The sequence below is a fragment of the Arachis duranensis genome, chromosome 5 (assembly GCF_000817695.3).
Source record: "Arachis duranensis cultivar V14167 chromosome 5, aradu.V14167.gnm2.J7QH, whole genome shotgun sequence".
NCBI lineage: Eukaryota > Viridiplantae > Streptophyta > Magnoliopsida > Fabales > Fabaceae > Arachis > Arachis duranensis.
This window is the reverse complement of record NC_029776.3, coordinates 103,037,555-103,095,444: the sequence shown is the minus strand read 5'-3', so window position 1 is coordinate 103,095,444 and position 57,890 is coordinate 103,037,555. Positions and strand designations below refer to the sequence as shown.

The window sequence follows — 57,890 nt, the reverse complement described above, 5'->3', positions numbered from 1 at the left end:
AAAATTATATTAGATATAAATATAAGTCAAACATTAAAAAAAATACTTTTAAAATTTTTCAAATGAGCTCTTAATACACTTGAAATTCACAAGCAGCAAAACATGGAATCAAAAGGTTTTCCACCACTAAAAACTCCAGAAACAATAAATAAAAGAACAAAAGGTTTTCCACCACTAGAAACTCCAGAAACAATAAATAAAAGAAGAAAAACAAATACTAATTATAACCATTACTGTTCTACGAGACTGAGACTGTAGAACCTAATATAAGATGGATATATTATAGAGATATTGGAATATAAAATTTGCGTCGACCTTACTCGGTTGAGACTTAAATTTCTTTTGTTCTATTTGGCTGTGAGTGGTTTGATAATAAAATAGGATAAGATATTAAAAAATAAAATATAAATAATCAGTCTTTATTCCTTTGAGTAATTAAAGAAACGGGAGTTTAATTTTGTTTCTGTATTTAGCTTATTCTAATCTTCAAAACATAGAATAATATAATATATCGTAACTCTAAAAAATCAACATTATAGCCATCAATTTCAGCAGACACAACAGTAAAATTTCAAATAAATTTAGAACGAAGTCCACTCAAAATGAAATTTTACTGAGTTTAGATTTTCGGATATTTTCTATAATTAAATTTTGAATATTTTTTATTTTTTTCTAATATCAAATGTTAACTGTAATATTTACTGTAATATGTTAGTTTTCAAGATTTTTTTATAATAAAATATTTATCTTAACTAATAAACTTGTTTTACGGTACGAAAAAGATAAATCATAAAAATACATTCAAATTTTATTGTTGATAAAAATATCTTTAAATTTTATAATCAACAAAAATATTTTTAAAATATTTAAAAATGTGATAAAATGTACAATAATATACTAAGATATTCTAGGTTAACAAAAAAGATTAATATGACAAACATAAATTTTTATGTGACAAATGAAATGTTGATATTGGCAAGTACAACCACCTCCTTTTTTCACTAATGGGGCAGATTTTTTTATCACAGACATTTTTATTATATTTTTAAATTATTTAAGAATGTTTTTGTAACAAAATTTAAAAATAATTTTGTCACAAAAAAATAATTAAAGTGTATTTTTTATTTTTTTTAAGATTAAAAATGAAATTCAAATTTAAAATTTTTATGTGAAAATAAAAAAATTATATTATTTGAATTATAACTCGTTAATGTATTTTTTTATTGTTATCCGCATAAAAATTATAAGAAAAATGTACGTAGTATAACGGTCCCATAAACGATGAGGCCATAACTATTATTAAGGATAACATATATACATCTTTATCTTTAATATGAATTAACACTTAGAAAAAAAATCTATTAATTTTAAATATACAAATAACATTATTCAAAAACGAAAAATCATGCAATTAGATATTATTATTCTAAGGGCACCAAGGCCCTTCCAATAAGCTAATTAAGGGTATCCCATATATTTTCCATCCAGGTCACAGTAATGTGGATTATATAATAAAGTGGAGTTCAATGCTTCAGGTGTTGTTGCTTAGAACAGTAATCCATCTTTTACAAAGCGACAAAGGGCTAATGCATCAGCATATGCCCCAGCAACAAGTCTTATCCAATTTTCCACTCTCCCCATTTTCAAATTTGTCAAATTATGTCTTTCCTTTTGAAGAGATGTGTGTGAGTGTGTGTGTGATGATATAAACATTCACTAACACACCAACAAGTAAAACAGTCTCTTGCAACACATGGTTGGAGAAGATTTAACTATTTGCTCATCTAATTTGAATTCTTGGCAATAAATCCATTAAAAAAACTAAACTGCTCTATTTATAAAAGTATATAATGCTAATAAATTTATCTATAAATAAATAAAATTAACTTCATACTTATAAAAGATAATATTTGTATAACAAAAATATCTAGACATTAATTTTGTTCCTCAATAAATTTAATTTGTCAGTAATTTAATTTTCCTAAAAATAGTAATTTAGTTAAAATTAATTTTGGCAAAAATAAGATAAAACAGAATATGAACATATATTATATTTTGGTTTTATATTTCAATTGAATAACTGACATTTGAATTTTCTTATTAGAAAAATCAACTAACTTAATTTAATTCTATATCTAATTAAAATTCTTTGAAAAAGGTATGAACCTCTCTAGAAAAAAAACATTAAAATCACATTCAAATACCTGAATTCAAAACTTTAATTTTAAAAAATTCAAAATACTTATTACTATGACTAATATAGATAATACTAATTTTAGTATTAATTTAGGTGGAGATAAAATTAAGGAGGCGTGTGACGATAAATCATAATTGAATTCTTGACCTGGGAATGAATCTTGATAGCATTAAATGAAAATCTTACATCTTTTTGACAAATTGTCTAATAATGTCACGTTGTTGTTGGGGTGCGTTTGCCAATCTTCAACAAGAGTCAAACCAAAAACCTGCAAGAAAGTTTTGATTTTGAATTTTTTTATTGCTACACTAGTATATTTTTATGAATTGGAAGCATTATATTATTATTATTATTATTATTAAGAGGTTGTTGTGATTAGAAAAGACATACACACAAGCAATATTTGAAGAACGTATTAACAAAAAATTATAAATAAAACTTAAGTTAATAGAAAATCTATATGAACCATAAATAGACAACTTAGACAACTGTCATGCTTTACGTAACATTTATAGATGAAATCAGTTCCTCTTTTACAATATATCTCCTTGTAAAAGAAAACGTATGTCACCCTAATGTCAAAATTAGTAAACATGAAATTAAGATGATATCTAATAGAGAATTCATTCTAATATCTATTTGTTTATATTCTGATTTAAAAATATAAAGTCTATATTTAATAGAGTCCATATTTAGTGATAATTTTTTGCTTTAATTAGACGACTTTTATCACATAAACTCACATTTAATCACCAAAATAGTATATTTTTATGATTTTTTTCTGATTTGAACCTAAATATGAAAATATGCGTTTTTGTACTTAAATTAATCATTTTAATTCTATTTTAATTCCATTCGATGCCGTAATATATTTTATTAAGTGATTTCAGGTCAATTAGACAAGAATGACTAGGAAAAAGAGGAAGAAAGCATGCAAAATGGGAGATTTCTTGAAGAAAACAAAGAAAAAGCACACAGTCAAGTGTGCGTACGTACAAACTCCTGTGCGTACGCACAATTAGAGAAATCAGCAAGTGTATGTACGCACACATCTGTGTGTACGCATAAGTCTCAGCGTGGCTTCATTAATGAAGCACGTGACTTGTGATTTTTGGTGTTTTTGAAGCTACATGGGGTGCTATATCAAGGGTGCATCATTTTCATATCAAGGATGCCTCATTACACACATTAGATAGATAATTAAGACTAGGAGTAGTGTAGAATACCTTTCTTCAAATTCTCTCTTAGGATTTACATAGATTTCATTGTAGAATTTTATAGTTTAAGTTTTGATCTTGAATTTTGCTTATCTCATTGTAAGTACTCTTTAATTCCCTTTTTAATTTATACTACTCTTGTTATATTTTTCTCTTGTTCAAGTTACTTTGTTAATATATGCAATTTTGATTTTTTGAAGTTTTGGTTGGTGAATTTCATGTTTTATGATTTATACTTGCTTGATTGAGTTTATATTGTTGATTTTGTGGATAGTTTGGTTATAGTTTTCATTATCTTTTGCAATTTCTTATGTTTTGTTTTTATGCCCACAAGGTGTTTGTGAAAATGCCAATTATGAATTTTGAGTAGATTTTCATATCTTGACTTGGGAAATGAGTTCCTAGGATACTAGAGTTATAATGTCCAACGTTTAGTGGTAACTCTTGGGTTGTTAGTTGGCTCTTATTTCCGTTGACGCTAGCTTTTTACTAAGTTAATTAGTAAGTTAACTAGGACTTATGGATTAAGGTAAATTATGCTTGCTTGAGTTACTCCTCGATGTTAGGGGTTGACGAAGTGAGATTAACTTACCATAGTTGCCATAGTTGTAATTATTAAGGTCAATCGATTTTACCACTCGATTTTACCACTGCTAACTTTCTTTTGTTTTCGAACATGGAGGTGGAGTTTTCGAGAGGCTTCTTTAGGGGTTTCCTTAATGTTTGGATCAAATGATTCCACTCTCGTGCAATTCTTCTTTTATTTGGATGATGCATGATTTTGAAAACATGTCAAGTGTTCATCATGCACCTTTAACATTAATTCACCCATTTCTACATCAATGAGGGCTCTTCCGTTGGCTAGGAATAGTCTGGAGCAAGGTATTCTCATCCTCTTCCATGTCAAGAATCACAAAATCGGCCGGGAGAAAAAAATTTTCCACCTCGACCAAGATGTTTCCAACTACTCGATGTGCATATTTCATTAATTTGTCCACCATTTGTAGAGCTATTCTTGTTTGTTTTACCTCTTTGATTTGTTAGCTTCTTCATTATGGATAAGGGCATCAGATTGATGTTTGCTCTGAAATCATATAATGCCTTTTCGAAAGTGGGTTTTCCAATGGTGCATGGAATTCGGAAGCTCCTTAAATCTTTCATCTTCTTTAGTAGATTTTTTTGGATAATTGCACTACACTCGTTGGTCATTACCACTATCTCATCTTTTCTCAAGGTCTTTTTTTTAGATAGCAACTCCTTCATGAATTTAGTGTAGAGAGGCATTTACTTTAAGACTTCTAAGAAGGGAATGTTGATTTAGATCTTCCTAAACATGTCTAAGAATTTGGAGTATTGCTTTTTCTTGTTCTGATCCTTGAGCCTTTGAGGGAATGAAATGTTTTGCTCATAAGATGTCACTGTTTCTTTCTCATTTTGAGCCTTAGTTCGTGCATGGACAGAGCCTTTTTATTGCTTCTCCTCTGCCTCTATGGACTTCTCAACTTGCTCTTCATTCTTTTTGTTAAGCACTTTTCCATTTCTCAAGCTAATGACCTTGCATTCTTCTCTTGGATTGGGCATTGTTTCACTTTGAAAAGTGTTAGTAGGTTTCATAACGAATTGCTTAGCGATTTGACCCACTTGCACTTCCAAGCTTCTAATAGAAGCACTGTGGTTTTTGAAGTTTGCTCTTGTCTCATCCATGAAGTTCCTTGTTTGTTGCATGAAAGTGGAGATTGATTCAGCTAGGATGTTAGTGGATTGAGATAGTTTTTCAATAGTGGTTTCAAGGGAGGAGAATTTGGTTTCATGAGAGGAGACTTTTTTATATATATATTTGTGATTTCATGGGCATGCCTTGTTGTTGATATGGTACACTGGAATTTCTTTGTTCTTGAATTCCCCAACTAAAGTTTAGGTGGTTTCCTATCCTGGATTGTAGGTTTTAGAAAAAGGATCATGGCATGGTGGTTTTTGAAAGTTTTTCATGTAATTCACTTGTTCAATGGGTGCTTGTTCTTCCTTGAGTATCCCACATTCTTCATCTTTGTAAGCTCCTCCACACATGTTACGGGTAATAACTTGTGTTTTCACTGCGGATACCTATATGTATTCCATTTGTTTTGTGAGTGAGGAGATTTGTTGGGACATGAGTTTATTTTGTGCCAAAAGTGAGTCCATTGCATTCAACTTTATCACTATTTTCTTCATGGTTCTCTTGATTGAATACATATATTGGTCGTTGGCCATGATGTCAATTAATTTCAATGCTTCTTCAGTTGTTGTTCTATGGAGAAAACCCCCTTCCGAAGAGTCAAGCAAAGTTCTTGAGGTATGAAAAATTCCATCATAGAATGTTTGATGTTATAACCAATTGGGAATCATGTCATGAGGGCACTTTCTCAACATTTTCTTGTATCTTTTCCAAATTTTATAGAAGGACTTTCTATCCCTTTGGGTGAAGGTTTGGAGGTCATATATTAGTTTGGCCAATTTTGTGGTGAAAAGAATTTGGTTAAAAAATTTTTCACCAAATCCTCTCACGTTGCTATGCTATCCAAGGGTTGGGTTTGGAGCCACTGCTTGGCTCTGTCACTCATAGAAAATAGGAATAGCCTTAGCTTGATGGCTTCGGGAGAGACTCCACTGCTCTTAATAGTGTCACATATCAACATGAAGCTAAATATATGTAAGCTTCGATCTTCTTGAAAACTACCTCTGAATTGATTTCATTGCACTAATTGAATAAGTGCGAGCTTCAATTCAAAGTTTTTCCTTTCCACATTAGCCATCACCGTGATACTTCCACAACTTTTAGAAGTGGGGTTGGTGAAGTTACCAAGAGTCCTTCTTGTATTGGCATTGCTGTTGATAGAATTGTTGTTGTTATTGTCTGCCATGATTCTCTCTAGCTCCTCTTCAATTTCTTCTACTTCCCTCTGATTTCTTGATTTATTTCTTAGTTGCTGAAGGGTTCTCTCTATTTCTATATCAAATTGGAGAGGTTTCTTGTCCTTGTTGCCTTGTTTGAAAACACAAAGACATAAAGTAAAAGTAGATAATCCTAACGTCACAGTGAAGGGAATTTCGGTGAGGCAAAATCAGAAGAAAAAGTATAATTTAGATAATCAACTAATTGGTTTGTTGTCAATCTCAATTAATCCCCAGCAACAATGCCAAAAACTTGATGGTTGTAAAACCAACTTGGCAAGTGCACCGAATCGTATCAAGTAATACCACAGTAAATGAATATCATTTCCACGAGAATTAATGGATTGAGCAAGCAATGATTAATTGATTACTTCTAATAAGACAAATCAAAAATAGAGGAATGAGAATTGAACGTTGAACAGAGGCAAATAAATAGCGAAGCAATGAATGAAATCAATGATAATGAGAATGTTAAGGTTTGAGAGATGTTTACTCTCTACGAAACTATCCTTGTGTTCATTTATTTGACGTTTACAGAGATCAACTCACAACAAATAATATATAATTGAACTAACTACCAATTTCTTGGTCAACTACTTAACAAAAGAGGTTAAGCACAAATCTAATTTAGATTCAAATAAGATTAAAAAAATAATTTAGATTGAATTTATGTCACATATTCAAGCTAGTTCTAGACAATTGAAACTTACAAGAAAGCATAATTTTCAAAAAATTTCTAATCTGAATTATATGTCACTTATTCAAAACTAGAGACAATTGAAAATTATAAAGTGTCGCACACTCTTTGAAACACTATTCCTAGTTAAATCAAAAAATTATAAGAAAGAGTTTTCAAGTTAATTCCAATATTAAATTTTCCAAAGCAATATTAGAATCCAAAACAATGTTATAATGTTTTCCAACAATTCTAATCTTTAGGGATGAAGAATGACAACTCAATCATGAAACAGATCGATGTACAAACCTTAAACAAAATAAAATACTTAGATTAATAATCCATAAAAAGATAAACAGAGCTCCTAATCTTAACAGAGGAGATTAGTTGCTCATAGTTTAGAGAAACCAAAAACAGTAATGGGAAGTGAAAGGTAACGTCCGATCCGATGTCCGTGGAAAAAGTTCATAGACTTATTTAAATCCTAAGCTAAAACCTAAAATTCAAATTCAAAATAAAATAAAATCAAATCTAATCATATCTTTTTCTAATCGAATCTAAAATTAAGAGTGATCTTCCTTTGATACTTGAGACTCAAAGCTTGGTATGTTAGTTATCAAAATCTTGGGCTTTCTCTCTTGATCTTAGGCTTGGCATGAAACTTGGCGTGGCACTTAGATGATTGGTGTTGCACTTGAGGCTTGGAAGTTGCATGGGAGTCTCTAGACTTTTGCCCAGCATGCCACGCCAAGGAGGGGCGTGGCTCACCCTTAAAGCATGATCGCAAGCGTGTAACACGCCATAGTGGCGTGTGGCACACCCCTGCTTCGGAGAAGTTGGCATGGTTGAAGGCGTGTTGGGGTGGCTGGCATGTTGCACGCCCTTGGTGAGGAGGTCACAAGCGTGTGGATAGTGGAGATGACGTGTTGCACGCCCAGACTTTTTTAGTTCCTGGGAATGCTCCTTGTGCTTGGTGTGTGGAAGGGAAGGATGGCATGGCACGCCAGTTTGAAGGGGGACGAGGGCGTATTGCACGCCTAGTTGATGTGGTTCCCCTAGAAGGTTGCTCTTTAATTTTAGGTTCCTTGGGAGGTTGCTTTCTTGGATAATTGCATGCCTCCTTCCTTGATTCTCCTAATGGCTTCTTTGCTTATTCCTCCCTTTCTTTGGCCTTACTTAAGATCTTTTAATAATCTTTTGAACATATCAAATCTCAAAGAAATTTCAAGAAACATTGATTAAAGAACAAAAATCTTAATTATAACAAGAAAATCATTAACTTTATTCAAAGAAACAATAAATAAAATATCTAAAGATGCTCATGCTCACCAACACTAGCTGCTAGGAAGGTCGATTCGGCCTCTGGACCTCTTGTGTTGGTTTTTCTAACTTGTACAACGTTATTATTTGACCTATCAATCGAAGTGGAAGTTCTATTTGACATACTTATTACCTTTTCATTGCGTGATTGCATGCAAAGTCAGGCACTAAATCAACTCAGGGTCCTTCTAGATGTGCCAATTTGTTTCATTTGATTTTTGTTCAACTTCGATAGAGATGTTAATTAAACTTATATCAAAGATCTTAATTTGGAGAACAGATACGACTCCTCTAAAAAAGTGAACTCGACCTGTGATTTATCAATTTTAGTGTCAAAAATAACTTTGCAAGCAGTAGAATAAAAGAATTCTTGGTTATTGACAATGAAATTATGTGAACACTAAAATGAGATTAAATACACTTTAAAATGCCATTAAAACACTCTAAAAGTAGAACGGAGATTGATGGACAACCTGAATAAAAGAACAATAAACACAATAGCAAAAGAACATTAAGCAAACAAACTAGAAAATGAAAGCATTAAAAAAAATAACTAAAGTGAATTGACTTCACATACTCTTATGCACTGACAATTCATGGCTTTCTTTGACATCAGTGTGATTTGGAATTTTGCAAATATTTAGTATGATTTGAGATGTTGAATAGAATTTCTCTTAAAATTCTTTGACCCTCCTATTTATAGAGAAGAAATCTATATTGTGTTGAGTAGTTATTGGTTTTTTACCTACGTTTTTATTTTACTTACTCTCCAAGTTTAAGTATCCATATTCTTACCATATCTTGAGAGTCGAGTAATAGTCCCTACGTTCATTCAATTAAGAACCAATTTATTTTCCATGTGTTATTTGCACCTTTATTAGTTCGACTTATACTTTCCCTTTCGACTTTGACTATACTAGTCGACCAAAGCACCTCTGTCGTCAACCATATACTATAGACGAAATAATCATATTGCATCAAACTTTTGTGTTAACAAATTCTCTCTTTTCTCAATTGGACAATTGGACAATTTAAATAAGGTGCATATTACGGTGACGAAGAAAAATGATGAATAGATAAAAATTCTTTTTAATAAATAGCTAGATATCTATTTAGAAAAATATATCATTTTATTTTTATCAATTGTTTAAAATTAGATATTTTTGGGATCTATCTAAAAAAAATATGCAATTTTATCTTTATTGATTTTTTAAAATTAATTATACTCCTATGTCCTATCTTTACTTGCCTCACAAGATAAAATTGTTCTAGAACCCCCCAAAAGGAGATGCACTTCTCTTCTTCAGCCTCCACCACTTCACCACAAAGGCACTGACAGTCCCCGAGCCCTGTTATTCAAGGTGAAAAGTGGTCGGCAGCAAAATGGATTCGCGTGAAAGAATAAACTAGGCTACCCTTGGTTAATGAACTAAGAATCTTCATTTTTCAATTATAATTATAGCTATCCAACCTATCTGCCACTATTCATAGAACTAATTACCCACATTACACTCTTTTGAATATATTCCACCAATTGGATTCGACACCCGCTTTGGTAATTCTATGTCAACACAAACAAATATAAAATAATATCACCTGGCATAAACGATGGAATTGAAGGTAACATTTTCTAACAAGTGACATTCAGGTAAATAGTTTTGAGAACAACAGCATTTGGGTCGAAAAAAGTCCTTTCGTTAGTATATATGTCTGGTTGTAAGTAATAAATCTAGAAAATTTAAGTAACAACGACAATGAAAAACCATAAACATAATTATATTTCACAAATTGAAGATCCTAAAATGGTGGCCTGAAGCCTGAAGGAATCAATTTGTACTCTGCAAATAGTAAATCACATCATATTACAGATAACTTCTATGGCAAGAAACCATTTTAGATCCTCTGTGTGTCATTCAAAACATAGGACCTAGAAAAGATCTTATGATAGAATGAGACATCTCAATCCATGGCAAACTTGTAACTTCGCCTTTGTCATCTCCAATAACATCATTTGCCTCAATGATATCATCCACAGCCTTTCACAGCATTAGAACCAAAATTCATGTTATCATCTGATAAAACCTGCATGACATGAAACCAAACGCCTGCCCAAAGGACATCCCCTTACCAAACAAGAAATGAAAAACATAAGCAACAGCCTGCTGGCAAAATGGATTCAAGTATTACTTCAATAAACCTCATACCCCAAAGCCGAAGTATTTACTTTAATAGCACTAGTAGAATGCTGCAGCAACAAAGTAGTGGCAAGCCATTGAACTAGCAGAGATTCTTGGGCGGTTTCTGTCACATCAAAAGAAGACCTTTCTCACACCATGTCATGTGGCGAAAGCTCACACCTTATGTTATAAGCATTAGCAATAACATCATTCCCCTTTCGTGCTGAGTAGCGAGTACAGATGAGAGATGACCTAGGAAAGCATAGGTACAACAGGAAACATGGATACATGACAATATGGATTGTGACTTGACATTTTTCTAAAAATATGGGATGCAAATCGTTCAGGATACACTACATAATAAAAACATATAACTAATGTGTTATAAACTTATAATAACCAAATGAGATACAAACATAAAAATAGATATAGTTGCAATAAATAAGTCTTATGAGTATTGCATTTGTTATAAATAATGTCTAGAAAATGACAGAAAGCAATTAATGAAAGACATATATGCAATCTAGAAAATCATTCATGATCTAACTCGGATATCACCATTGTGATGACACTTATGACAGTAATCAAGATCTATCAATATGGCCCCAGAGAGCAGCCATATCATGCAAAGAAATTCGAGCAGGTACAGCCACATCCATGTTCATGATTCATCAGATCCCAGAGATTAATTATTATTTGATGCAACCAGTCATTGATATCCAGAGCTTGAAAAATAATGTATAAGCACCAGAACCAAATATTAGCATAGTAGTCAACCAATTCATCATTAAAGACATGAAATCAGGAACTTCTTGAAATCAGGAAGTTGGGTAAATAACAGATTTGAATACCAGCTGCTATTTTCACAACAATCATGCATGGTTAGATAGAACTTGTACTAATGAAGGATGATTTCTGATACATGAGCACAGGATAAAGAATTCAATAGTCAAGTACAACAACAATCAAACCATTGATGAGAACCCTTATACTGAAGATCAAAGTCACAAAATCAGAATGATAAGAGATAATAAATCATCAATAAAATTATAGAAACAAAGAAACAAATAAAAAAGAGCTAGCGGGTTGCCTCAAATATCTTCAATTAATTCACAATTTATAACATTCATTCTACATTATCATAAATCATATTACAATAAATTTTTCACTTGAACTTAATTTATTTAGTGATATTCAAAAGTGAATAAATGCTACATATTTTACTAGTGGTTGCTGTTGCTGTTCCTACATTTTCTAGCGGCTCAAAATAACAACCTCAAGTATATATGATGAAGCTGCTGCTCATAGAAAAAGCAATCTTCATCTTGACAAAAGAATCCACAAAAATAATTCCTGTAATAAACGAATGGAAAACATTGGTCAACAGCAAGCAAATACTGAAGATAATTTAACCACAACCTTGCAGAGAAACCAAATAAATTCTACGAAGGAAACACAAAATTACAAAGTTGTGAGCACAACTAAATCCAATCAAGTAATGGTACACACTCAACAAAAAACCAAGACATTAAAACATGAATGGTTGTGGATTTCTTGGAAAACAACAGTATTTATTGAAATTCCAAATGCTGAAACAAAGTCCAAGATTCCAAAACCAGGTGTTTTGGATATAGCCACAGTCCAATGTACAAACTACCCAGGAAAAGAACACAAATGAATCCCAAGAGTACATCCACGGAAGTTCCAGTAGTTAAAATCAAAATTTGATCTCATAATTACATTAATGCATCAACTTTCAAGATCAAAACAACAAATAAAAGGTAAAGATCTAGATGCTGATAAATGGACAGATAACATGGTTCCAAATATTGGTTGTGCTAGGATGCAAAAAATTGTTAGAAGAAACTATAAGCAAAATAGTGGTATTGCTCCATGGAGAAACGCTTCTACTCTACAAAAGCTCACATTTTCTATCTTTATTTGGTAAACAAAATTGACGTCCTTTCAAAAACTCTTAAAGAGATACTTTTCAACTTCATCTTATACTTTCCATAGTTAAAAAGACTAATATCATGTTATATATTTTAATAAAATTCTGAATTATCCTTTCATTAATTACTTACTTATTTCAATATCTAATACATTTATCCTATTAGAGTCATTATAGATTTTTTTAATAACAATTTTACCAAACACTGTTTTGTTTTTGTGGCTTTTACATATTCAGAAGTAACTTTTTCCCAACTAGACAAGTCCAAAGAGCTCAACCTTTCTTGAAAAACCAAAGTAACAGTAATAGTAATATACCAAATTCACACAAATTATTAGTAAGTAAAATCTAACTCTAATGAACCAACACTAGAAGTAATAGATCATTAACCCTAATCCTAACGAAGCAGCGGAAAAGAAATAGCATGAAATGGAGGCACAATCAAAGGAAGTGGGATTTGGAATACTTAGTGGATAAGCGGTAGTTGTTGAAGGACGATTCAGGAAACGCTCTTGGTGTTGTTGTAGAATGCGGCAGCGCATAGAACGGAAGTAATGAGAGCGAAGAACGCCAAAGCAATCATCAAAGAAAGGCCAGCTACAAGGAAATCGAGTAATCCCAAACCCACGATCATCAACCTTGTCATCATCTTCTTCTTGATTTGGTTCTGTTCAGTTAGATGGAAATTGAAGGATGAAGCAATGAAGGAGATAGAAATAGGAAAGCGAAGGCAAACGGTGGAATGGATATGTATAACTACGAGCAGTGTTGAGAGTCGGAACTGAGAGAGGTCAGAACACGGAAAACGATAACGGGATCAATTTTTTATTTCTATGGATTTTCCCCCGTCTTTTCTCTTCTCCAGTTCTCTTCTCTTTTCTTTACTTCTATCCCATAAATCCGAAAGATAAGGATCGAATTGCTATTTTCACCAAAAAATTAATTTAGTCCTCAATTTAAAAAAAAAATCAATTTATTTTATAATTTCTATAACCTTCGAATATATATTTTTTGCTATTTACAAATTTAGGTAAGAATTTAATTCTGATATATTATTAGTATAATTTTTTATCAAATTATTTAATTATATTTATTATTTTAAATAAATATTTATATAATTTAAAAAGTAATTGTTTTAGTTGCGTCACATTATTTTTAAATTTTTTTTACGCTAAAAATTTCGTTAAAATTAAATTCTTCATGTAACACAATTAAGAGAATGATAATCATTACACATAAATATCACTTTTTTTCCCTCAGATACAGGCATATTGTAACAATATGATATTTTGCATCATAAAATTTAAAAATGAGTAATTATTTAAATCTAAATGTTTTAAATTGGAGACTTTAAACTAATTATATATTTAGTGGTAGTAAATATATTTTTGTAAGTGAATATATATTTTACAAAATTATTATTAATTTTTTATTCTTTCAGTAAGTTTAGTAAAAATATTTAGTAGTAGTGAATATATTTTGTAAATGTATATTTTAATTATTATATGAAAAATGTTTAATTATTCTTTTGGTCTTATAGTTTTATAAAATTTTTAATTAGATCTTTATATTTTTTTTAGTTGGGTCTTTATACTATTTTTAATTTTTTAATTACGTTCTTTTCATATTAAAAATGTTAAAATTAATATAATATTTTTATCAAAATACATGCAGTTAAAAATTTAATTAAATTTTTAATTATAAATATCTTCAATTTGTGAAGAAATATTCAATTAATTCTAATATTTTTTATACTAGGAAAGACTCAATTACAAAACTAAAGCAATGTAAGGATCTAATTAAAAAAAAAAGTATAGGAACCTAATTAAAAATTTGGTGAAACTATAGGGACCAAAAGAGTAATTAAACCTATGAGAAATAATGATAATAGAGTTGTGTTTGAGTGTGATAGTCTTATTTTTTTATGCACTTGAAAATTAAATTTTATGTATGAGTTGAAGTGTCTAATATTAACGAGTATCGATACTAACGAGACAAAAGAGGTTGGAAGATAGAGTTAGGTATAAATTGTGAAAAGCAAAAAAGTACGTTTTCGAGCCACTTCGACTAGAAATTTCGAAAATTCGAGTGACACGGTTAGATTTCATTTAATGATCCAATTTTGAACATGCAAAAAAATAAATAATAATATTTTAAGATAAAAAATATTTTATCATATTAATATTTTATTATAATAATATTTTATGATAATATTATTTTAACCAGGTCGAAAATCTACCGACATAGTCTAATGTCGGCACTCTCTCAAGAACTTAGTTATGCTAAGGCATCCTCATATATCTTTTTTTTATTATGCGTGTGATAAACCACAATTTTATAGTTTATTTTGGATTGAATTTGGTAGATTATATCAATTTTATAGCATAGTTGGTTTTGTGAATTCTCTCTAAATTATGCTTAAGAGTGAAAATATGCTTTTAGGCCCTTAAATCGTTAAATTTAATTCACTTCTATTCCATTTGATACCTTGATGTGTTAGTTGAGTGATTTTAGTTGAGTGATTTCAAGTATTAGAAGGCAAGGATGGCTTCAAGAAATGAAGAAAAAGCATGTAAAATTGGAGAAATCATAAAGAAATGAAGTTTTGAAAATCTGTTTCGTTGCGTGTACACATGCCTCATGCGTATCCATGACCTAGAATTTCGCCACATTGCGTGTACGCATGCCTCATGCATACGCATGACTGCCAGCACGTGATTTACTTAGGTAAACATGTGGGTCGTGATTTCAGGCTAATTTTGGACCCAATCCAACTCATTTATGAAGTATTTCATGCAATTCTCAAGGAGCATCAAATGAGCAATGAGAAAGTAGTGTTAGTTTTAGGCTTTTTTATTATATTTTAGGTCAATTCTAGAGAGCTTCTCTTCTCTCTAGAATTTAGGACTCTTAGTTTAATTTCTTCTTAATTTTAGGATTGAATCTTGTTTTAATCTAGTTTTCTTTACTTTTTCTTATTTTAGAATCCTAGTTTATTTAGTTTCTCTTGTTAGTTTTTTTATTTTCCTATTTTAGTTCATGAATTCTCTTATCAATTTCAATTTTCTTTTAATGCAATTTGAGATTTTCATGTCTTTTGATATTTACTTTAGTTGCTATTATTGATTTCTTGCTTTCCTTAGTTATAGCTTTTATTAATTCTTGCATTTTATAATGTTAGCCTTTATTGCATTCTAGGTGTTTGATGAAATATTCCCTTTGATTGTGGAATAGATTTTTGTATTCTTGACTTGGGTAGGTAACTTAGGTGATCTTAAGTTACTAATGTCCAAGTTGATTGATAATTTGGAGATTTTAATTAATCATGTTTCCATGGACGCTAATCTTTCACTAAGTTAATTAGTGAGTTGGGTAGGACTTATCGATTAGGATTAATTAAGCCCATTTGACTTTTCTGCGACGTTGGGGATAACAAAGTGGGATTGCTCTTTACAATTATCATGTTGTAGTTAGTAATGAGGAAAGTGATCCTTAATTATCAATCCTTGCCAAGGTCTTTCTTAGTTGATTACCTTAATTGTCTTAGTTTAATTGCTATTGATATTTAGTTATTATTTGCTTCTTTAATTTCTTGTCTCTTGCCATCTCAACCCCAATTTTCCTCATAACTAATAATTGAACACTCGATTGTAATTTCTAGGGAGAACAACTCGGGATTCTACTCCCGGTTATTTTGGTTTGTATTGTGACAACCTTTTAAACTTTGATTGCGAGTTAATTATTGATTTAGACTATACTTATAACGAAATTCTCTTGAGGAAATATTAATCTAAACCAACATTAATTATCATAGCAGCATGCTTATAGTACACGCACAAACCAAGTTTAGTGCTATTTTGGTATCATAGGTAGGCATGGTCCATGCGTACGCATGAATTGGTAAAAACTTGTGGGTTATGTGTACGCATGAGGCATGCGTACGCACAAGTGGTACTCTGTTTTTCAAAAATTTCAACTCTTATGTACCAAACTAAACACCCAACAAGATACCAGAACAATACCAAACCTTATTAATCATACTAAACTACCAATTAAACTTAACAAAACTTATAGAGAATAGAATTTAAACTTATTTACAAATATATACAAAAGAAAAAGTGAAAAGGTGTTACCCATGGTGGGGTGTCTCCCACCTAACACTTTTGTTTATTGTCCTTAAATTGGACATTTTGATGAGTTCTTTGTCAAGGTGGCTTGTGCTTGAATTCATCCTTGAACTTCCACCAATGCTTGGTCTTCAATTTATTGCCAGAATTTCCAACCAAGTGCACCAAACCTTGATGAAGTTCCATACAAGTCAGGCGCTCCCAAACTTGATCCTCATCTTGTAATCCGAGATCTCGAACCTTATTTTCACACCCGTCTTCTGGTTGATTCGTGTGATTCCACTTAAGTGGGCTCACTTTAGAATTCTCATATAGATACCAAAGCACCTTTTTAGACCTAATCAATTGAGCACTATGCCAACCTTAGAAACCAAATTTTAAAGTTTCAACCCTAATGAGCCTAAATTTATGTTGCCAACCACTAATCCACTCTTTCTTACTTTTTAATCCACAAAGAGTTCTAAGTTGACCATCTATCTCAAACAAACTATATTCAAGCGGAATAAAGAAGTTAAGGGATCTGAGTTTTACCCACTTGAATTATGTAATGGATGATGGAGACTTAAGAAGAGAGATTTCCAACAGTCTTGACGAGGCAATTTCTACTCCGTTTTTACCTTCTTGAAGGGCTTCCACCTCTTGACAAGATTCACCATATTCAATTTCTTCCTCACCAACTTCTTCTAACTCTTCCCTATCACTCAAGTCATATCTCGGAGATTGCGTAAAGTTTACGTCAACATCCATTTCAAATTCAATAGAGAAAGGTTCATCAAACTTAAAGAAATCATTTGTTGGTATGAAACCATCGTCAATAATAGGACTTGTCAGTTGCTTAACTTCTTCCAATTCTTCACTATTCATAATATGCTTTGGAGGTTGTGGCTTCTCAGCATCAATTTCGAGCTCAATGGAAGAGGACTCGACATCTTCAATAAAATTATTAATGTAACTAGTTAGTGTGGAAGTGTCTTCAACCTTAGAATTTACCTCTTGCTCAACTTCTCCTAAATCTTCAACCACTTCTTCATCTTCAATGATCTTAACTTCCTTCACTTTTTGCAATACATGCGTCCACTCCATGTTTTTCATTTGAGATTCTAGTCTCTCTTTTTTACTAAACTCTTCGGTTGATTCTTCACATTCGGTAATGGAAGTGTCTCGATAGCATGAGCGTTGTGAGGCCAAGTGAGCTACGGTTTTGGCTAGAGTAGCCATGATATTTTCTTGCCTCTTTAGAGCTTCACTTTGCTCTTGAAGAAATCAATTAAGAGTGTCACCCATGAGTGCATAAGGTGGAGAGGAGGGTTCATTGTTTGGGATAAATGTCTCATAATTGTAAGGTGGTTCATATTGGTAAGCATATTGAGGTAGTGTATATGAAATTGGTGGTTCTTGGGAGTATTTCTCGGTATACTCTATCACTGATATATTCCCCTATTTCAACTTTTCATCTCTTTAGCATCACGAACAGATCTAGGAAAATACTTTTTGTAAAATTCCTCCTTAAAAGTATCACAGAAAATCTCTTCCACCTCTTGTCTCAACAAGCGTTGCACTCCATGCCACCAGTATTCAGCTTCTCCCTCCAGCATATAAGTTTCAAATTCCACGCGTTATCCTTCTGGTACATGTTGTGCTCGTAGCAACTTTTTGATACCGCGAAACTAGTTATCAACTTCAGCAAACACTAGTGTTCCTCTAAATTTGGGCGGATTTACTTTCAGAAAAGTTGCCAGCGTCATAAGTTTATTGTGATTTCCAATGCCTTCATTACCATTATCGTCTCCACTATGCTCACCATTACGTCCCTCGTTACGATCTCCATTCCTTTCTCCTAAACGGTCAATTGCTCGCGTCGTCGCAGTTGCCATTTCATGCACAGCCTCATCCATGGTGTTTACCACAACTATAAAAGCATTCACATCCCTTATCGAACCATCTACATGGTTCGCACCACCCCTACCACGTCTCTGTCCCCATGCAGCCATCGAGATCTTGTTCACACCAAATATTCAATATTAAGGTGATTAGTCTTAACATTTCAGGCCAAGTGTGAATAGTCTCTAAAATGGATACGCAGCGATAATCATGCAATTCATATCACAAGGATATCCTATATGTATGAAACACAACTCAAAGTATGTAATGAAGCATAATTCAGTCCATTTTCCCAGGTATTAATAGGAATAAATTGCTCTGATACCAAATTATAACGACCCAATTCCCAGTACATCCTGATCATACTGAAAATCGAGTGTCACCAACTTGCTTACCTAAAACTTTAACTATTTATTATTAAGTTTGTAATCGTAGCGCATTATCAAATTTTTGGAAAATCTTTTTCTTTATAAAAATATTTGCGAGGGCAACTAATTAAACATACACAAGCCATATAGAGGAATTAAATAAAACATACACAAGGCCAACATTATATATAAACGTAACATATATCATAGGTCATATATACATATAAAGGTACCGTCACATATATCATAAGTTAGTGTACAACCCTTCACATCTTGCTATTATATACATAATCAAAACTCCGGGCCCTGGTCCATATAAGAAGTCCCTAAGCTGGCGCCCGAAACTGCCTAGTCAACTATATACACCCTACCCTCTCAGTGAGTCTAATAAAAAATGAGAGACTAAACACAAAAGCTAGGCTAATACAAAAAACTACCAAAAGGCACATCCTCAGCTCCTAGGCATCAATTGTCGTCGCCAGAAAAAATCACAATCACGTTTTAACATTTCTCAGGATCCTCGTCCTCATCATCAGAAATCTCAACAATCTCAGGAGGAGCCTTGGCACTCGTACTACTAGTTTGGTCAACACTCACCGGTCCACTAATGGAGGTGGTGAGCGGCTCCTCAAATGACGGCTCAGACAAAGATACTGAGATCTGCTCTACAGGAATATCCACCTCAGGTATAGGCTCTGGTATATGCTCCTCTATAGGCTCAAGGTCCACCTGATCTTCAGGCTGATCAGGGTGCTAATATGGTACAGGCCCGTCATGGAATGGGTGAAACGGAGCATCCAAGTGGAACCAATGCAACGGAAACTCATAAGGCATATCGGGGTTAAAGTGCGCAGTGTTAATCGGATGACGAAAGGGGTGGTCACGCAGAATATAGGGGTTCTTAGTAGGGTTGGGAGTAGTTAGTCAAGTCAGGGTTATCACAGTTCAAATAATTCATAACCAAATATACAAGTGTCACAAAGAAATATCTAGTCATAACAATTCAGAACAACATTAAGGAATGTATAAACACAAGAAGACAATCATAAACAAGTTCACATTATCAAGTAAAATGCAAATGCGCAACAAGGATAATATATGTCTAGTCCTATCGCAAGTAATGAGCTCATTTGTCGGTTTCGACCCGCATCCGACGCAATCCAACTCGTAAGTCGGATATGGCATTCCAGCGACATAACCTCTACAAATTTCTACTTCTTGTAGCCGCTGATTCTCCAGCTGAAGTATGTCGAAGATGACCTCTGCAAGTACTTGCAGGTGCTGATTCTCCAACTGAAGCATGTGACCCCTTCTCCTGGAAGCTATTCCATATTTACGGGCGTCCCCACAAAATCATTCACATACAAAGCCCACGACTTAACATTTTCATATCGGCACCATAATTATTTACTTGTCGTCACCCTCTCGTGATCTTTCAATCATTCTCATAATTACACGTGCCGATTTATCTTTTCTCTTTCTTCAGTCCTTCACTTAATTATCCTTAATAGTTCAAACTATTTTCACGTTCTCTCATCATCCACTAAATATTTTATGGAAAGAGAGAACATAAGATTCTCTAATTAAGTTGGTATTTCCTAAAACTTTTAAGATTATTCTGTTTGCTCTTTTCTGACTTATAATAATATTAACAATAATATAAATAAAATAATTTTAATAGTAAATAAATAATATTTATATCTTTTTTCAAAACTTAGCTTCGTAAAGTTTTTATTCTTAAACTCTCATTATCTATGTTTTAAACTTTAAATTTTTAAATATTTTATTTTTAATCCAATATTTTTATGAAATTATATTTAAAACCTCACTTATCTCTATATTTATAGAAGCAACCCTGGAATTTTACAAAATATCTATTTTTACCCCCTGTATTTTATTTATTATCCAAAATATCCAAAAACTTATATAATTACAAATTTTACCTTGATTTTTTATATACAAATACAATGTTACCCTTCAAAAATAAAATTTAATTACTAACCTTTCTCTTATACCAAAACCAAAACCCTTGCCCTTTTTCTTTTAAAATAGTACTTGTATTTTAATCCGTTTTCGAGTTTTTCAATTACCGATTCATCGTAACTTTTAATTTTATCTCTCAGCCATCAAACCTCACCAATTTTTACTTGATCTTCAACATATTCCAGCCCAAAAATCTCCAAAATAGTTCGGTCTCTGCTGGTTTCATCACAACCAAGCCATGAACTTCACAAATACATCGATATATTACAAAAATTCAAGATAAACTCAACCGAACTCAATCAATAATCAATCACAACGTCAAATCACCTATTCAATACACATTTCATCATTGATATTTTACTAAAACTCTATCTCCATACGAAATCTAAATACTCCAAGTTTTAGAGAAGTCTTCTGACCGAGTAACTTAAAAAGAAAACGTTAAAAATCGATTTCTCTGCTAGGAACACTAATGGACCAAATTTCAAAGAGAAGGGGAGTTATGTCACCGTCAACTTCTACCAAAAAATGATATCAACACATAAAGAAAGAGGATACGAATACTTTATTGGATTAGATTTTTTGTTAGAGTTACGAATCGTAAAAAATTAAAGCCAGAATTTCGATGGGAGTTACGATTCTCTCCACATGCAAGCTTCGGTCTCTCTCTTCCTTATTTCCTTTCTTCTGGGTTTGGTGGTGATAAGAAAAGAAACGAAGGATGATGATAATGATTAACGAAATAAAGGGGATAGGTGTCACATTATATATATAAACAAGCCACATTTGGCTTTCTTGATTTTTGTTTCCTTAATGGCTTAGGCCAAAGAAAGGAATCAAGGAAATTATTATTAAATAATAATGCTAATTAAGGTGTCATACTTCCATCAATGAAGAGTTGGGTGTCGCATTTATGTGTTCAAAGTTATAAATATTTTAAACGAGTATTTATAAAAACTGAATATATTAAAACACAAGTAATATATATATATTAGTAATTTTAAGCTCATCAAGAAATACTGATAATTATTTATATCAACAAAAGTCAGACTTGATAATAATAATAATAACAACATTATCTAGGTTCCATTATAATTAGAGCAAGTAAAATCAATAAACAATATAATAAAAAAATTATGTTACCATTTATTTTACTTCGCGATTTGAAATTGACTTATCAAAATAAAACTAATCGTTTTAAAATATTATTTTAGGAAAAACTCGCGTTAGCATTAGAGTTGTTACATGTTTAGTTTCAACTAAGATTGAAAGGTAGTCCTTAGGTCAAATTATATGTCACTTATTCAAGGTGGTCCTGTTCAGTTAAATCTTAGAATAAAACATAATTTTCAAAGGTTGTTCTAATCCGAATTATATGTCGGTTATTCAACACTAGAGTGATTGAAAATCATGTATGTGTTGCACACTAATTAAATCACTATTCCTAGTTTAATTCAAAAAGTCATGTGAAAGAGTTTTCAAGCTATAATTCAGATATTAGTTTTTCCAAAGCAATAAAAGGGATTAGTTACTCATGGAGAAATGAAAGACAATGAAAAGAAAACTATGCCGAGGAAGTTGAATGTCCTCTATGTGAACAATGTTCACTTATTTATATCCAAATTCTAGAATTCAAATTCAAAATTATCATAATCTTATCTCTCAGAAAGAAAGATAAGATTGCTAACTACTATTCTTCAAATCGAAATCAAAGCAATGATTCAAATCTAATCTAGATATAAATCCTAACAACCAAATATTTTATGTTTCTAGAAAGAATTAATAACTAATCTTCTGGAGTCTTGAATCTTTTGGATGTGATTAAAACTTCTAATGATGAATATATTTGAGATTGGGCCTTAATAATCTTGCATCCAAGGAGTTGGAACTATCTTCACGTCGGACTTGGAGTCTTCAATTTGGGCGTGTGTCCCAATTGCACTTTCAGGGGGTCTTCACGCCGAGCTTGGAGTGGAGCACCCCGAAAGAAGTGCATGGCCGCCGGGCTTCCATGCATGCACACCGGGCGTGCGTGGTTTAGGGGAAGGGACGTCAAGCTTACATGTGCAGCCGCCGGACATCCAAGCTTGGTGGTTTGGGCTCCGGTTTTTCTTTTTTTTTTTTTAGCACAGTTTTGCTTCTTAGGGTACGATTTTGATACCTTTAAACTATACTTGTGTTTTTCTTGAGAAAAAGTTTTATTTTCTTCTTATTTTGAGACAAAAACTCCTAAAAACACAAACATTATCTCAACTCTAAATATTTGATTATTTATAAAATTTTGCTAGAAAACATAAGAAATGTGATTAAAAATCTAAGAAAATGAATGACAAAAAAATCGTAAAAATCACTTAAGAAGACATGTCATCAACCACCTTCACTTGGAGGCAGTGCCATATAAAACAACAAAAAGTGCCGTTTCACCTGGCAACCAGAGAGAGAACGTGGGTTAGACAAAACCACCATCCCCATATTCACACCGCAACTACGAGCAAGAGAGACAAAACCACCATCCTTACTTGATGCAGATGCCTCATCAATAATGCAAGTGGAACAAAATCCACGTCCTTGCCAACCAGCAATGACGCTTCAATCATAATCACGTAAGCGGGACAAAGCTTTTGTCCTTTCCAATCAATAAGCACATCTCAATCATAGTCACAATTAACCAAAACCATTATTATTATTATCGTATTTATAAGTACAATCATGATATACAATCTTAACTGATTCTGTCTATTATAATTCATCAATTCATGAGTGGAACCAAGCACCGTCCTCACCATGAATGAGACGAATCACCATCCCAACAATATCAATCATAATCTCATTTCTCATCATAAATATCATATCAAATCTCAGCATCAATAACAATCATTCATGATCGATCATAATCTCTTACACATCACTCGACTTAATCAAAGTTCTCGTTATAATGCTCATATTAGCCTCACTTTTTATTGTAAGCCTTTAATCAAATCTCATGTCATATCATCAATCTCATAACCATTAACACAACTTCACTTCCAATTTCGTACACCTTAATATGCACCGGATTAGTCTTAGGCCGTTGCGTACGGCTTGCGGGTATGAGGCATCTAATAAGATACCCTAGACTCAAGATTTGGATTACAACTAACTCAAATACAACATAATCGTTTATAACATTCCCAATCGAGTTTAAACACATCATCTCCTCATTCGATCTCATCACCTCATTCTTTAATTATTTATTTTATGGGCTAACAAGCCAAACTTTCATGAGTTTCAAGTTCAATTTAAAGTACTCCCAAGATCCTCAACCTTTATCTCATAATTCTTAAAAATCACAACTTAAGTACATATTCCGCAATTATCTCTTTTTCCTTCAACTCTATTAATTAGCTCCATTAACATTATCTCATATTCACACTTCCTAAATCCGAACCAACCAACCCGTTGGTTGATAAAATAATTTACCTTTTTTAAATCTTTAACCAATTAATCAAATCTCCTCTTCAGTTAATATTAATCACTTGTTTACTATTTTTGTTGTCAATCAAAATCAAATAAGTTAAATCACAAATCGATTTCACAAGTTAACAAAACCATAAAAATCTAATTTTCCTTAACCAAGCTATCAAACTAACTTCAACTCCATGTTGAGTTTATTTCAATTTTTCATTTTTTCAAATTCATTAGAAATCCCCAAAACATAACTCTTTAATTAGAATTAATCAAATAAATCTCATTTTCAATTTAACAAAGTTTTCTAAAACTAACTTCACTTCATTTTTAAGCTTAAAATTTTTTCTAAAAGACTCAAAAATCATTTTATTCTTAAATAATCATTTTCATTACTTTAAATTTTACAAAAGTACCCCAAAATATAATTCTTTTCATAATTAATCAAACCAAAATAAGTTAATTCTTCACTCCACTGTTATTAATTTAGCTTTCACTAAAACTCCAAAAAACATAATTCTTTAGTTGTGATTTATCAAATTAAATATCCAAAGAGAGAAAATATCTAGTCTTTATGAAAATAGTACCAGTTTCCATTACTCTTAACATTCAATTTCATTCAAACTCTTATAAAAAAATTTTCAGAACCTCCCCTAAAACTCAGACTTTTTCACCCTTCAAGGATTCCATCTAACCAAACATCTCTCAAACCCTTCTCAACCTTTCTAATACCCAACAATTTCTCAACATAAATGTTTTTAATTTGTTATCTTTAATTGTCTTCAAGTTATTAAATTTTCACATATTAAATCAGCAAGCAAGTTGTTCAAGTCTTAGTCCACCCACCAAGAGACTTCAAGCATGGTTACTAATAAATTTTATTATTAGAGCTATTAATTCCTTTTCAATCTTTAATCGACTTCAACTCAATCATTTAAACAAACTTTAATATTCAAAATTAAGTTAATCAAATTCTTAATTAAAAAAAATCAAGGCACAAAACGTTAATCAACTTAAATGCAGGCATTTGATAAATTTTTAAAGCATTTCAAATTTTTAAAACAAATAATCTCTACCTCGATTAGTCGAAACCTAACAGTATAACAACAACAACAACAACAACAACAACAACAACAACAACAACAACAGTGATAGCCACAAACCCGGCATGCAATCGCAGTAACACGACCATGAGACATTATTACCTCAAAATCTTTAACAGGCTATAACAAAATACTAACAGCAAAGGTTCTGGAACAAGAAAATTTATTGTAACTAAGAAGGAACGATAGAACAGAGCAGCAATAGTTCTAGCGGTAGTTTCGGCGACAACAACCCCATACTCAGCGACCAGAATCAAGACGACGCAACCGACGGCAACAGAAACAGCGATCTCGATGGTGACAGAGCACAACGGCGATGACGGAACTCCTTCCTATGACGGCGACAAGCCAAAAAAAAAGAGGCAGCCCCTTTTCTCCCTCTCCTCTATCACGTCCTCCCTCTTCGAAGTCCCTCAATGACAACGGCGACGGCTTCTCACGGCAGCAGTGGAGCGCGACGATGGCGGCCTCCGTCTTCCTCGTATTCTGCCTCCCTCTCTCAAGCTCTCTCTCCTCTCTTTTCATCCACCCTTCGACAGCAACGGCGATGGCGGCTCCCAGCCCTGCCGGCGCCGTCCTCTCCTCCTTTCCCTCTCTTTCTTCTTCCTTTTTCTTTCCTCTTTTGTGCTCATTTTTCTTTTCTTTTCTTTTCCGTCATATGGGGCGTGTGAGGTGACTGATGGCGTGGAGTGTGTGTGTTAGGGTTAGGAGAGTGTGTCAATTAGGGTTAGAGTTAGTGAAGAAATTAGGGATTTTGGTATTAGGACTTGGTAAAAAGAATAAAGATAGAGTAGTAACTAAAAATTAAATTTGACCCAATAAAATTATTTCAAATATCTTTTTTAATCATCAACTTACTAATTAATTTTTTAAATAAATACTCTAATTTAAAAATTAGGGATAATATAATAATTTTTGTTTATTCATGAAATTAAATTTAAAATCTTAATATTCAAATTAAATCATATAAAAATCTCATTATTTTTTAATTACTAAAACTTTAAATTCTAAATAAGAAAATATCTTATTATCATGAAAATTATATAAATTCTAATTAATTTTAAACTCAAAATCTCATAACTTTGATTTAATTATTTTTGGTAAAAATAATTTTCTTAAAATAAAACCATAAATAAACATAGTAAATTATAAATAACATATTATTTAAATTTTCAAAAATTTAGGGTTTTATATTAATACCTAACTATTTTTACACTCATATTTTTTTTAAAAGACTTTTTTACCTCTCATTAAGTTAATTAAGTATTTTTACATTGTACTTTATACCAAAATTACTATTATGCTCTTAAGTATTCTTGATTTTACTTTTAGCCTTATTTAGAATCAAAATTTTATCAATCTAACCCAAGGACTCTTCCTTGACTATTACCCCAACACTTTTAATTAATGTCAAGTTTACTCTTAATGATACAAAAGATTATTTTTACCCTTGATTTATGCAAAAGATCATTTTATCCCTAAGTGTTTTATTGATTGATTCTTTTAAATTCCGTATCAAGTCTTTTGCCAAAACAACTTTGGCAAGTTAGTTTTTTTTATTATCTTAAAAATATTAAACGATCTTGAAATTGTTTAAACTTTATATCCACACGACCGTCTTGAACTAAAATTTCTAATAAGATAAGGATCATAATTTTTTAACTATTATAGCTCCAAAGACGAGAGAAAAACCAAGGCTTCCCTGATAGTAAAACAACCACCTACACCGTATTTTAAGAAAATTTTTAAAAATCCAACTTAACACGTTTAACCACCAAAATTGGTGAGACTCATATAAACAGACCCTTCTTACAAACCCCACTAGTTTCAAATTCAATAATGTCCTAAGGTGGGAGATATATTTTTTGAATTTAAGTGAAAAATCTAACAAGTCCTGTTTTCCAATTCAGCAAATATAATTATTTCCAATTGGCATAACTCTCATCACAAGGTCTCAATTAACCTGAAACTTTGGATTGGAGACTCTTAACTCGCCAAAAAATAATTGAGTTGGTTACACTTCAATAACTATTCAGTTCTAAGAGTTATGAGCACTAGAAGTCATTGTAGAAAATGCTGTAAATTTGATTTTCTCTGTTCTGGACAGTAATTTAAAAAAAAATTATATCTTTCAATTTTTAACTTCTAAAAATATGAAATTTTAGAAAAATAAACTAAATTGAATAAATTTGAAATAAAATTAATTTCACTCTAAAATTCAATCCGTGGAGGTTGCAATAAAACGCACAATTTATTGCATCATTTTACACCCTTGTATGGATGATTTTTTAGCAATATATTTTCATATTTTCTCCATTTTTAAGTGACTTTTAAAGCTTGAAATGTAAACTGCATGTGCTTCCATGATTTTGACTCTTTCATACAAGAATCATAAGTATCAAAACTTTATATTTCACATCTGTAGCAAGCCACAAGTCGAAAATAGAGATGCTTCACACAATTTTTGAATTATGAATTAGGCACAAAATCATCACAAAGTGGTTCATAAGAACACACAATATTTTAACTAACCCTAACCGTTACCTCTTATTTAATTCAGCACTAGAAATTAACTAAATAAATGGAGAAAGACAATTAATGAATTTTGAATCTTCTTGATCGAATTGGTGTTCTGAAAAAGTGATGAACTTCCACCACTCTGAGCATGAATTTTTTTGGCTCCTAATACATGCTTCATATGGCCTTCAAGTGGGGTTTTTTAGACATAGAAAAGAGCAAAAATTTACCTTAAATTTAATTGAAAAAACCGAAAAGATGATGTAAAATTCAGATAAATGAAAAAAATAAGTTTGAGCGCAGAGATATGATTAATTTCGGAAAAGTGCATATCAAGGTTAAAGTTAGTTGTATCGGCTTAATTTCAGTCGGTACTGCATGTAAGAAAATGAAAACTGTAAAAATAATAAGAAAAATATTTAGAATGAAAGTCTGAACGCTTATTTTAAAGATTTTGATTCTAGATAGAACCAATGACCAAAAATCACAAATGGGCCCATGTTGGGCCAAGCCCATACTACATATACCCACACAACACTCTTGACACACTCATTTCAGCACATATTCCCCCTCATTTGAGAGAATGAGCCACGAATAGAAAGAAGAGAGGAAGAGAAGAACCTTAAACTTCACTATTCATCACAAATTTCAAATCCACGTAACTTTCAACTGTAGATCGAAGATCCGTTTGTAATTACGCATCGCTCTCCACTTCCTCTTCGATTCTATACCATTTTTAAGGTGAGTACTCCTAAGAACCTTGAGCCATTTTCGAGTTTTCCTTCATTTTCGCGTTTTGGGTATGGAGTGTTGAGATTTTTGTGATTTTAATACAATAGGGAAAGTTCTAGCATGGATTGTAGTTAGCTTCCACACAAGTTTTGAACGAGATAAGGTAAATTGACCTTTTTCTCCTTGAAACCCCCAATTTATATGAGCCTTAAGTTGAGATTTTGATGAAATTGGATTTAATAGAGTGAATTGAGTGTTTGGCATTGGATTGTTGCGGAATTGAATGCTTGGGCTGTTTGCGGAGCACTTGGTGGAGGCTTAGTGCCGTTGATTGACGTTTCGGTGTGATCGAGAAGAGAATTCAAGTGTTGAAAAACTGCCGTCAATAAGGTACGGGTCTTGATTTCGGGTAGGAATTATGTAAAATTATGTGAAAACTTGTGTTAATTGCTTTTAAGATAGTGTTGGATGATGATTGTTGATGATGGTATGGGGCTTAGTGTGTATCATTGTGTTGAAGAATATTGTGATATGTTGTGAATTTGAGAATTAAATGTTTTGGTAAGTTTAATAGAAATTGATGGTGTTGTAATGTATGTATGCATGATTGATTTAATGGATATTGTGTTGAATTGCCTATGAAAAGTTATGATGTGAAAATTTGAGCCAGAGGCCGTGAGAGGGTGAGGTATCCCCTACTTAGTAAATTATGGTAAGTGGTGACATCGTGTTGTGAATCGTTGATGAATTAATGAGAATTGGTTGGATATTTAATTGTTAGTTTTGACCTGAAGATCAAAACTCCTTTCATGAATTCCACGCTAATTTATTTAGTTTCTTGATCTTTTTCTGGAGTAACCTATATTGTTAAGAAAATGAAAGAGCCTGAAAGTCACTAGATTATGATACAAACCCTCGTCAAATTGATTAAGGAGCATAGTGAGATAGTCACTAGATTATGATCCCGTGGCCAGTCATTGAAATTGAAAACCATTTTTTTTAACTCGACCTTTAAATGTTTTTTTTTCTCTTTTCTTAATCTTTCTTCATCCACTATTTTGTTGATTAATTGTTGGTTAAAAAAAGAAAAACTTGATTCTTATAAAAACGTTAAGACTATTAAGTAATTTATAAATTTTAGGGAGGACAAAACTATAGTTTTAGTCGAGGCAATTACATGTGGAAATACCGATATTGACTTTTACAAGAAACTAATAGAAAAAGTTTTAGAAATTAAAGAGAAGTACAGCAACAAAGTTTATAACTACGGAACTAGAAATATCTGAAAGATGAAGAAAAAGAACAAGAGTTGTGCACACGAGGATATGGCTCATCAGCATCACTCATGCAGTACTTCTATGTTTTTTGATCTTGTTAACATCATACTATATTGCATTACATATAAGAAAAACATTTATTCTGCAGCCTACAGCTAAAAAATCTAATTGTAACAACCACAGCTTAAATTGGACGGAGTAGTAACTGAAATGTAACAAATATTTTCCTTCTATACACATGTTAAGCACTTCCCTTTAATGCAGTCCTTCAAGCTAGCCATCACCAATTAAATTAAGTTGGGTTTTCTAGTACGAATTGATGCCATCATTTATACCGAAATGAAAAAAAATGCATTTGTTGTGTCTTCCCTCTGCCTAAATTTCTTGTATGGTAATTAAATATAAGCCAGTTGCTAGAAGCTCAACTTCACTGTACAATTTTCCTTCTTAAAGCCCAAGTGGTCCTAAACCTGAATAATCAAATTTCAACAATGCCATTTGAGGACCAAAATTGACATAAGTAGAATGAATGATCATTTGAAATAGAAGGATTTTGATTACCTGAGGCAGCAGCCATGGGGTTTATCCTGGGAATGCGCCATATTTCCTTGCGTTCCACGACAACAGCATTAGATGTAAGAAATGCCTTCGCCACAGATGCTGCATGCTCTATGCAGCATCTAACTACCTGCAGATTACAAAACTAATAACTAAGTATCAAAGATTAATTTTTCACGTGGAATTTGTTCCCGCTTCCTCCATAATTTCCGCCTACTCAAGCTCCTCCCTTTCATAAAAAAAGAACTATCAAAATTATCATTATAAAATGAATAATATTAGTATGGATAGAGAACTTTAGTCAATATTTCTGATCCAGAAACACTGTGATCACTGGCTTCATTAAATTCATACAATAAGATACTTATTTTGGCATACTGCTTTTGAATCTTATAATAATTACTTACACGTCATAATGAATAAAATCAATGGCAGAAATAAAAATTAACCTTTGTTGGATCCATGATCCCGGCCTTCATAAGATCCTCATAACGTTCTTTCGAAGCATTATAGCCAAAATGCGCATTATCATCCGATAAAACCTGCAACACACAAGAAGTCCCGATTCAATATCTGTTATGAGTTGAATTGACTAAAAGCTGCAGCAGACGGAAAAATCTGAGAAGAACCTTTTCCACGACGACGTTGCCATTTACACCAGCATTTTTGGCTATCATTCTAGCAGGATAGCTCAAAGATCTTTTGAAGATCTCAGCTCCAATCTGCAGATATATACTTGTTATAGATTCTACGCTAGTTAAGATGATGGGAGACATAGCTTCATAAAGCAGATAATTACCTTTTGTTCTTCATTTTCTAGGAGGTTTTTTATGCTATCCACCTTCTGGGATAGCCTTAAGAGGCTGCAGCCGCCACCAACCACTACACCTTCCTCGATTGCTGCCTGCAATGTTTGGAGTCAGAAGTTTAGAGATTGACTAAGCACAGTATCCCGTTAGGGGAATTTCTTTGGTGAAGAATGAAGTTGGATAAAAAATGGAGATTGTAACTACATTTTAAGGCAAGTGTGCATTATACATGATATTTTTATTTTTTAATATTTTTCTTATTGTAAAACAAACAATCTTCACCATTCACCATAGTATTACTCTTTTGTTAGATCTAAGAAATGGGAATACCTTGGTTGCATTGAGAGCATCTTCAATTCTTAGTTGTTTGTCCTTCAACTCTACTTGTGTTTGTGCTCCTACCTATGGTTTAGATTTCACGTGCTAAACTGTGAATGCACTTAGAAGCAAGAACGTTACATTCTAGATTATCAAGGTGCAAAATAAAATGTGATTCACGTTACCTGAAGAATGGCAATTCCCCCTGATAATCTTGCTATCCTTTCACTTAATATCTTCTTTTGGAAATTTTCTTCAGTGTTCTGCAAGTGTGAAATAAAATGTGTTAATCCCATTATATTGAGTAAATTACCATTTTGGCTTAAAAAAATTAATTTTTGAAAATGGTTCTCAAAACAAAGAAATGATATTTTGTTCCTTCAAAGACTATCAAACCGAATGCAATAAATATAGAAAAACATATTTGGAAAAAGAACTTTAGAGATTAGATTTTAAAGCAGTTTTTTGTAAGCCTATTTATTTTTTAAACATAATAATTTTAAACTTTTTTTGGAAAAAATTTAAAAAAGTAGATTGGAAAAATGTTTTTGAAATTGAATTTCTTTCTCAATTTTTTTATGTACTTTCTAAATAATTTTACATATAGTCCAACAAATGAGCCATTTTGACACTAATGAAAAAAATGGTGCATTTTATTCAATTGGAATCATATTTGGAGGGGCAACACTCATTTCTTTTTTCCAACACTATTTTGTCAAAGATTAAATCTTTTGGGACCAATAGTTTATCCTATATATGTTAACCGTGCAATATGTTATTGTATAACTTAACACTAGTCAAATGCGATATTCTTTTATATTTCATTTTCTGCATAATGTGCTGAATCTCAAAAGCCAAAGTTCTGCATGCACCTCAACAAGGCTCCGAATTTGATCAACCCTCTTTTCGACAGCAGATCGTGTAGACCCATCGGTAACTATTAAGGTAGAATTCTTTGTTATGACAACTTTTGTAGCAGAACCTAGCACATCCTTGCTAGCTTTTTCAAGTGTCAAACCCATATCTTCTCTGATTACAGTACCTGTAGAAAAAAAGTTTGAAAAGCCAACAAAGAAAAGAAGTAAAAATCAGTAGAGAATAACAGCTTACACTTCAAGACTTGTATTTGATTTCGTAAAACTGTTACTTTTGGAAAGTAGCTCGTTAAAGCTAGCTTTTTAAAAATAACTTTTAAAAGTTATAGCATTTATGTTTGGTATATCAAATTAAACATAACTTTTAGCAAGTACAAGTAGCAATAATTGTGTTTAATAAAAGAGTTTTAAGATTTTAAAAAATCACAATAGATATAAATATAAGTAAATTTAGATATTTATTAAGATTGAGGTTATATTAGACTTTTTAATTATGATAAGAACAAACTAATTTTAAAAAGCTCATTTTTAAGTATTTTTAAAAGCATTTCTATCTTTTGTAAATTATACAAAATTATAAATATAAGTACATGATTTTTTTATTTACCAAATATAAAACGTGGTATTTGCGCTTTTGAAAACACAAGCACTTCTCCAAAAAACTTTTCAATCCAAGCCTAAATCACAATGGTGCAGATGGTAACTAGTGCTTCATTTATTTGTTATTACCTTCCCTTTTCAAGTTATAAACCAATTTCATGCAAGGGCTGAGTTCATCTGTTTGAATATAACACTAGATTCTTAGTAACACAATATGATTAAGCTTCTAAGTTGAAGAACTTTCGATCTTGTACCTCCTGTCAAGATGGCAATGTCTTCTAAATAGTGCGTTTTGCGCTCGCCAAATGCTGGAGCCTTGATTGCAGCTACCTTCAGCACACCCTTGAGCTTATTTTTTATGATCGGTGCTAGAGCTTCTTGCTCAATGCCTTCTGCAACTATCATAATTGGATACTTCTCTATCACAGCACTATTCAATATGTTAATCATCTCCTTCGGGTTTGTGATTTTTTTGTCCACCAAAAGCAACTGTAACAAATAATTATGCACCAATACGGATGCACAAGTTAGAGAAAAAAGATTCTAACAACAAAGCTTCTAACATAATATTAATGCAGAAGCACCAAATGAGTATTGGTACAAGATACAAGTATTAATACATGTCACCAATTTTTGAAGTTTATGTACATGATAGCTGTTATACCTTGCAGTTATGGAGTTCAACAGTCATCTTTCTTCGATCAGTTACAAAGTATGGCGAAAGATATCCGCGATCGAATTGCATTCCTTCCACTATCTCTAGACTATTCTCAGTGCACCTTCCTTTCTCAATTGTCACTACTCCCTTCCTTCCTACTTTATGCAGGGCCTCGGAAATCATGTTTCCAATAACATAATCATTCCCGGCGCTGACAGCTGCAACATGTGTGAGTTCATGATCCTCAACCTACAAATGCAACCAATCTTGTTGAATTCAGCAAGACTTTGAGTTTTTCCAAGTGACAAGTGACAATTGGCAGCCAGCAAAAACCATAATTAAACCAACATCTGCAACCAGATAATTTTTTTTACTATGATTCTTGAAATCCCCAATTCTTCAAAACAGAACCAGAAAAGTTACATCAAGATGGAGCTTACTTCTCTTGACATCAAATTGAGTTCAGCAACAAGTGCTGCTGCTGTCTTCTCAATTCCACGAGCAATTTGAACAGGATTCATTCCAGCTGCAATAACCTACAAAAGGAAAGGGAAAAACAAGAGCACATCAATATACGACAATACCTTACAATCTGGAAGCACCAAAATTAACCAACACTTTTTTATGTTACTGCTGGTTTTGGTTGCGTTATTCACAAGTGGGATGTGAACTAGTTGGAAGGTTGCATGGGGAGGTTAGAGAATGTTAGTGTTTTCCATGCTAAGCTTCATGCTTTTCGAGAGGTTTGATTCTTGTTTCGTGAAACAGACTGTTTGGAGGCTTTCTCGATGGTGAATAGAGATCAAAGTGAAGATAACATTATTAAAATATTATTAGAGTTGTTATAGTTGGGAGTTAAATCAGTATTTATAAATAGCATGACTCTTGTATCATGTAAAATAACTTCAATACAATAACTTTATATAATATTATCTTTTTATTTTGTTCTTCTCCCAGAAATTTAACAAACATTATAAAAAACGACTTAGTGACTGTAAGTTAAAATTGGAAGACCAATATTAGCTTGGTTCAAAGAACTGCCTACTATATTGCTGATCTTATGGCTATCTCGGAGGCAGTGCACTATGTGAAATAGTTTCCGCCTTAGAATCTTATTAGCTTAGACAGGAATCCAGCCAATTAAATTTTTTTCCTTTTTTTTTTTCTTTCTTCTTCTTTCATATAGTGATTCTGATTTTTAATCCTTAAAGTAAAGGGAACATCTACTCAATGTGAAGTAATTGAAGAAGAAATGATACTGATTTAGTGGTTGTGTGTGTACCTTCGTGCCCTCGGTGATTAGGCCGTGAGCAAGAACAATGGATGTAGTGGAGCCATCACCAGCAAGGTCATTGGTTTTTGCACCTGCTTGTCTTACCAATTTAACTCCAACATTCTCCAATGGGTCTTCCAATTCAATCTAAAATCACATTTGAAAATAAATAAATAAAACAAAATAAACATAAATCCGTGTCAAATTGTTAGACTAGAAATTCATCATAAAACTCTAGACGTTCAACTCAAACAAATTCCATAAAAATGAACTCGATGGATAATACTGTTTTGAATAATTAAATGTAATCCGAGTACTTGATATTGAAAATGATTGCAAAGTATCTACATCAGCTACTCAGGGTGGTATTTAATGATTGTGAGACAAAAGTTTCCAGCCATGTGAAACCCATATATTCTCTTTCGCATTATTTTTTCAATGTTTATTGTCTATAACTATTACAAAAGTTTTACCGGTCTTTTAAAATGACGTTGCAAGTTACTTGCATAAATTAAACTCAGAGTTATTGTTGTTGTTAGAGGATTGCTAAAGTTATTTAATAGAATAAATGATTAAATTTATTTTTAAAAGATCATTCATTTTTAAATTAATTTTTGAATTTTTTTAATTAAATTCGTTTTTTTTTTATTTTAAACTAATCACATTAGTCATTCTATTGCTTACAACATTAATTACTAATATGATAAATTTATGAAATTAGATTAAATCAATTCTAAATTGAAGATTTGATCTAGTTGTATAAATTTATTATCTTAGCAATTAATTAGAATTATTTGGTATGTGTTGTGGCCAATATGGTATTAATTAAGGAGAGTGTTAGGTAAACAATGACCATGTTGAACAACATAAACAACCATCAATCAAATAAAAACATATTACACCTCTAAATTAATTTTCTAAATTTTAATATTAAAATAACCATCCATACACCTAATAAAATGAACATCCGATATATCTATTATTCACATTATTTAATATTTTTATTATCTACCTATACTTTTTCTTTAATTAACGGGTCACGTCGATAAATTTTGATGCGTTAGCAAATAAAGTGATAAAAGAACTAATAACAAACTTAAAATCTTTAAAAGAAGAATTTAATTAAAAAAAAAATTTTTGAACATTAATTTAAAAATGAGTAATCTTTTAAGAATAATTTTGACCATTTACTCTTATTTAATAGAGGGTGCAAAGAAGAATAGTAAAGAGATGAAAATTCTTCTAATATATAATTAGATGACTATTTAAAAAGATGTATCATTTTATTTTATTAATTTTTCGAAATAAACTATGCCCTCGTATTCCTTCTCTTGGCACAAAATTAGAATTGTTCTTAAAGAATTGTGGATATAATATATTATATCTTCTAAATAAAAAAATGAATTTTTGAAAAGGAAGAAACCTCTTTGAGAACAGTTTCTCCATCATTGACGATCTTGGGAGGTCCATACTTATTCTGGAGCACAACATTTCTGCCCTTTGGACCCAATGTAACTCCAAGCAGCTCTGCCACCATGTCCACCCCTGCCTGCATCATCTCATTTTAGTGAACCCAACAAAATCTAAACAAAATTTGTGGTGTCAAAACAACAACTACTACTATAATTATTATTATTATTATTACCAGAAGCTTCTTTGTAGCTGAACCATCGTGGTTAAAGTAAAGCTCTTTGGCCATAGCTCTTGGATATAGAACAGAAGGTGTTCGGGGTCTTGGAAGTGATGAATTGGCAAAGGAGAATGCAGATATAGGTGATGGAGAACATGCCATTGCTATGGTTTAATTTACGTGGAAGCTTGTGCTGTGTTGTGTTGCGATTTGTATAATGTAATACGTGCTGCAATAATTTGGAGTTTGGGCAATGTTGGAGCCTGGAGGCCGGATAAGAGTGGCAAGTGACACTCTACACTCTCGAGTCGAAGAAATATCCGTAAACTCTTATCTTTGATGAGAAAATGCGAAGAAAAAATATCTTTTGGATTGGTTTTGGCACTATTCCGTTTCGTGGCGAAGAAAAATTTATATATGCGGAATTTTCAGAAAAATGGGATTTATTTGTGATTTTTCAAAATATGAGAGACCGAGCTTAGAGCTTATTTGAGTTTTGGAAATGTCTTTGGTGGAAAAAGTATCCTCTGGATTTTGGTGAACTAAGTAGAAATATTCTTAATGTGTAATTAAGATTAATTCTATATATAAGTTTTTTATAATTCTATATGTAATCCAATACTTATTCTAATTACAAACTAGTATATTGTGATTCGGTTGGACTAATAATATCATGACTGGTTTATTTTTTTTTTAAATATTGATGTTTGATTTAATGGATTGAGTGAATGTTGGACCATAAAAAATTTAAATAATAAAAAAATAATTTATTTGTATTTGGACTTGTTGCATATAAATTTATATTTGGCCTTTATTTTTATTTTACAACAAAAGATATATTATTAATATTTTTTATATTTAGTTAACAAAACATATATATTTTAGTCATTAAACGATATGTGGTTGGTAAAAACATATACATGAATTCGATGTCAAGTTGAATAAACACACAATATATTTTTTTTTTGGTAAATACTACTCTATTCTCTCTAAAATAACATGTATATATTTTTTTTTTTGATGTGTTATATTCTAATGGGTGTTTGTTTATTTTAAATTAATAGTAGAATTTATTAGATGACTAATTTATCTAATAAAATAAAAAATGAGAAATTGATTTGGATTCATTAAAATTTATTGGAAATTTAACAAAATATTTAAAAAATAATGTTATATATTACTCTTTTATTTTTTACATAAAATCTCTAATTTCTAACAAAAATTAAATAAAAATTCAGACCTATATAAAAATAATTGCAAACTAGTTATATTAATTTTTAAAAAACAAGATATAAAGTTTTTCAATTTCTTCCTTTTTTTTCATATAATTCTAAACCAAATTATATAGAATAAATTTTTAAATTTAAAGATCTGCACGGTGACACTAATTTGTGTTTCTATTTTTTATTTGTCACATTAATATTTTAGTTTAGAATTTAGTTAATATAAAAAAATTAAATTCATATTTTGATAAATATATAACAAATATATTAAAATAAACATCGAATTAGAATATGACACATTAGAGAGAGTAACTTATACGTTACTTGAGAGAGTAGAGGAGCATTCACCATTTTTTTATCAAAATATCTTATAATTATAAACGAAATAAAATATAACACAAATTATTCATGGAATGAAGAATGTATTTTCTTTGTTTTTACAAAAATAATAAAAAAAATAGATTTTTTATTTAAATAAATTAAATATATTCAATAATTACTGAAATAAATAATTTTAAAAATTATTACAAAAATACGTCAGTCTCTTATATTTTATTTACATTGTAAACGAGATAATTTTATACAATCTCGTTTACACTATATATTTCTAAATATAAAAATATATTTTTTAAAAATAATAAAAAATATTAATAATTTAAATTGGATCAAACTCTTAAAAATGAAACATTTCAAATAATAAGAAAGATAGACGGTTTTATATAATAAAAAGGATAGGCATTTTAAAAATAGAGTACTATTAACACGATTAAAATACGGTTATTAAAATATCATTATTAACAATTAGTATTTAAAAAGGTTTGTGGGAAGCATGAAGTTAGTCCACAGTAAATAAAACAAAAAAAATGAGAAGCTAATTGAAACCGTTATCTCCCAATCTTCCTCTATTTTATTTATCCTTATCAACCTCTCTAGCAATTGACAAACGGTTATTTCCCATTCTTCTTCTACTTTATTTATCTTCTTAACACACAATTGGCAAACAGTTATCTCCCACTCTTTCTCTATTTTTATTTATTTCCATCAACCTCTCCTAACAATTGGCAAACGGTTATGTCTCACTCTTCTTCTATTTTATTTATCTCTCATTCTTTCTCTATTTTATTTATCCATCTACTTCACGCTTTTCATCTGATGGTTTTCAGTGGCTAAGAGAAGGGGAGTTGAATCTTAACCCCTTTTTTGAACTCAGTAAACACTTGCTGGTCTTTGAAATAACTTCAGGAGACTTTTTTATTTTTGTCTCGTCCCTAGCCACGAGACTTTTATTTTTGTCTCGTCACTTGGCACGAGATATTTTTCAGTTTTAGCTCCTGTGCAGTAAAAACAGAAATGGAGTAGAAGAGAGGGAAAATTACACCCAGATATATCCTAGTTCAGCTGCTAAGTGCAATACAGCCTACATCCAGTCTCCATCACAACAATGATGGAATTTCACTATAATCTTCTTGATTACAGACTGTAAAGTGCTAACCCAACTTACAAGGAGATTTCCACATAATCATGAAATACAACACAGATTTACAAAGGAACTCTAAGGACATCTATGGCTTTTTCTTTTAATTTTGCACTCTCTGCCTTTTTTTGCTCTATGGCTTTTTCATACAAACCTCATTGTTTTCTTTTTTTTCACAAGACTCAAGATATGACAAAATTAAACAGAAAAATACAAAACAGAATACATTGAAAGAGAAGAAAAACTGCTAGCTCAGGTAGCTCTGAGAACCCTGTGCCTTGCACTCTAACTTCTTTCTCCTTGCTTCAAGTCGTGACTATTCTCCCTTTTTTATAGAAGGGGGAAGCCTCCACAGTTGAAATCAAAAACCAAGCCAACTTCTTCTTCTCCAAGAACAGAACCGGTTCGGCCAGAGAGAGAAGAGATAACCCATGCAATAACCAACATGCAATTACCTCTAGTCCTTCCTTGGTCATCAATCTTTATCAATCTGAGCGCTCCATCTTTGGCTTGCTCTCTAAGATGAATTTCTGGCCATTGATGCTTTATGATGACGATGGCTTCTTCTGCTCCAATCTCTGCCTCTTCCATCACGTAGCCACCCTAGCTACTTCTTGTGGTGGTTGAGCAGAATCAGAGACAAGCCATGCCTCCAAGGATCTTCTCCTTACTGGCTGAATCTCCTTCAACCATTTTTGGTATAGAGAAGCCAAGATCTCATCACCATATCTTACCATAAGTGATAAGAATCTGAGCCACTACATTTTTTTATGTTTTCTTGCCATCAGTTCGATGGTCTTGATACATGTATCTCCTTCTTTCTTTTGGTAGCTCAACTTAGTTTCCATAATTTTCTCTGTGATATGACCGAAGAGAAGAAAGAGATGAGAGAGAGGACAGAGCTAGAAGAAAAGCAATTAAATGAATCAAATTAATTGAAATGAGATTGCTTTTACTTCCCTTGCAGTTTAGCGTGCAGTATTGATGTCCTCAATCAAATCAATGACACTTTCTCTCTCATAGTTTCCATGCATTTATTAACTTCACTTTAATGAAATTTGAATTCCATCACATGGTGAAGTGTGAGATCCGTTGAAGGCATAAAGTAATAACAACATTTGCTTTCCTGGTTAATTATTTTCGGATCATGCATTGGATGTATAGCAAAAATGATTAACTTGGGCTTGTAGCAATAATAGATCAATTTTGGCCCAAGTAATAAAACTTTTCAGCCAACATTCATATGACAAAAATTGCATAAGGCTGAATTTTGATTTTATTAGGCTTGGGATCTCTTCTTTTCATTTTGGCCCAATAAGAAAACTTGTATCACAAAATTATTAATTAACATATGTTAAATGAAAATCAAATTAATAATTTTGTAATTTACTATTTCAATAATGTTTGTTCATTATCAAAATAAATTTGAGTTTTCCAAACTCATCACCATCTTTCGATTCTTAGAAGTGGGCACAATTACCGTATTTATTCTCATCATAGAACTTGAACACGTACAAATTTTTTATTGTTCAAATTTAAATCAATTCAATTCGATCTATAATTTAATCTAAAATTTTTTATGTACTCTTTTTGAGTACTAATCCATCAAACATATCCATCCATTTTAATATCTTCTACCAATCTTTTTAATTTATTTAAAGTAAAAAATTCCAAAAAAATTAGTTAAACAAAAACCAATGAGAATTGTGGAGCATTCAAAGTTTCCGACTATCCAAATTATCATCCAACATTGCACCAACCATACTGTTTAACATCTAACTCCTACCAAAAGTAAATATTAAAATAATTTCATATAATAATAATTAGAAAAAAAACTTATTTTTATATTATTATTGTTGTTATTTTAATGAAAAATATGTAATTTTCCATGTGTCCAAGTTGCTAATAGGTACCTGCAGCACAAGTTAGCATACTCTTTTTTTTGTCATGGCCAAATAGCCCAAGTCGAGTATAACCCGCCTGTTCATATTCTGACCCAACACTAAAACCCAGGTCTAAGCTAAAGGCCCAATCTAAGGATTGGCCCCATTCGACACTGACCTTCTCTCAAGAAGTCGGATCTAACCACGACTTGCTATAAAGAAGTCGGGAGTAAAGATTAGCTGGCAGATAACACCCATTCAAATAAATAACTGTCCCTAAAATCTCTCAACCCACTTCCAGGAGCCATATCTCAACTTTCCTAAGATAAAGGGACGATTATCCCCCTTAAAAGGTGGAACTACCTCAACGGTGGTTATTGGTTCACCACTATAAATAATTAAATACACTGACACTCCTCAGGTATCACTAAGTTCTAATACTCTCTAAAACTTGCTTAGACCCTTACTGACTTAGGCATCGGAGTATCTTTGCAGGTACCACCCCCCATTCTCTCTCATGCATAAGTCGGAAGGAGGCTCCCAAGCGTGAACCCGCTCGAAAGCTTCTTCCATTAGAGGATTAGGCCAATCTAACAAGTCCATCCCACTAATCTCCACTTACCCATCGTAACATTGGCGCCGTTGCTGGAGATCCGAGAGATCAACCAGTGATGGTAGACAATTCACCCGAAGATGGCCACACAGTGTTCGATTCTGAGCAAGAGAATCTGGGCATTGGAAACAACAACACGGACATAGCCCCCCAACAAGGGGTGAACAACCAGCATAGAGAAGGTACCTCTAGGTTGAAGGACCCAAAGACAAACTCTTCTGAAGGGCACAAATCAGGAAAAGAGGGACAACCTCATGCAGCCGACTTCATGGGATTGTTCCACGGCCACCAAGGGCGCCTGGAGCAATTGGAACAGGAGTTAGAACGACAGCGAGAGGCGGAAAGGAACTTGACGAATGAGATAGAGCAACGAAAAGAGCTAGAGAAAAAACTCTTAAAGTTGGAATCCACTCTTAAAAGTCGAAGCTCCCGTAGCGACTAGGAAGATTCCCCCTTGGGAGGAGAAGACCCATTCAGTGAGGACATAATGAGGGCTAAAGTTTTGAGGAATTTTAAAAGCCCTGATATAGACCTCTACGACAGGACCACGAATCCAAAGCATCACTTAAGTAACTTCAAAAGTCGGATGTACCTAGCCGACGCTTCTGATACTGCTCGCTGCAAAGCTTTTCCGACCACCTTGACGAAAGCAGCGATGAAGTGGTTTGACAGTCTTCCCCCACGGTCGGTCACTGGCTTCGACGACCTCTCGCGAAAGTTTCTGATGCGATTTTCCATCTAGAAGGACAAGGTAAAGCACGCACCAAGCCTCGTGAGAGTAAAACAGGAGGTCGGAGAACCTTTGAGGGACTACATGGAAAGGTTCAACAAGACGTGCTTGGAGATTCAAGACCTGCCCACAGAGGCAGTAATTATGGGCCTAGTAAATGGACTCAGAAAAAAGTCCTTTCTCCCAATCCATATCTAAAAGGCACCTGACATCCTTTAGTGATGTGCAGGAAAGAGTTGAGAAGTACATCAACATGGAGAAAAATGCCAGACTGCGAGAGCAGAACTGGCGACCTGTGCACTCTCATTCATCAAAGGAGAAAGAAAGAGAGCCCAAGAAAAATGAGGAAGTCGGCCTTGAAAGGCCTAGGAGATATCACTCCTATACTCCTCTAAGAGTTTCCCTAGTTGATGTATACAGGGAAATTTGCCATACGGAAAGGCTACCACCCCTAGGCCCATCAAAAACAAAAAGAGGGGGTCATGGCGACTACTGTGAGTACCATAAGATATATGGTCACTCAACGAATGATTGTTACGACCTTAAAAATGTGATAGAAAAGCTGGCCAGAGAAGGCCAGCTTGACAGATATCTCATGGAAAGGTCGGACGATTATGGAAAAAGAAAACAAGATGACGAGGATCGAAGAGATCCACCGCCACAAACCCCAGAAAAACATATATATATATGATCTCAGGGAGATTCGGTGGAGGCGGCCTCACAAAGTCATCTTGCAAAAGGCACTTGAAGGAAGTTTATCGCTCCTGACCTTCCCACCATCTCATTCACCCAAGAGGATGGGCAAGGAATCATTGCTGGACATGACGACCCAGTAGTGATAACCATAGTCCTTGCCAACGCTCATCTTCATAGAACCCTGGTAGATCAGAGGAGCTCGGCCGACATCCTTTTCAAACCAGTGTTCGATAAGCTGGGGTTGGATGAAAAGGAGTTAAGGGCTTATCCTGACACCCTGTATGGACTGGGGGATACACCAATAAAACCACTAGGATTCATACCCCTTCACACAACTTTTGAAAAAGGGAAAAAATCCAAAACTCTGAGCATCGACTTCATAGTCATCAATGTGGGATCCGCCTATAATGCTCTACTAGGCAGGACCACCCTTAATCGACTCGGAGTAGTGGTGTCTACACCCCACCTGTGCATGAAGTTCCCAACACCAGAGGGAATAGCAACCATCAGGGGAGATCAGAAACTAGCAAGGAAATGATACAACGAAAGCCTGAACCAGAGAAGAAAGGGTAAGGAAGTTCACACCATAGGGCTCGGTGGAGTCAGAGCCAAAGAAGAGCTATGGCCGCAACCAGGGGGAAAAACTGAAGAAGTACATGTTAGAAAGGAGGAAGGAAAAAACACTAATATAGGAGCCAATTTGAAGGAAGATTTGAAGGAAAATCTTGTAAGGCTTCTACAAGATAATTCCGACCTCTTCACCTAGAATGCTTCCGACATGCCAGAGATAGATCCCAAACTCATGTTGCACAAGCTATCAGTGTACCCCGGTTTGCGACCCATTCAGCAAAGAAAAAGGAAGCTTGGTTTGAACGAGCTCAAGAAGTGAAGGAACAAGTGCAAGCCCTCCTAGAAGCCGGCTTCATCAAAGAGGTCAAATATCCGGTGTGGCTGGCAAATGTGGTGCTAGTCAAAAAACAAAACGGCAAGTGGAGGATATGCGTCGATTACACTGACCTAAATAAGGCGTGTCCCAAAGACCCATATCCACTACAAAGCATTGATACCCTAGTAGACTCCAACTTAGGGTATCGATACTTGTTGTTTATGGATGCATACTCAGGATACAATCAAATCCCGATGTACAAGCCGGATCAAGAGAAAACATCATTCATCACGCCTAGGGCAAACTATTGCTACATGGTTATGCCTTTTGGGTTAAAAATGCTAGAGCCACATACCAAAGGCTGATGAATAAGGTGTTTGCTCCTCGCCTTGAAAATTTAATGGAAGTCTACGTAGACGATATGCTAGTAAAAACCAAGGAGGAGACCGACCTCTTGGCTGACCTTTTGCAAGTTTTCAACACCATAAGGATGCATGGGATGAGACTAAATCTAGCAAAATGCACCTTCGCGATGGAGGCAGAAAAATTTCTATGACACCCCATTTATTTGTTTTTACCTTGGTCTCCAAGCCTTACATTCTATATAATGTTACTAGATAAAAACACATGCGATTATCAAATTTCATCCTAGGTCATTTTTGACTTGACTCGTCTCATAGTCGACATTCTACTCTTTCATGGTCAAGTTTTCAATCAGTCAAAATTTTGTACTAACAGCATGATGCAGATTTTACGAGTGCAGCGGATCATATCAAGTAATATCACGGGAGTGGATTATCATTCCCACAAGGATTAACGAATTAAGCAAGCAATGGTCAATTGATTATTCTAGTTAGACAATAAAAAATAAGGGTTTCAATAGTAAATAACATAAAAACAGAAAATTAAACAAGAACAAACTAAAACTTGTTAAGGTGTCAGAGATATTTAAATTTCAAGATAAACAATTATTGCCATATACTTTGATCATGCAAAGATTTAATTCATGGCAAACCCTAGGTGATTGAATTCCAATTCCTTGCCAATTCAATCTCTTCTAACCTAATTAATCGTCAATTTTTTGATCAATTAATTGTGTTAAAATATTAAGTTTGAACTCTGGTTTAAGGACCACACAATTCTTAAGAACCCAGAAATAATCCGATTATATATCACGTGTCACGTTAAATCTAGATAATTGAATAATTATATATGAGAAAATGGTTTCAAGATTTACTTCCATTGATTTAACTTTTCCAAGATTCAAAGGGATTCAATTTAGATTAGGGTTATTGTCCAATATATTATAATCCTTAGGATGAAGAACGAAACCACTTCTTGAATAGAAATTAACACATTAATAAAAAATAGAAAACAGTAGTATTAATCCATCAAAATAAATAGAGCTCCTAACCTTAACAATGGAGGTTTAGTTTCCCATAGTGCTGAAAATTCAAATCCTAATCTAATGTGTAAAACCTAAAACTAAAAAAAGAATGAAAACCAGAACAGAAAGTCCTTTATGCATTGCTTCATTCCCCTTTTTAGAGTGAAATCTTTTATTCCTAGCATCCAAACATTTCTCCCCTTTTTTGGCAATCAAATCTTATCATTAATAATGATTTTTCGGATCTTGGGCTGCGAGTCTGGCATTTAGTGCGACTTTGGTAGTGTTTGGCGCCATTTTTGATGCAATTCACACACTCCTTGCTGCCCTCTGGCATTTAACACCGGTTTCCTGGTGTTTAGCACCAAGACTCTGACATGGAATGGTGAGTAAGGCACAAAGTTGGAAAGCTCTAGAAATTGGCTTTCTAATGCCGCTAAAATCGCATTAATTAGATCTCTATAACTCAAGTTATGCTCGTTGGAGTATAAAGAGGTTAGATTTGAGAGCATCCACGAATTCCTTCTGCACTTGTCTTTAATTCTTGGTTCCTCCTTGTGCTTTTGCTTCTCTTTTCCTAACATTTTCCTACAAGAATCATGAAACCAAGAAAATCAAAGTACTAATAAAATATCCTTAAAAATCATATAATTACCAAGCAAAAGTTATAAATTTTTAATAAGAATTGCCCAATAAAGTACTTAAGATGCTTATGCATCACAACACCAAACTTAAGCTCTTACTTGTCTTCAAGCAAGCAAAGAATCATGGCTTAATCATCAAACTTTTGAACCTTAAAATGCAAAGGTGAATGGTTACAATTCAAATTAGTTTGGTTAGCCATTTCACTTATGCATAATTCAACATAATTGGTTATAATCTTTCAAGACTTCTATCAGGATTAGATTATAAAACCCTTCCTTGAATCATTATCATCTTGAAGCAAGCTTATTTACTTTTTTTCATAGTTTATTTTCATTAGGTGCTTTGCACCTTGAACCTAGCCGTGATTCTAAATATTTTGTCTCAAGCTTTGCTCAACACAGAAATACCACAAGCACTTGATTGGTGAGTTCTTTGATCTTACAATATCCTTTTAACATTTCTCATCATTAGTTCTCAGAGCCTTTTGCTTTCTTTTCTTTCAGGGGGTGCTTTGCACTTTAGCCTAGCTGTGACTCTAAATGCTTTGTTTTCAAGCTTTTGCTTGATATATAAACACCAGAGCCTTTGGCTTCTCTTTGAACCCCTTTTTTTATTACATGTTGCTCCTTCAAGACTTTGTCAAGTGTAAAAATTCTATAATAGTCCCCTAGACTAAGGCCTCAATAAATTTGGCTTAGTTTGTGTTGAACATTTTTAATTAGTTTGGCCTTCCAAACTCACATTGTCATACTCTTTATGATCAATTCCTTTTTATCTTTTTTCTTTCTTTCTTGGCACATGATCTGTGCCTACATTTAGGAGCAAGCACAATTATAATTGTAGGTTGTGATGGATAAGTAATGATATGCACTTAACTAACAAGACTCATAAATGCATTACACAGGATAGAACAAGATAACATATGCATATAATTAAAAAAGAAAGAAGCAAATAGAAGTCAACAATCTAAGTTCTCAACATCTTCCTCTTCATCATCCTTTTAGGCTATGTAGAGCATAGTCTCCAATACCAAACTTAGAATGGTTGTTTGTCCTCAAACAACAAAGAAAAATAGTGGTGATGAAAATATGAATAATCATGATTTTCTAGTGGAAATAAGGAACAAGGCAGAAGCTCATTCAAATAAAATAAAAAAATTAAAAATAAAACAAAAAGAAAGAAAAAATAAAGCAAAATAAACATGTTGCTAATGTATTGGCATGGGGGAGTGGACCTTGCATAGATAAAGTGTGGCAACACCAAATTTGATGTGAGAACACCAAACTTAGTGTCACACAATCAATGAGAAATACAAGCATCATGTTGGTGTAGTAACACTACCAAACTTAATCCATGAAATACATATGTAATGTGAAGCAAAGCAAAAAGAAAAATAAAAAGAAATTACCTAACGTTGGGTTGCCTCCCAACAAGCGCTACTTTAAGTCACTAGTTTGACGGTTAGTTTTTGAATTTTCTTCCTCTTCTTCCAGTTGGTTAAGAGAAATGACTTCAGTGGACATGAGGAGAAAAAAGATATCTACCAAAAATCAACGCCTATAAAACTCTCTGATTCACTAGGACCAAGGAAAGCATATTCAAGTGTTGGAGGAAAAGACTTCATATCAAATGTTGGTGGTGCATTTAGATTTTTCTTCTCGGAAGCCTGTATGCATAGATTTAAAGGGACTTATATGGCTTTCTCCTTAATTATTAGAATGTGCAAGCATGGAGTGTGTATGGCTTCCTCCTTTGTTTATGCGCATCTTCCTCTTCTTCCATGTATGAGGGTGAAGAGTTTTCTAATTCACTGAAGTATGAACTCCTTTGTTTGATTTTCTCACATTCTTCCATAGGATCTTGCATTGCTTCTCTTGGGAAAGAAGTCGCATGTTCCTTGGTCACCTCTTGTAGCCTCTGAGGATATCGGATCCTAAGCTTGTATTCCTCCACTATCTCCTTCTTCATTGGAATTTCACTTAGTACAAGAGCCTCTTGGTCTTGCTTTTGCACTTCTAGCTCCTCCTTTGTAGCCAGTTTGATCTTCATTATTCTTGCTAAGTACTATTTCACTCCTCAAGTTTATTGCCTTGCATTCTTCTCTTGGATTTGGAGTTATGTCACTGGAGAAGGTGTTGGTAGGCCTCTCGACAACTTGTCTTGCTAAATCACCCATTTGAACTTTCAAGTTTCTAATGGAGGCCTTGGTTTTCTGCATGAAGCTAATTGTATTTTTGGAGAGTTCTGCTAAGGCTGTTTCTAAGGCCAGTTCTAGAGATGATGATTTTTGATAATAATAATAAAGAAAGGATGGTTCTTAATATGAATAAAGAGATGATGGTTCTTGATAAACGGAATATAGAACATTGAAGTTTTCTTGGTCTTGATAAATGATTCTTGATAAGTGGGACGCGGTTTGGCATTTAACGCCGTGAGTCCAGAGAATAAGCATAGACTATTATATATCGTTGGAAAGTTTTGGAAGTTGGCTTTCTAAAATCGCGTTATTTGGACGTCTATAACTCAAGTTATGCTCGTTGGAGTGTGAAAAGGTCAGGGTTGACAGCATCCCTGAATTCTCTCTGCACTTGTCTTCAATTCTTGGTTTCTCCTTGTGCTTTTGCTTCTCTTTTCCTATCATTTCCGTACAAGAATAATAAAATCAAGAAAATCAAAGTACTAATAAAATAACCTTAAAAATCATATAACTACCAAACAAAAGTTATAAATTTTCTATAAAAATTATCCAACAAAAGTACTTAAGATGCTCATGGATTATAATACTGAACAACATTTCACTCTCAAAAAAGTTAGTTACATCATACAACTCAGATTTTAAAGCTTAATTCAACCAAAATCAAATCAAATTCTCTCCTTTTTTTTTCGTTGGATAAATGCTTTAAATTAAAGAAAGAAACCAAGTTTTGGAACTATTCATTAGTGAAGAAAAAAAATTATCTATTCTCATGGATTAAAAATTTTGATTTTTGTTTCAAAACGACTTGGTTTTCAAAATGTTTTAAAGTAGTGGAATGGTAGAATTTTTTAAGAATATAATATATTTAGTTTTAGAATTAATTGAAAAGTTGAAAAAAAAATAAGAAACACAGTGAATAGTGCAATAAAATCTATGATACTTTTCTTTGCTTAAGTAAAACCATTTTTGTCAATCCTTGAAAAATTAAAGATATAAAACATAGAGTACTATAATAAATTTGAGTTGTCAGTTATAGAATTGATTATACAAAAATATTTAGAAAAAAATACTAAAATTTTGTATTTTTATTTTTTTGCATTTTTTCTATTTTTCTCTCTTAAGAAAAAAAGGGAACAAAATGGAAAAATAAAGAACAAAACAGAAGAAAATAAAAATGCAAAAGAAGAAAGAAAAAAGAAAAAGAAAAAAAAGAATGAAAAAGAGCAAACAAAAACAAAGAAGTTATTATTTGAATTCTGTTTGACATTTAACTGAGAGCATACTAATTCAACAATAATCTGTTTACCTAATACCATTCATTAGTTATATTTTTTCAAGTTATTGTTTAGTCCGACGACAGATTTAGGATAAATTAGTTATAAATTTAAATTTTATTTAAAACTTTATTGTTAATCAGTAGATTGTTGTATATACAAAGCATAATGTTTTGGATACTTATTTAAGCAGATTGATAAATTCACCTCTAAACCAATCTAAATTAGTTATTTATTTGTCATATTTATTCCTATACTGTGCAACACCCAACACTCGCGGTTTTGAACTAGTTTTGGGAGCAAATCACTTTTTACCCATATTTATTTACCTTATAATGTTTTTTTCCCCCATTTTTTCCTTATATTGATTGATAGAGGGGTTGGGCCAGGTAGAACTGAAAGAAGCACATATAGTTGGGAATGAATTGAAGTCTCTTTTGTTTGCACATAAAACATAACCCCACCATTGTTCTGATCTGTCTTCAAATATGCACATTTAATCATTTACACACACTTGTGATGATGTGAAACTTATTACTCATCCACGTGTTGTAGGCCAGTAGACAGTAGCGTGTTAATTTTTAGAAGGGACAAGAAAGAAGACACAGAAACAATGAAACAATGAAACACGAGAAGCCACTGCGATAGATAGATAGATAGATTATAGATATAGATGATGAGCTTTGAAGGCTTTCTGGAAACATGATGGAGTTAAAAGAAGAAAATATTTGCCAGTGGATTTTATTGCTGAAGGGTCCCTATCACGCTCTTCAAGTGGAAAAATAGGAATATTTAATTCAATCTACTAATAATAACGTTGCTTTAAATATTATGTTCCTTAAAGTTTATCTAATTACCTTGATTTACCAAAAGAAAAGGGATAGAAGATGAACTTTTTTTTTGGTATTTATCTTGTACTTGAGTTAATATCAATTAATTTCTTATTATTTTACTAAAAGTATTAGTCTGTAACAATTAACATTCTTTTAATATATATATATATGTATATATTATATTATGGCAAATTTTATCGTATCAATTTTTAGTTAGGAGTATGGTGACAACTAGATCTATTATACTTTAAATTTATACTTGTTCATAATAGTCTTACCGTACAATAATTGAATCTATGAGACACGGACAATTTTAAAAGTAGGTTAATGGATTTATTTATTAGAAATTAGAAATTGACTTTGAAAAAATTAAAATATCTAATACGTTGATTTTAGAGAAAAATATCATTCTTTGTGAATTCTTTAACTTGCATAAGTTTTATCCTCTGCGGTATTTCCTATTGTGTTACTGGCCTTCTCTGGAGCAATGGTGGTTATTGTTATTATTATCTTTGCTGTTGAAGTACTTGTGTGCATCGAAAATACTGAGCTCACTGGTGGATTCATCATCATCATCATCATCATCATCATCATCATCATCATCAATTTAATGATTATGATAAAGAAGATGATGTGGTTTGATATAAAAATAGAAAAAAGCATCGATGTCTCTTCTCACGATGACGGTTGTTGGTGATAATGAATGCTACTCATATTGGTTTAGGATTCTGCTACTTGCATTGAAATTGTTTTCTATCAAGGTTGTAATGTTTGTTCTTTGCTTATGGTTTTTTCAATTTATTTTCTCAATAAACGGTGATTTATTGAAATTTAAAAATTTTAATTTCATTAGTTTTTGCTTCCAGAAAATAGTTTCTATATACCCTATTCTTTCATTCCAAATCTTACTCCAGCACAAGCAAATCGAGTGTGAAATGCTCTTGTTCTTCTTTAGGTGAGATGATATTGTAGTAATGTACTATGAAGTTTTGTATCTTGTACTCATTAGATGGATATTTTCTATGCCAATGTTTCTTATTTTCATGTCATGTTGTTAAGATTTTCTTTTCCTTTTCTGTGGTTTTGATGCAGTGTGTGGCATCTCACCCTAATACAAAGATGCTATTCTTTAATGGCAATGTCTTAATATTTTATTATTTTTCACTGTTTAGCATGTTTGTTTGTAATTACTAGTCTATTTTCAATCAAATATAAGAATTAATAGTCAAATTTGTCTCTGAAAGATTATCTATTTTTTAAATTAGTCCTTAAAAGATTTTTTTTAGTCAAATTGGTCCTTCCGTTAGCTAGATGATGACTTGTCACATTAAGTGACACGTGGCATGATGTCGTGGTTAGATTAATGTCACGTGTCACAAAATGATTGGTTGACGTGTCAGGTCATTGACACTTAGCATGTCACGTGTCACTTGACATGTAAAAAAGTTATTTATAAACAAAATAGTCCTTAAAAGTTCAGACATAAATCATTTTCTTCCCTAAAATTTTAAAAATTAATTAAATTAGTCTTTATATAATTTTTTTATTTTTTTCATAATATTAAATTTAAAATATTTTTTATAATATTAATTTTAATATTATTTTTTAGATCTTAATAAACAAAATTTTATTTACATAAAATAATAAAAATAATTAAATTATTATAAAATTATTTTTCATTTGTATTTTAAATTATAACACTTGTTAAATCTTAATATTTTAATATAATTTTTTAAAATAACTATTATATTTATTTTGTGAAATCTAAAAAATTAAAACATTTTTTTTTTGTGACTAAACAAAAAGAAACAAAGAAAAAAAAGAGATTATCCTAAATCAACATGCATAAGATGCTGAAGCTCATCACAAGGTTCCGACCAAATAACATGAGTTAGATTGGTCGTCTTGACCGCATATCTCGCCAGCCAATCTGCCACAGTGTTAGCATCACGGGTAATCCATTTAAAATCCACAACCCAAGGTCATGATAGAAGCTCCTGTATCTTCTGAAGAATATCAACCACATCACAATTTAGCCCATTTGTCGAATTTTTTAAAATGTGCAAAATGTCAAGAGAATCTGTTTCGCACACAATATCTCTCAAGGCATAATCCCAAGCTAAAATCAAACCCCTCAAAACAGCAAAAAGCTCACATCTGACGATAGGCCTTGGAGGATAGCTATTAGAACAACCCGAAATCCAACGCCCATTAGAATCTCTAATAACACAACTAATTCCTGCTAGGTTCCAATCAGAAAACAGACTTGCATCACAATTAACTTTAAAAGTGTCACCTGTTGGAGGTTTCCACCTCCTTCGATCCTTGAAAGTTATACACTTGGTACTGGCAGACTTTCTTAAATCATTAGCAGTAATCCGAGCCATAGCAACAACCTTATAGTTTAACCATTGATTTCCATTATTAAAAATATCATTGCAACGATGCCTCCATACCCACCAAAGACCCGCTCCTATAATTATCTCATTGCCCGATATGACCTTTCGAATTTAAAATTTTAAGGAAGTATCTTCAAATGAATCAATAAACAAAGGATCCAACATTTACCAAATGCATCTTGATTTCTCACAATTCCTTTAAAATAATTACTATAAAAACGTATATCGCTCAAAATAAAACAAGTAACTAGAAAACAATGACAGTAAAAAGCACGGTCCCCTTCGGAGAGAACAATGAAATTTTGGGGGGATAATAAATAAAAGGAAAGCATAAAACGAGGGACATAGAAAGTGCAGCATATAAATGCCTTTCTCATCTGAGCCACCTATGAGCAAAATGCCAAAAACCAGTTGGCTTCACTGTTACCATGGCAGAAAAAAGCTGTCCTATTTGATGACATTGCTGAAATATGAAGGTTAAAAAAAAATGGTTGAAATCCACACATCATCTTAATTTTAAGTGGATGTTTGATTGTTTGTCTATCTCAAATATTAGAAATAATGGATATAATTTTTCAACGGATAATCTTACGTACATCACTTTTGTATAATTTTTTTTATATTTTTATTTTTAATATAAATAAATTATCATTTTTATTTACAAATATTTAAAATATTAAAAATTTATCTATAATAAAAAAATAATAATTTTATACTCATAAAAGATAAAATTTTAATTGACAAAAATACTCTAATTCTAAAAAGTAATCCAAAATTTTTAAATTATTCTTCTTAACCAACTCTATTCTATTTAGGCTGTGTTTGTTTTTGAAAAGAGGACAGATAAGATACTGAAAATAAGACCAAAGGACAGAGATATAATTTTATATTTTTATATTTTATTTAATGATAAATTAGAACAAATTATAAAAATTTAATTTATTCTCATTTTTTTATTCAAAAAATTTTAGAAAAAAAATATAATAATAAAAAAATAAAATTATAAAAAATTAACAAGAATAATAAAAAATAATTTACATTTTTTATTAATGTCTCTATATACTAATTTAATATTTTTAAATATAATATTTTTGTTTATAATTTATTTGTCAAATATAATTTTATGTTTTTATATTTTTGTGTCAATGTCCTGTCTATCTATACATAAACGCAACTTAATTTCTAATTTTTTATGCTATATCTTTCAAATTCTTTGTGATCCAATTTTTATCTCATTTATTGATAGTTATTGTTATCACCACCGTTGTAGCCACCACCACTTAACAAATTCACTCTTTCTGTAATGCATGAATAATAATTTCATCGATGTATCCATAAATTTGCATGCGAAATTAAAACAAGTAAATTAGTAAGAGGGGAAATTAAATTAACCCCATGATTACGGAGAAGAGAAATGTAAAGACCGAATTGCAGCCGCATGAGCTGGATTAGTATAGCTCTTTTGTGGTCATGGATTTAGGATAGCTTAAACCAAGAAACAAAGATCGTTTCCAAATATCCGGAACATATATATATATGAATCCAGAATCAAATCACAATATGCATTAAATCGGGTTTGATATGATTTAGAATCGATTCAAAATATATATCAAGTCTATTTGTTAGACCCAAATTCAGTTCTAAACCCGATAAATACTATACACTTTTGGATCACGATTATATTGAATAAAAATCGGATGAAAATTGGGTCGTTAACATTATATTATATTGATATCTTCTTGTAAGCTAGCATGTGAAAATATTCAAAATTTTAAGACTTTTAACTATTATTTAACATGGTAAAATTTACTTAAAAATATATAACAAGAACTAACCCTTTTCTAAAATTAAAACATAACCATAATCAATACTAGGGTTAACAACAAAAAATACTCCCGAATTTTTTAAACGCTGACAAAAATGCATTCGAATTTTACTATTGACAAAAATGCCTTCAAATAATTTAAAAACATAACAACAATAACCAACAGTAAATATATATTTTCAAAAAATGCCTTAGAGAATGAATTTTGATGTAATAAATCGTATAAATCGTCCTAACACACAAAGGCTTGGGACGATTTATGTATTTTTGAGCAATGCATTTCATGCATAAATCGTCCTAAGGTAACATGATTCATATATTATTTAAAACACAAAAGTCTAGGACGGTTTATATATTATATGATTTAGGGGAATTACGTGTTCGAAATTCATTTAGGGGAATCGAGTAATTTGGTTCTCCTAGTAATTTATTTAAATAAAAAAGTCTTTTGTTAAGTATATATTATTTTGTGATTTTTTAAACGTATTATTGGTTGTTAAAAAATTATAAAAAAATTATAAAAAATATATACTTAACGAAAAATTACCAATTTTTATGTATAATAATATCTTATTTTTATACTCATACTTACAAAAAATTGGATCAAAATTCAATCTCTAAGGTATTTTTTGAAAATATATATTTATTGTTGAGTGTTGTTGTTGTGTTTTTAAATTATTTAAAGGCATTTTTGTCGATAGTAAAATTCGGGTGCATTTTTGTCAGCGTTTGAATAATTCGGAAACATTGGGTTCTTACCTCATGCTTCTGAAACCATCTCTCTCTAGTCTCAGTAGCGATCTTTGTGGAGCTCGGTCATGGGTTGTCGTACATGAACTTAATCACATTGGAGATCTCATGTGTACATGCATTGTTGTTTGGTGCAAATCTATCAATAAAAACTTAAGATTAGCAAACACATAAAACTTAACAAATTCAAAATAGATTGCAGATAAAAGACATTAAAATAGTACTTATGCCTGCATGTCATCAGGTCAAATCCTCATCTGTATGACGGGTGGTGGTGGAGGGACATCTAGCTAGGACGCATTAAAGGAATCACCAACTGCGGTCTCTGTCGTTAGAGTTGAAGGGGAGCATAGCAGAAGGAGGCACATAGTTGGGGTTCAGGACTATGATGAACTACTAGTCTGGTAAATGATCCACCTGTGACATCACAAGGGTCGACGGGGTAGTTAGGGTAGAAGGCGATGACTGAGAAGTCTCTGGGGTACCGATGGAAACCCTCCCTCTACTATGACCACGAGACTGACTCGTGACACCTCTGCTACTTATCGTCATGTCTGAAAAAAGAATACCAATTAACACTAATCAACATATATGCAATACAAATCCTTCAATATTTATATTATTTCAAAAAACTTTTGACATAATCTCCCCTAAAATTGGACATATATCCACCTTTACAGTTTTCACAAATCCAACCAACCTCAATCTACAATATTAATCATGCAAAATTCAATTAAATTCACAATATTTTTAACAGAGTACATTGACTTGTTTATACTATTATATACATTTATAAAGGCATTATATATATTGATATTTAAATATCAAAGAATGTCATTATATGTAACGTTAATCATTATACATTTATTTAAAAATATAAGAAATGAAGTTAAATTTTACCAAAATTTTAAAAAATGAGTGTTAATTGTTGTTTTAAAATAAATGATTTCTTCGATAACTATAGATATGAATTAGAATAATCCTACAAATAATGCACTTACATTGACATAGTAAATCAGTACAACCTAATACTTTACATCTAACCTATCTTAACAACTTAAATCTTTTAGCTAAAACTAAATTTTAAATCTAACTCAAGGATAATACTAATTATCAACTAAAATATAAATTAGACATAGAGGCATATAATCGAGCACTTAGCATGTAAAAATATCAAACAACAAGAAATAGCATAACCAAATATTCCTTCAATATCAACTCACACAAATCAACATCAATGACACAACAATCAATAACAGATTGCAGAAATTCAGAAGAAAATCAATTAATCCGGTCCAAACAAATTTAAATTCAAATTCAAGAAACATAACAACATATTGAACTATATATAAACAAAGAGCAATTCTAATAAAAAATTCTAATCCTAATCTAAATCATCTAACCATAAGAAAATAATGATAACCAATTTTACTTACTAATTAGAAACTAATATATAACTAAATTCTAAATTAACTTAAACAGATAAAAAGAGTGATCATGGGACCTGAGTTTCACAATAAAGAAAAAAAAACTCAGGGGAAGAAGATGCAGTGGCAGCGACAACCGTTGCTGGTGGAGTGTCACGACAGTGCTGGACAGCGAGACGAACTGAGAGGGAGAGAAGGAGTCGCGGCTAACGTTGGGTTGCGAAGGGGAGAGAATGAAAGAAGGGGCTGGTTTCGGTGAGGGGGAGAAGATGCAGTGAAAGGAGGTTGCATAGGCGTTGTCGGTGGCGGTGGGACTGACGGAGCAGCGGGGAGAGGAGAGGGTTAGAGAGAGAATGGGAGAAAAGAGGTTAGAGAGAGGGAGAGAAAAATTCAAAATGAAGGGGGAAAGGGTTCGCACTTCGAATTTTAGGGCTCATGACCAAAACGCAGCATTCCACTAATTGGGTTTATCCGCAAAAAAATCCGCCGGTAAATCTCACGCTACATTTTGCGCTTATTTTTTTCCGTTTTCTCTCAAATTATTACTGGTGAAATTTCCGTCGAAAATGAAAATCCGCTAGTAATAATTTGACCTGACAAATTTAACACCTAAACTGTCAATAAATTCGTCGGTAAAGCTAACACTAATATACGACGATAAATCTGACGATATTTAACGTTTTTTTTTGTAGTGTTAGGGATAGAATATGATAGGTTAGGTTCGGAAGAGGTAGTTTAAAAACTTTGGATAACGTTTTAAGGTTTGGTATTTTTATCAACTAAAACTCGTTTTTTATGAGTACGAAGTTATTGTCGTTTTTTATGGATAAATTTATTAACATTTTAAATATTTGTGGATAAAAATAGTAGATTATTTTATTACATAAAGAATAAAAAATTAAAATATTTATCTTTAATACTATAAAAAATATATAAAAATTATACAATAAATATTATTTCTCTAATTTTATCCAATCAGTTATCTTATACCTATAATCATGCGAAGAGCTAGACATTTCTTAAGGG

At 32.2% G+C, this 57,890-nt stretch overlaps 1 protein-coding gene and 2 long non-coding RNA genes across 4 annotated transcripts; 1 reads left to right on the top strand and 2 right to left on the bottom strand.

The window, feature by feature from the left end:
- Window positions 1-10,096: 10,096 nt before the first annotated feature.
- LOC107491245 (uncharacterized) lies at window positions 10,097-11,871 on the bottom strand. Its single transcript, XR_002376236.2, has 2 exons — window positions 10,529-11,871; window positions 10,097-10,446 (listed from the first exon to the last, which is right to left on the bottom strand). It is a non-coding gene; the product is annotated as an uncharacterized LOC107491245 (long non-coding RNA).
- Window positions 11,872-28,442: 16,571 nt separating this feature from the next.
- Window positions 28,443-31,586, top strand: LOC107491020 (uncharacterized). 2 transcript variants are annotated; one of them, XR_008009615.1, is made up of 4 exons: window positions 28,460-28,633; window positions 28,732-28,787; window positions 28,868-29,014; window positions 31,280-31,586. It is a non-coding gene; the product is annotated as an uncharacterized LOC107491020 (long non-coding RNA). The 2 variants fall into 2 exon arrangements; XR_001592518.2 differs by lacking the exon at window positions 31,280-31,586 and having other exon boundaries at window positions 28,443-28,633; window positions 28,868-29,201.
- On the bottom strand, window positions 29,488-36,997 carry LOC107491246 (chaperonin 60 subunit beta 4, chloroplastic). The gene is made up of 14 exons (XM_016112049.3): window positions 36,638-36,997; window positions 36,416-36,541; window positions 35,002-35,139; window positions 34,160-34,255; window positions 33,726-33,968; window positions 33,316-33,550; window positions 32,459-32,628; window positions 31,772-31,849; window positions 31,599-31,670; window positions 31,259-31,363; window positions 31,089-31,181; window positions 30,909-31,001; window positions 30,463-30,589; window positions 29,488-30,371 (listed from the first exon to the last, which is right to left on the bottom strand). Exons 1-14 carry the CDS (start codon window positions 36,782-36,784, stop codon window positions 30,349-30,351), a joined length of 1,746 nt encoding a protein of 581 aa, XP_015967535.1. The 5' UTR covers window positions 36,785-36,997; the 3' UTR covers window positions 29,488-30,348.
- Between the last annotated feature and the right edge of the window lie 20,893 nt (window positions 36,998-57,890).

Excerpts from the sequence above, each read along its gene's own strand:
- LOC107491246 (XM_016112049.3), bottom strand. The coding sequence starts at position 36,784 with ATGGCATGTTCTCCATCACCTATATCTGCATTCTCCTTTGCCAATTCA. Across the intron at positions 33,969-34,159 it reads TCAATTTGATGTCAAGAGAA|GTTGAGGATCATGAACTCAC; the intron begins GTAAGCTCCATC and ends TTGCATTTGTAG. Across the intron at positions 32,629-33,315 it reads CATTGCCATCTTGACAGGAG|GTACTGTAATCAGAGAAGAT; the intron begins GTACAAGATCGA and ends TTTTTTCTACAG.